The sequence below is a fragment of the Pantherophis guttatus genome, chromosome 1 (genome assembly GCF_059756535.1).
Source record: "Pantherophis guttatus breed Tessera chromosome 1, ASM5975653v1, whole genome shotgun sequence".
NCBI classification, from domain to species: Eukaryota; Metazoa; Chordata; class Lepidosauria; order Squamata; family Colubridae; genus Pantherophis; species Pantherophis guttatus.
The window spans coordinates 64,932,117-65,004,205 of NC_142063.1; the positions used below are offsets into that span (position 1 = coordinate 64,932,117).

Below are 72,089 nucleotides of genomic sequence, written 5' to 3' on the forward strand. Positions count from 1 at the left end.
ATATCTCCTTCAAATATCCCATCTCCAATTCTAAATGGACTGAGACCAAGGTACATAGGACTACAGGAAATGTAATATAACTTATTTTCAGCAAAGTATTTGCCACATACCCCATGACAGGTTCTTTAGCAAATTAGTTAAGTGTGGGCTGGCTGGAGTTACTAAGAAATAGATACATAGCTGCTTTGAAAATCATACTCAGAGAGCGGTCATCAATGGTTCTGCATCAGACTGAAGGAGATATTGAATCTATGACCTAAGAATCAGTTAGGTAGAGAAAATTTTCAAATAACATTGAATTAGGCATGATCAATAATATGTAACCTAAAAATTATCTCTATTGATAGATGAGAGAAATAGGCTGAAAGTAACAGAATGAAATTTAAGAGAGAGAAATGCAAACTTTGCCATTTAAGTAATAGAATAGAATTTCAGAACAGGGGACTTCTGGCTTGGCAGTAATAAAAATCTTGTAGTAGTAATAAATTATAAACTGAATATGAGTAATCACTGGGAAATGTTGCAGAAAAGGAAAATAGAGTTTTAGACTCTTATCAACAGAATAATAGTTTTTAGCTTATGAGAAGGAATGCATCCATTTTATTCTACATTGACTAGACTCCACCTTGTGTACTGAATCCAATTCTGGGCATCACCTTTTAAGAGTAAAACAAAATGGATCAGGTGCATATAAGAACAACAGGAATAATTAGGGAAACTGAGATATATAAAAAGAGATTAAGATAACTGGGAATGCATAGGGATAATGTAGGAATGTCTTTGAAAAGGAAATGCAAAAAGGAGATGTGATAGCACTTTTCAAATATCTGAAAATATGTCACATGGAAGAAGGACGATTTTTTTCTTGTTCTAGAGTGAAATAATGGGCTTAACTTATTTAAAGCAAGATTTGGATTTAAACTTTCTAGCCATAAGAGGTGTTTAACAATGGACCAATTACTCAGAGAAAAGGTGGGCTCCTCTTCATTGAATGTGTTCAAGCAGATGTTGAACAGCCGTCTGTTGGGAATGTTTAATTTGGACTCTTACATAGAGCAGATGGTGGGATTTGATGGGCTAAATATCCCCTTCCAACTACATAATTCTAGGATTCTACAAATATAGTGTATAAATTCTGGCAATCATACATATTCATATGAAAGCATAGAGAATGGGCACAAGCCGACTGCATTAGCAGGGTATTACATTTTAAAATTATGTATACCTACCTATCTTTTTAAGGACTATGTAACACCTCTATGAGGGAGATGGCCAGTTTTAAAATGTGATAAATAAATAAATAAAAAGAAAGAAAGAAAGAAAGAAAGAAAGAGAGAGAGAGAAAGAGAGAAAGAGAGAGAGAGACTGCTTTTTCACTTTAAAAATAATGCTTAATAAATGGTTATTTAAAAAGTAAACTGCATTAATGAAAACTAGAAGTAAACACAGGACCAACATATATTTAAGAATATACATTAAGTATGTTAAACACAGTTTACAAAAAATAATTGAAAAATCAAAATTCAAACTATTCATCAATGCTGTTTCACAAAGTAGAGAATAGAACCAATAATTTATTTATTTTACCGTTTGGAATAAACAATAAGAATCTTTCCTTTCTAAGATGAGAATAAAATGTCATATCAATTTTCATTTTCCTATATAATAATTCCTATAAAATAAGTTAATATTTTCTCTGCAGATAGGGTGTGTATGTATGTGTGTATATACATTCTCTCTCTCTCTCTCTCTCTCTCTCTCTCTCTCTCTCTCTCTCTCTCTCTCTCTCTCACACACACACACACACACACACACACACACACACACATTTCAGGGTAACTTATAGGACTTCAAATTTTCTGGTAGCTTCCATTCAAGAACTAACTCAGAATGATTTTGCTTAGCTTTTCAAAATCAACAAAGATACTGAGTGGTTTAACAGAACATGTGATATTTGGGGTAGATGATTTGCGGTGTCTTGAAGGGTTGTAACTTGGGAGCGGCCATTCATTAGAGGACTTGGAGAATGCCCATAATATTTTAAAAGTCCTCTGACTGAAAGGGGAAATTTTTTTTCCCCAGGCAGCAAATATTGCTTATTCAGCAATTTGTATCACATGTACTGTGTTATAAAATGCCTTTTAATCTGGATTGCACTGTTTTGTTTTGCTTTGTTTTATTTCAAAGTGGAAAAACTATTCTAGCACCAAAGCATATTCTTTCTCCTTTTAAATATGCAGCACCAGTATATAGTGGATAATATCTGCAAAGCTTACAGCCAGTGTACATTTCTTTGTCCTCTGTGGCTGCCCCCCCCCAAAAGGTTTGAAGTCCATGAAGAACTCCATCCTTTCTATTCCTATTATCAATCTGTGCATCGCTGAGCATTTCTCTCCCTGACCTTATTACTTTACTGAAATTAAGCTTGAAACAATCTGATGTCAGGTCCTATAGTATATCTCCTTTTATTGCCTACCTTGCTGAGAATGTCCATATTGCTAATGCTGCATCTCATTTTAGATGGATTTAACCAGATATATATTCCCTAGTTTATAGAGAATCTGATGGATTGCATTCTGCACAGAGGAGCTGTGGATCCATCTTTTCTTGATGCATTTGGTAGAACATGAGAATTCAGAGAGATGCCCAACCCAGAATTCATCGTTTTTCCTTTGGAATCAGCAAGGCATCTTTCATATTCACCACCAGAGATACATATAATTGCAGGAAGATTGATGTTGCTCTCACATTGCTTTGTTCTTATTAATATCCTACTCCCATACAGATTTGCTTGGAACTATGTCCCATTGATCTCTGTGTCACTTACTAGCATATAATATGGGGAGGCGGCTTAGTTGCAATCTCAGGGCTACTAGATCTATAGAAAAGTGATAATTATGAGATAAAGAGATTTTGCTTAGCAAACAGTGCTACTCTGAAAATAAGACTAACAAGGCAATAAAAGGCAAAACGTGGACTATATGCAATGCTAGGTGAGCAGATTTCTACATCAAATAGAACTTTTCTGCTCTTTTGTTCTATTTGCCCCTTTCAAGTCTATTTTAACAGGTCCTTCCTAAATTAGCAGGTTTGGAATGTGTGCAGATAGGTTATAGAGGAGAAAAAGAGTAAAACAATATTTATCCTTCAAAAAACCCTGCATTGGTTAGGGCTGATAATTCAGTAATATTTGATGGGTTACCAATTTAGATCTTCTGCTAACAAGAGTTGACTATTTCTTTGTTGATTCTGATGTTATTTTCTTTCTTTTCCTGTGAAAATTCAAAGGTGTGAGAACAAATGGTGACTGAAGTTTGGTACTGTTTGAATGGAAATGCACGCACATATCTAAAAATATCTAGGAGTATTTTAATTCTCTCCAAATATAGCTACATCCATGAAAGCCATATATGCCAAGGAATTGACAGGGAAAATGTGTGTACAAGAGGAAAAAGGGGTTGGCAATGAAGGGAAATTGTATGCAAGGTAGTATCATTCCAATTAAAGGGAGATGGGAATTCTGCCATTAAAAACAACAACAACTACATTCCTTGGATAAAGGTAGCATATCCCAGAGATCAGACCTATCATATTTTCCCCACACAACTACCAGCTCATTTTTTGACCTTCCCCCTTTCCCCAACTCAACCCCAAAAGGCATAAAATTGAAGCTGAGCTGTGGTTCCCATTAAAGAGTGAACTCTGCTTAGGTCATGGTGCTTCAATTGCGGAATAGCAATCAATTAGTTTATCATTAATCAGATAATTTTTGGTTTCTTGAATATGAAGTGAAAAGTAGAAATAACTTGCAGGATCATTTGCGGAAACCATCTCTCAGCTTTATAAACTAATGCTTCTGTAATGGCCCTTTTTAATATAATTTATAGGTTCATCATTACCCTTTTTGTATTAGTAATTATTTCTAAAATACCAGAGAACCATCTTTTCTCCCAAGGTTCCTCTCTGTCTCTGATTTATGGCCAGTCTCACATTGGACTCTGTCTTTCTGAGATTTGACATTTCAAAATATTTATAGCTCTTTTACATTAATGCCTTTCTCATGAATCTGAAGGTGACCGTTATTTCTTTCATTTTGTTGTAATTAAATGGATCAACTTTGGCTTTATTCTTTTCACTATTTATCTGTGTAGCACATTAAAACATTCAAATTAGAAAATGAGACCCAGCCCTGTAAAATGAGATTGGCTGCATATTTCCTAAAAACACAAGCCATCCACAATGCACTGGCTAAAAAACTGTTCCAAGTGAAAGCGCAAAATCTTTAATATTTTATTGATCAGATCTAAACCTTCTGCCCAAAGTGGCAATTAAATTTCAATTAAACTGACTGAAAGCATCATATTAAATTTCAGCACTTTACGAGCTATCAGATAATGCTGCAGGACAAATCTTTAGTATGATCACACTCTTTTCAAATTATATTATCCTGTTCATTCACAATAAAAGTGACAGTTTTAGGTATACTTTCAATATTTCTTGAATATAAGCCCTCTAATGAACACATTTTATTGCCTTTAAATCAATTATTATTGGATATTTTAATAAAGTGAATTGAGCACTTTGTTTTACACACTGCTTAGAAGTTATTATATTTTGCAGAGAGCACAGCAAAGGCCTGTACTGAGATGACAGAAATATCAAAATACCTAACATTGCATTATAAATTTAATCATCTTCTTTTAAGGGTGAATATGCTGCCTTGCATTTCATTGCACTTTGCAGTGCAGTATATTAATTAAAAACAGATTCACTCTTCAAGATTTGGATCTTGAGTCTTCCATACACCTCTTGCATTAATGAGATAAGGTCATGATAATATAACTGAAATACCGAAATAAAACACTGAAGGGGTTTTAAAGATATTATTGAATATTATGCTTCGCACTTTAGGATTGTACTAACTCTCATTCCCTTAGCTGTGTGTAGTGTAATAGCATTTAACCTATATTAATAAAAAAAGAGCTGTAGACGGAAGGTGTTCTACAGGAGATTATAGGTAAGGTTAAGTAAGTTGTAAAAAAACAGGCAAACATAGTTAATATCCAGGTGATTCTGGGAAATGGGCAGCTACATGCTGTGCCCAAAGGAAGAAGACATTTCTTGATCACAAACTGAATCAGTATAGTCTAATTTTAAGATGATAGGAACCCCCCCCCCCGAATAATTTCTATTAATGTGGCAGTTGTCTACTTTTTCCTTCGCCTTTGAACAAATGACATGAAAAAGTTACCCAAAGCTCTGGCAAGGAATGAAACAGCTGATCATTTATTTATTAATCAAATTTATATAGCTGCCCATCCACAAGAAGTAATACTGAGTGGCATCATGGAAAGGGTCTCTTAGCTTAATGCTTGTCTACCTCAGCAACTTTAAGACAAGTGAACTCCAACTGCTGGCATTCTGACTGAGGAATTCTAGGAACTGAAGCCCACATGGCCTAAAGTTGGTGACGTTGAGAAACACTGGGTCATAGCTGACTCTAGAGATAGCTGCATCCCATTGCTTACAATTCTTGGTTAATTTCTAATTCCATTTCAGTTTTGCAAAAATAAATAATAAAAAAAAATGAGGGTCCATCCTTTTTTTCTGAGATTGTGTGTGTGTGTCTGTCAGTGGTGGGTTCCACTTACCTTCACTACCAGTTCGCAATGAGAGTGCGTGCTTTGCTTCTTCTGCACATGTTTTGCTTCTTCGGCACTTCTGCGCACGTGCACGATGCTTCTGCGCATGCGCATGGCACTTCTGCACATGCGCATGGCACTTTTGTGCATGCACACGGTGCTTCTGCGCATGCACAGATCGTCCATGATGACGTACGGATAGGTGGGCGGAGCCTCCCTCCACCGTTACTACTGGTTCGCAAGATCTGGACCCTACCGGTTGCAACCCACCACTGGTATCTGTGTCTGTCTGTTTGTGTGAGGGAGGGGGGGGAGAGAGAGATGCAAAGAGAGAGAATAGTTGAACAAATAGAAAATCAAGCAATAGAAGCAAAATAAACAATGCTATTCCACCATGTTTTGGATTTTGGGTTTTTTTGCTTTCATTGTAACCAAAATAGAATTCCAAGCAGAGAGAATATTTTATTGCTAATAGCTGCAACTTTTCAAAAGTAAGTGTATTATGAACAATATGCTTCTTTTCAGTACTGATAAATGGCTTCTCAGTATTTCATGCTGGAAACAGAATTTTTAAAAACCAGGCATTTCATAGTATAGGAAAAGCAACTCAACCCTAGTTAAGCCGTATTATGTAATTGCTACAACTACAGGCATTTTCACACATGAAACTAGAAACACTTCCTGCATTTCTTCTCCACCTAAAATTAATCCATACAACCCACACTGACTAAAATTAACATTCTGCTTTGAAATGGCACCCTTTCTTCCTATCCTCATGCTAATTATATTACTCCATGGACTGAAATAGTGCATCTTGGTCTCTGGGGCATTATGTGTGAAAACTAAGATCAAATTTAAAGAAGACATTCTGGATATAATATATGAAAAGAACTTGTTATTAGCTTCTATTGATATTAAAGATATTTCATTCTTACCTATCTATTTCCTACTTAAGGATGCCAGCTACAGTATTTTTGACTGCATACCTAGGCTTTAAAAGGAAGCAAGGAAGATACTGCATACATTTGTTTTCATTCTCCTTCCTTCTTTTGAGATTTTATGGTTCCACTACAAAGATCCATGCAGTAGGAGTCTAAAGCAGGTATTTTCAATAAATATAAATCTCTGGAGGAAGAAAATGAAGGAGAAGAAATAATGAAATCAGCCAATCGTTTTTTTTTCCCAAAGGTAAGATTTGGTTCTGAATCTGATACTAAATACATTCGATATCAATTGGATTGCTTTAATTTGTGACTTGCATCTGACTAATCTGTCTCTTTGGAAAATGTTAAAACCGAATCATTTTGGAGGACCTTAAGTTCATTCTTGTTGCCATTTTGTTCTCTTGTCCCTCTCTGTAATTGTTTTCTATTTTTATATCCTTTGTATACCCACATACTATATACATATACAGTTTATTCCTTTGGCAGTTGATCTGGTAAATGTGACTGGAGATTTAATCAAGTTTAAATCCCTATTTGATCAGAGAACTAAATCTTATACACTGAAAATATTGCAAATGTACAGTATGTTAGAATTTAATTTGATAGCTATTTGGTAACTCTTAGAGCCTTTGCAACAAAAATATCCTTTTTTGAGTTCTGTATTTCAGTTCTGACTATTTTCTGGTATCTGGATTCTTAGCTCAATGAATTTTTAAAAAGTAATATAGATACCATTGCTGTATCTGATTGTGTCCCAGCCTCAGTACATTATCAGTGACACAAGAAAGAGTCATCCCAGTTCTTTTTTTAACATAATATATCACTATTAAATAATTCTGCTTTTTGTGAAAGAGATAGAACAAGTCTTTGAATATTTTTCAAAAATATGTTGGTTACTTGGAATGCCTTTAAGGCATACATAAGGTTATGAGACTGTTTATGCTTTATGAAACAATAAAATATAAATTTAACAAGGAAATGGGGGGATGTTTGAAAGAGTTTTTTGAGCATATATGTAAAATGATATGTGGATAAATTAAACACTTTATGGCTGATAAACAGGAAACAAATCCCTTTATGTATTTTAAGCATAATGTTCATTGCATAATGCTAGTAAATTATCAGCATCTCAGCTGAGACAATGGAAATTATTTAATACCATCTCTACTATTAAAGATGTCCAGGGTAAAATATATAATCATTCTGTTTCAATAAATTAACATTTTAAGAATTTTTATTGTCAACTGGGTGATACAGAGTCAAATGTAATTGAGGAAGAAGTTAATCAATATTTATATGATACAGCTCCTCCTAAGATTACTTATGACGAAGCTGCCAATTTAACAGCACCTTTATCTCTCTAAGGAATAATAGTTGCCATTAAATCTATTAAAACTGAAAAAGCTCCGCATCTGGATGGTTCTTCCATTAAGTGGTAAAAAAAACATATATTGAGTTCTTTGCCCTAAGATTGTTGAAGGCCTCTAATGATGCCTTTTTAAATAAGGTTTTTCCAACCTCTTTCAGTGAGCCTTATATGGTTGTGATTTTGAAATCTGGTATAAATGGTGCTGGCTTTGCAAGCTATTGTCTGATTTCTTTGTTAAGTGTTGACGCAAAAATATTGATGACAACTTTGGCATGCAGGTTACAGACAGTATTACTTTCAATGATCCATTCTGCCCAATCTAGTTTTATGAAAGGTCACCATGTGTTCTTAGGCAATTGGTCTTATTTAGAAAAGATCATCAAGGCCTGAAATCTTTACAACGTGAGCCTGACACTTTTATGTTGCTGAACAGTCTTTGACATTACAGGGAGTTTTCTTATGATTGTAGTATACTAAGGCAAACTTCTTTAGCTTTAAAATATTCTGTATAAATCCCCAGCTGGTACTCCCCAGATGTGTGGAACAACAGCTCCCATCCTTCCTCATCAACATGGATAATTGTTTGTGGCCTGGTGATGGCCTTGCAATCCAATGTTTTATGTATTTGAGTAGAAAGGATTCTGAAAGACTAGTAGTTGGAAGTTTACTTTTTCAATTTGATTAATGCCATAATAACATTTCTTACCTATTATGCAGTTGTGTGTGTGTGTGTGAGAGAGAGAGAGAGAGGGGGGGGGAGAAAGAAAGAAAGAAAGAAAGAAAGAAAGAAAGAAAGAAAGAAAGAAAGAAAGAAAGAAAGAAAGAAAGACAGGCAGAAAACATTTTGGTATAGATTCATCATACTTTTGGGATTATCATTTTTGGATATTGGACATTGTTTATTTCTCTGGAGAATTTCCATCACATATAAGGTCCAAGACTTGTGCATGCATCTCAAATAATAATCATATTGTTGAACTAGTGAACTAGGAATTATCAAAAGATATTAAATTACTGCAGATATTGTGGAAAGTTGCTACTAAGCCAACAGAAATAATTCAACTGGATTCTTTAAAATGTCAGAACCAGTAAGTCAATTAAATGCAGTCCATGTGTTTAATGGTCTAGAATATTTACATTATCATTTTATTCATTTAATGCATTTCTTTCTTTTTTAAAAAAATATTATTATTATTAACCCCAAGAGACGACAAGAGCAGGGAGAGAAAATGTAATGTATTTCTTATCTGCTTTTCAATACAATGTTCTGACCATATTATAAGAGGGTGCTTTAACTAGAGCTGAAGTTTGGGAGTTATAGTCCAACACATCTGGAATAAACCATATTGGTAAACATTTGGTGCCGTTTAGTTGTTTTCCTTATTTAAATAACTCACATTAAGACCTTGTGCAATGTGTATGAACCATGTCAACACAAGACATAAACATACTATGTTCAAAGACAGTGAAGCACTCCATATTAACGTATTCCAGGTTAATTTCTATCCTACAAAATCACCGAGATGTAAAAGCTCTTCATTTTATTTGAATAATAATCTTTTCATAGGAATGCCTTGTTTTATATATTTCTTAATATAGTAAAGTCTCTCTTAAAGATTCTTAAAGGTGCAGGTTTCATAAGTTGCACCTGTACAATTGATTGTTATGCAATAATTTTCTTATTTCTAGGCATTTTCCATGCCTAGAAATCTTTAAAATTATCTATGGAAATGAATATACTGTAGAAGGCTGAGACCCTACTGGAGAACAGAAATGTTTTCCTTAGTATTTGTTAGCATGTATTCAAAGTTTAATATCACTTAAAGTATAAAAACAGTTCAAATTATCTTAAATTCCAAGTGGAAAAAAGGAGGGAATGCATGAACTAAAAGCTGGAAATAATGAGGTGACAAAGTTCAGGGGAAACCACTTTATTGTGCTTCTGTAATTAAAACAGGCCCAGGATTTTCATGTTATGTCCCTGAGCCGGAACTCGTCAAGTAAAATTTTAGCCTTGAAGCAAATTATGACTGATTTCAAAGAGAATGATTTAGCTCTTTTTGAAATTCTATCTCCTCACAAAGAATCAAGATCAAGCCAGGCAGATGAGTAACCAAACACTGGTAAATGAACAAATACCTCACCTTTTTTACAAATATGACTTCAGGCAGGGCCCTATTTAAAATATTGCTTACTTTGGAGCATGCCTCTCAGTCTTGCTGAGGCTTGTTCCTTGTGAGACAGACATGGTGATCTAATGGACACAGCTTTGTGAGCAAGGAGGTGGAGTATCCAGGTTAATCTCTTCAGTCTATCAGTAATTTGATTCATAGCTTTGGGGGAATTGCTCATACTTTCCTTCTGACTTCCATCTCTCCTATTGTACAAAGCTGCTCCCACCAAAGACATACTAAGAGGCTCCAGGACACTTCTCATATTACTGGCCTTATTTTAGATGCTACCTCAGTGAAAATAGTCATAATTGAAGAACTGAATTATGTTTCTAATAACAAGTCAAATTCAGGCTTTTTGAGATGTAGAAGCAACCACTAGTTTTTGAGTCACAGACTTGGGTCTAAAATTTCATCTCCCATTTAACAGGGGATATTTACTTTAAATTAAAGAAAATCATTGCATTCAAGCCTAGGGTTGCTTAATTACACCATAATATGAAAATGAAATAAACTTTCAGGTTAAACATAGAAAGAATAGAAATTTGATGCCACTTGCTGACAAATTTGGAATCTTCTATTTAGTTTTGTGCTAAGGGGCCAAAAGTCAATTTTCTAGTCATCTTGAAAATAAAGAATAAATAAAGCATTGGCTTTTGGGTAGCCATTCAGTTCCATGGTGGGGGGCGGGGGGGAGAGTCTACCAAATTCTGTATATCCAAAGAGAAATAAATAATACTGAATTCAGTAGGGATTATTTGTAGGTAAAGTGGTAGAGTATTGCAGCTTTAACTTTGCAACATGGAATTTTAAAAAAAAACCTATAGAAATACCACAATAAAAATAAATAGAGGTAATTTAAAAAGCGCTTTAAATCATGACTGTTTTGACTGTAGTACACAAGACTAATGACAAAAAGAATATGGAATCAAATTTGAATTGAATGAATGTGGTTCAGCAGAAAGGGAAAATCAAATGATCTGGTCCACACAGACATGCCATTTCATCATTAAACAGGCATAATGCGATAGCTTCAGAAATAAAATTTGCATTGATAGGTTTGGATTTACCTTGCCTTTAAAGAAATTAAATTATTTTTTTTTCAGATAAAAGTTGATATTTTGACATACCTATTCTGATCTAGACTGGTATTAAATAGAAGCACACCCGATCCTGATATAGATGTGTGTGTTTTAATGGTTAATTCTGATCCAATTTTAAATGTTTAATGTTTCATCTGAATCAGGGGTGTCAAACTTGTGGCCCACGGCCCCAATGCATCACGTGCTGGCCCCTTCCCTGCCCGGTTTAGTGAAGGGGGGGGGAGAAAGTCCCGATACATCATGTGACGGCGCCGTGACGACGTGAGTTTGACACCCCTGATCTGAGTAATACAGAAATCACACTGATTCACCAGAATGAAAACATAATTAATATAGCTGTACCACCAGAGTCTCCCCCTGCCCAGGTTCTCCTAATTTATTATAATAGCATATTTATTCCACAAAAAACTAAATAAGAGCATGAGGGAAAGATAAGTTTGATGGTTTGTTTATTGGTTGATTGCAGAAAGGTGATACCACTGCAAGATATTTACCCATAAGAAATCAAAATCTTCAGAAGAATGATGTTGCTTTGGCTATTGGGTATATGACATATTTGGAAGAAAATCCTCTGCTTATCTTGAAATATAACCATAGTCATTCAAAAACCAGAGGTTCAGGATCACAAACCATATAAAGGTCTTTGTAAAATAGCTTAACTATATAGCATCCTGATCACAGAAACATTAAGTGGCAATCCTATCTATTTTGGTGGAGCTTAATTCTATATAACAAATTGAGTTGCATTATTCTGACCTATTGTGCCTTCTATTCAAGACATGAGGATGACAATTTAAGTCCCTTCAAGATTATGGCATTTATAACTTTCCAATGTAGTTAGAAATCAGCTGCCACAATATAATTCAAGTCCTTTTAGTGGATAGGACAGTTATTTATTATTTTATTTATGTGTCAAATTTATATGGCTATTCATCTGACAAAACAAATGACTTAGGCAACATACAACAATGCTAAAAACAACATATACAAAAATATTATTATTATTATTTTGAAGAATCTTATATACCTTAATCATCAGAAATCATCCCAAAATGCAAACAATGCTATATCCATCAGGATCTGAACCCTAACTGAAAAGGATCCAGATAATCTGCTTCATCCAAGGTCTTCTGAAGCTGTTGCAAAGCCACCTTCTCAACCATTTCCCCCCCCAAAGGGAAGTTAGATACTGGACAAAAATTGTCCGGTATAGTGGGATCTAGCAATGGTTCTTGAGGAGGGACAAACTAAAGCCACCTTAAGGGATAAAGGAACAACTGCGTCACCCAAAGATAAATTCACAACTGGTAGGACCCACTCAAACACCCACCCACCCAGGCTGTTTTAATAAACCAGAGGGACATGGATCTTAAAGAGTAAGGGGCTGAACTCACAGTTTTGAAGACTCTTCAACAGGCCCAAACTGTTTCCAGATAATCAAGCAAGATTCCTTCTCAGACATCTTCCCTGGACCTGATCAATTGATCAGTATCCAATTGTCAGTAAAATTTAGTGCCTTTGTCTGACAGATACTGATCAAATTCCCTGCAAGTGGTTTCCCTCTATCCAAGAGGGCACATGTCACCTGAAATAGGACCACAGGATGGATATCCATAGATGCAATATTGGTGGAAAAGTATTGACATTTTGCCACACTAATCACTACAAGCTAGGCCTTAATAGCAGCTCTCATCCATGTCTGACTGAATTTGTCTCTGTAAGATGTCAACAACCCTCTAGATCAGGGGTGTCAAACTCAAGGCCTGAGGGCCACATCCATCCCATGATATGGTTGGATCCAGCCCAAGGGCTGTCCTGGTCTACCCAGTGCAAAGAGGAAAGATCGGGCCAATGTGGCTTTGGCCCGGTCTACCCAGTATAAAGAAAGATCAGGCCAGTGTAGCTTTGGCCTGGTCTACCCAGTGGGAAGAGGAAAGATCAGGCCAGCCTGGTCTACCCAATTTGAAGAGGAAATATGCCAGCAGTTTGAGGAGTGGCATCAAGCTGGCCATGCCCACCCACTTGGCCACGCCTGCCCAGTTGGCCACATCCAGCTGGCCTCCTGAAGTCAATCACAGCCATGATACAGCCCTCAATGAAATTGAGTTTGACACCCCTGCTCTAGATGACTGTTCTCTCATTTAATCTCTCTTCTGTGAACCATGGAGAGCAAAGGGGACAAGTCACATAGGCACACTATAAGCAAAAACCTCATCTTTCCTGTTATTCCAAGGAACGACCAAAGCTTCAGATGGAGAAGACTAGCAGGAAGGAGCCCCCAACCCTGGATGGGTTTTTCTCTGAAACCCATCCAGGTCCAACAGTTGCCAGGAGCAGAATAATCTAATTGGCCCAATCTCCTTGCAGTGGATGATGGCATATGAGCCATTCCTGGTAATCAGGCATGATCTGACCATGAAAAGGGTGATACCAAAAGTTTCCCCAATTTCAGTTCACATAGCCACCTGCTGACAAGGATACCAGATCTGATGTGGGACCACTGACCTATATCAGGCTCTGGATGACTTTGCATAGGTCCATGGCCATCATGATGGCCACAGAGTCCTGAAATGTAATAGATAAGATAAGATAATTAGATAATAGATATTTTTAGCTGGGTTCAACACTAATACCAAGTTAAAAATCTGTCAATTGAATTGAATGTACTAAGTTTGACTAGTGTTAACCTTAGTTAAACTCTATGTGTGTGTGTTGTGCATGTGTATTAGTGCATGTTCTATAGCCCCAGGTTGTTTGGATCATTTAGGATTCCATATACTGTGCAATCCAGAAATTGGGTCAATTCAGTAACCAAGTTAAATGTTTTATGTAAATTCAGTCTTTGCAACTGAACCATTATCTTACAAAAGGATAGTCTACTTCAATGATACAGTAATAACCCACCTTCAACATATGGTAAATATTTTTGGAAAAGTCTGATCAGTCACTTGACAGGGTACCTGAATTTCTTCTTCCCCAAAGCCTGCCTTTACACTAGTCTCGCACTCCCTTTGTGTAGTACAGGCTTCTGTGCATACATCTGTACAAAAGAAAGAAAGAAAGAAAAACAGGTAAGTGTGTGCATAAAAGCTATTTTGTAAGTTTCCATTTCACAAAAATAGCTAATGCAAAATTCTTGCATTTAAATCAGTTGCTGAAATTGTTCAGTGTAAATGTTTCTCAGTGTAAATGTTTAAGAATTGAGCTGTGATTTAAAAATCATTGTCAATGTGTAAGCAAATAAGTGTGTTTATTAAATGCGATCTTATTTTTCCTATCTTGCAAAAGTACACTGCTGTCCTATCTGAATAATTCAAACCCAAATGCAGATGTATTGTCTCCTAGTTTTGTGAGAGATCTTTAAAGTTAACTTCTGACAGAGACTAAATTGAATCTATTACCTACAGAGCTCTGAAAAAGATGAAAAAGAACAAAAAGAGAGCAACCATAAGATTTATCTGATGTTTGGTTGATGTATGGGTATATAAAATCTTAAGTAATACAGATAATGTCACACAATATTGCAACATATATTTCCAGTTCAACATTCTAAGACAATAAGGCATAAATGGAAATTAAAGGAAAAATCTGAACGGTTGTCAGGGAGCACTTTTTCATTCAGAGAATCATAAACATATGGAATGGTGTGTCAGGCAAAGTTTCTGAGATAAGAATAGTGGAGTAATTATAAAATGGATTTATATCCTGAGAAATAAAAGTGCAGACATTGGAAAAGAGCTTGAAGTCAAATGATTTCAATCCTCAAAAATGCTCTAATAAAAAGTAACTTTTATAAAGTTGTACTAGCCTCCTTTTCATATTGTTTTTTTCCCCTTATTCTCCATGTTCACTAGTTCTACTTAAGATTACTTACAGATATCTATTCAACCAAAATCTAGCACAGATATTTCCAGGTTAGCTTGTCTTTCTCCTTATTAAACCCTTAAATGTGACAAATATTTGCTTCTGAATTTTTCAGGTAAGCTGTCTATAACCTTTTTATAGTATTTGTTCAGGAAATTTCCTTAATTATCATAGCTACATTCCTTTTCTGAATCTCAGCTGCTTCAAAGCAAAAAAAACCAGAATTAATATACGGGATCTTTTGAAGTCCTTGCAAAGCCCCACTAGATAGTAAAGTCAAATAGAACAAGCATGATGGGCAAATCTTTGGCAAACCTACTCCATCCCACTCTTAGGCCTGTCTAGTTCTCAGTGATATGAGGCATCACTAATTACCCATGGATGAACAACTGCCAGCTGTTGGCATCATCAAACAAGATGGCCACATTAGAACCATTTCAGCACAATGTTGCAGGACCTCCTCCAGAACTAAAGCTGAGGGATTGCTGGAGTTTGACAACTTCCAAAACTAAAGCCAATTCATCTTGCTGGGTCTGAGCCTAAGCTTCTTTTTCTCAAAGTCCTAATAGTGACTCAACACTGGGAGAGAAACTTGACTTGATCCAGGGATGAATGTAAAGCTAGGTACTTTGCTGGTAGATTTTAGGTACTTTTAAACAATTTCTATATCTATATCATCTGTATTGTCTATCATCTGTATTGTCTCTTCTCTGTCTCTCTGTTTCTCTCTGTCTGTCTATCTGTCTCTCTCTCTTTATTTCTCCATCTCCATCTCCATCTATCTCTGTCATCTCTATCTCAGTTCCGACTGGCTTCCTGGGCTTCCATAAGAGTTCAAAACCTGGCTCTGCAGCTTTGCATGGAGGGCACAATGGGGCATGCAATCATGGGGCCAATTGGTACATGAGAGCCCTCCCTCTGGCTTTATTAACCAATTTTAAAAGGGTTAAGCTGCCTTCTTGGAATGTGTTGTCCCTTTGAAACTGATGTAATTTTATAAGCTTATAAAATGTCTAATCTTAAATTAACTTTAATATTTTAATTTTAATCTTACATACTGTTTTATATATTATTATATTGCCCAGAGTCCCTCCTTGAGGGAGATGGACAGTCTAGAAACATGAAGTATAAGTACATAAATATATAATCTATATATCTAATCTATATCTATATCCATCTCTAGGCGTTCACACCCTCTAACAAAGAACATGGTATAGATATTCAACATAAATAAAATCAATTTCATAGAATAAGAAGTTAATTTAACAAGTCACCTATTTTTCTTTGTTTTCATGCTAATATCTTCATTATCTTCACATTATTGTCACTATTGTTATTATGATTATCATTTATCCCAAGCCCATATATTGCTCTTTCTTTCTAAATGTACTTTGAAATTTCCACCAGTCTCCTACTTGCAGTCTAGAGCAAAGGCAGTTTGCACAGCTTGCATTTTTTATTTTTTTTATTTTTTGCTTCTGGCTTGCCCTCTTTTTTTAATTGTCAAATGGATGCCCCAAGCAGGATGTAAGAAATGTGCTGTCAATTAAGAATATATAATACTGATATCTGCTGTTCATAATCTTAAATCAAATAAATGTAATAGGATAATTGTAAATCTCTATTGACCCATAAACATGTTGCGTATCATACTTTTAATAACACAATATATGGCTATTTTTTTTTAAAAAAATGACAGTTGTAGTTATAAACTGAGCTAGAAAGATACTCAGTAGATCAACATAATTCTCTTCCTGGTGGCTTTGTTTATTTATTTGTTCCATTTGACCAGCATAGCACATTTACCTTTGAAGGACTCTTAACGCCTTCCCACTTCTTCTCCTATGACACTTTTTACTCAATTTAACCATTAACCAATTTTCCCACTGTTCTAACATTGATAACAGAATAACAGAGTTGGAAGGAACTTGGAGGTCTTCTAGTCCAACCTCCTGCTCAAGTAAGAAACCCTATACCCATGATGGCAAACCTATGGCACACGTGCCACAGGTGGCACCCGGAGCCATATTGGTGGGCACGTGAGGGTTGTCCTAGTTCAACTCCAGCACGCATGTGTGCACCGGCCAGCTCCTTTTTGGGGCTTTCAGGCCCACTGGAAGTCGGCAAACGGGCCGTTTCTGGCCTCCAGAGGGCTTCCAGGAGGGGTGGGGAAGGCCGTTTTCACCCTCCCCAGGCTCCTAGAAAGGGTCTGGAGCCTGGGGAGGGCAAAAAACAGGCCTACAGGGCCCACCGTGCCATCATGTGCCAAAAGCTGGGGGAACGTGGGGGGGGTGTCACATGCGCATGCACGGGGGAGCGGGGCACATTGAATTATAGGTGTGGACACATGTGTGCTTGACCCCCCACACTCCCCCCACTTTCAGCACTCGATGGCAAAAAGGTTAGCCATCGCTGCCCTATACCATTTCAGACAAATGGTTGTCTAATTTCTTCTTTAAAATCTCCAGTGTTGGAGCACCCACATTAAACAATGCTATGAATGTTTAATCTTAGTGCTTGGAGTACCCTGTACACAATCTGGAGATCCTTCATGATTCACAGCTCCTGCTCAAAGAGCAGGTGGCAATCATGGCTAGGAGGACCTTGGCAGAGTTCTGTGCCAGTTGTGCCTATTGCTAAATCAGAGTCTTCTGCCCACAATCACTCATGCCCCAGTCACCTCTAAATTGAACTACTGTAATGCCCAAGAACATGGGGCTGTTCTTGAAGAATATCCAGGAATTTCAGCTACTACAGAATGCAACACTACCAATAGTTATGGGTACATCTAGAACAGCACAGGTTATACTTTTGTTCTGCAAGCTGCATTCATTACCAGTTTGGTAACCAGTTATTGCATCTTCCCTGATTACATTTGCACATCCCATTAACTCTGGCAGATTTGGCATGCTTTTGGTCCCATTGGCTAGGGATTCACCTGTCAAGTCCAAGATAGTAGGTCTTCTCTGCAGTGATGCCTGCCTTATGGAAAGTTCTTCCCTGAAAGTGATGTTATCTCCATCCCTGTTAACATACATAGTCCTTCAAAACCAGGCCCTATAAGGCCTGGACACCCTAGGGGACAAGTGACATTGTAAGATGACTGTATCATTCTAGTTAATATTTGCTTACTGCTGTGCCTGGTGGTTTATATATTATTAATAAGAATTGGTTTTTATTGGAAATGCTTGTTTTTATATATTTATGGTTTTACTTGCTTATTGTATGCTGCCCACAATCCCTTTTTATGGGATGGGTGACCATATGAAATGGATCAATCAATCAATCAATAAATAAATATTTGCCTACAAAATAAGTGTCACTTACAGTTTGGTGTCTCTGATTTGTTTTTAGATTATGGTATATATGGGTGAGTATGGTGAAAAGCACATGATGTATTAGATGGCAATTAAAAATCTACCAGAAATATATAATGTGCTAAAACAATTTTAAAATGTTTTTTATATATGTTCTGAAAGAAAACAAAGGCATTTTCTAAAAATGTAGAATACAAGAAAGAAATGAATTAGTTTAATTATGGTGTTAGTAGTGCTAGAAATTTAAATTTAATGGACTGATGGTTCAGGGTTGATTGATTATAAAAATGAATGTATGGGTTATTCTGATGACTACCCTAAACTCACTCAAGCATGCATTTTTGTTTTAATTCAAAATCACTTTGTATTAATGAATTGTGCATTTAAAAAGCTGATAAATGAAATCCCATAAAGGGAATAGATAAGTAAATTTAGATTTGAAGTGTTTATATTATCTTTTCCAAATATATTGCTGAGTGGCTTTGCAGAAAATACATGCAAGGCAAAAAATTATCTCAGGATCTAGACATACATTATATTTTGCTTCAATATAAGTGTATACATTTAGTCTATAGTACAGATCACATACTTTCTATTATCATTTTTCAATTTAGTGCTCATTTGAGGGTTAAGGAACCAGTGTGGAATGAAGTAGTGGATAGAGAAATGGATAGTGCTTGTTCTTTTTTTTAAAAAAAATCAAATTTATCTACAGCTTTAATCCAAATGGATTCTAAACCGATTATAAATAGTAATATGAAAATAAAATAATGACAACAAATAACAAAATTAGAATATTGGTGCTGATGATCAAACAGTTCTTCATGAAACAGCCAGATTTTTATCTGCTTTTGGAAAGCCGTGCAACTGGAGTTTATCCGTGTCTCAGGGGGTTGGTTGTCCCATATGTGGGATGCTGTCTCTCACCACACTTTCTGGTAAAAGGAGCACCCTAAAAGGTACTCTCTGAGTTGGGAGAGCATATCTGATTTGGGGAAGGCTATCTTTTAGATATCCAGAGTCCTAATCATTTAAAGCTTTAAACTGTTTTCAAACTTGGAAACTTTAAGATGTGTGAGCATGCTGATTGGGGAATTCTGGAAGTTGAAGTCCAACATATTAAAATTTATAAGTTTGAAAAACACAGCTTTAAAGGCAGAGACCAGTATATCTGCCTTTAACATTGTATATAAATCAGGCCATTTATGCGGAAATGTTTGCAGACCTTTATGTGAAAATATAATGAAATCCATGAGTCCCAAAGAAAAAGTAAGACCAATATAGGATGAAACTTCTCCCTAAGCTTTAAAAAGCATGACAGAGCATAAAATGAATAATCATAGCCAAACCATGAAACAGTCATTTAATATTTTTTAAACTTTATTCTAGCTGTTCTTCCTTCACTTAAAAAAATAAATTGGGTTACAAGTCTTTAGGAAAGAGAAATAGGAAGGTGTATGTGGGAAGGAGACAAATCCTACAGTGTATGAAATTAATTAATCTGAAGCACTCCTATGCAATTTAGGATATAATTTCTTCTTCACATGCAGTTGTAATGAAATTACCACCTTGGAGGAAAGGTAACCCTCCAAAGGACACAGATTCTAATGCAGTAACCTGAAAGAGATCATCATCAAACTGTCCCTCAATATGAGTACCAATTTAGCAAAATAGCATTCATAGTGCATGTACTTTCCCTCTTCTCATTTTAATTTTAGTAATTTTAATTTTACTTTTCTCAAATTCACCCATAACAAGTTTCAATGCTAGGTATCAGTGGACAAGTGAGTACATATATACTGTACAAGTTGACTTTGGGAAGTACTGCCAAGAGCCAATTGATTATGAAGGTGCAGAGATGGACTCCACACTTCAGTGAAAACTTGAAAACTATGTAAAACAAAGATTACGGAAAATATTGGGCTTCACTTCTAAGAATCAAAGGCTGGCTTGGTGTACTGATGAGCCACTGAAACAGGGGTAAAATTCAGCAGGTTCTGACAGGTTCTGGAGAACCGGTAGCGGAAATTTTGAGTAGTTCAGAGAACCAGCAAATACCACCTCTGGCTAGCCCCAGAGTGGGGTGGGAATGGAGATTTTTCAATATCCTTCCCCTAGGAATGCTGATGATCAAACAGTTCTTTGTGAAACAGCCAGATTTTTATCTGCTTTTGGAAAGCCTTGCAACTGGAGGTTATTTGTGTCTCAGGGAGTTGGTTCTCAGGGGTTCTCAGGGGGAGGGAATGGGGATTTTGCAGTATCCTTCCCCTGGAGTGGGGTGGGAATGGAGATTTTGCAGTATCCTTCTCCTGGAGTGGGATGGAAATGGAGATTTTGCAGTATCCTTTCCCTGCCACTGCCACCAAGTCATGCCCACCAAGTCACAACACACCACGCCCACCAAGCCACACCCACAGAACCGGTATTAAAACAATTTGAATTTCACCACTGCACTGGAGCTAGTATTTTACATACACTAGGAAAGAACAAAATCCGCTATAGTATAACCTATACCAGTTATGAACAGATTAGCAATAAAACCAATGTTCTTCCAGGGCAGTGTCTTGCACTGAAAGGAAAGCTGGAGCTGAAAACATCTTGCTGGCAAATCTGCCATGTTGGCAATCCAGGTACCAGTTGGGACCCAGTCCATTCTCTACGATTCAGAGGCAAAAGGCTCAAGCCAGGGTGAATACCAGATGATTTTATTGAATAAATGTTGACTTAACAGATAATAACACTAGGACAACACAGACTACTTCATAGTGCTTTACAACCCTCTCTAAATGGTTTACAAAGTCAGCATATTGCTCCCAACAATCTGGGTCCTCATTTTACAGACCTTGGAAAGATGGAAGGCTGAGTCAACCTTGACCCGGTCAGGATCAAACTCCTGGCAGTGGGCAGAGTTAGCCTGCAATACTGCATTCTAACCACTGCATCATAGTAATTTTCATCTGTTCACTATGACCAGGAATTCCAAATACAGCAGCAGCAGCAGCAGCAGTGATGATGATGGTAGTGACTCTGAAACCAGTAGTTGCATAATATTCTTCCAGATCTTTGTGTCTATGTTGACTTGAAATTGTCAGGGACTTCTGTCAAGTTTTTATACTTTCCTTGTAAACAGTAACACTTAAAATAGCTTGGTAACACATCTTACAACTTTAGCCAGAAGAATCTCTGCCAAGAATATTTTTAGGGGAGGTAGAATCTCTAGCCAACATCATCTATGGATGGTGTGATGACATATTTGGTCATTACTTTGGGAGGTAACTCCCACTCCCCTTTTTTGAGAAATCATTTGTTTTCAATCTCCCATCACTCTCCAAATAAAATCGAAAGTCAATGTACAATATCCAATGTTATTCATTCCATTGAAAAGATTTCCTCAGAAAGGAGAGTTACATATTTCAAAATGGGTAAGTTTAATTTAATCATCGTCGTACAAATGTTCTTCATTTTACAACCCGAGTTACTTTCAAATGTATTCCTTAATATCCAAGAAGTTATCAATCAGTCAATACTTTCAACTAAAGGAACAAGGATGCAATTTTTCATAAATTATAAGCATATTTGAAAAATGAATGGTCAGACAGAATTGATGTTTATTTAATATTAAGCTTTATAATTATAGAATGTAAAGAAATCTTATGCATCTGGAAATGATAGACCTGACACAAATAATACATACCTTTATGTCTTCTTCTTTTTTTAGGACATTTGCCTTCCGAGAACACATATAATTTCTTTTCAGATTTTATTAGATAATAAGAGACAAAAAAAAAAAGTTCTATTCCAAATAATCAGACTTCTTATTACAAGGCTTATTTAATATATCAATTTATAAATGAGAATATCAAAGCTGGTGATTTAAATTTCCACTGATTTTTGAAGGGAAACAAAAGGAAATAGATATGAAGTCTTTGATAGGTCAAGTGATGTTAAAAACCTACATTGGAACCCAATCTCAGAATGGAAGTGTTGACATTTTTTCTCTTTCTCTATTCTTTTATTTCTTTAACATTTCCATTACAAGAAATTTCATTTTGTTAAAGCTTTGTTGCTCTGTCCATCAACAAACCTAGGGAAAAGCAATTTGTTTTAAGCAAGATATACATCATGATAAATCTTAAAAACAAATGTAAATATAAACATTCCTCAGAGTTTAAAACAGACGAATCAGAAACAATTTAATGTTACCTTGAAGTAAACAGATCATCTACCTGAGCATGGAACATGTGCAAAATTGTCAAAATTGATTATGAATATACATCTTCATTGTTCAGACTAATGGACTTTAGTGATGCCATATGGAGGACATAAGAACAATGTACATAAGAACCTCATTGAGGACGGAAGTATAACCTGATTTTCATGCTCAGTTTGATAACTTTGATGTGGCACTCAATGATTTTCCACAAAAATGCATAAGATAGAATCAGCTTTGGAATATGATATGCTATGTTCTATGATGAAAGTTTTAAGCCCGCTTTATAACCAGGAAACAACACCAACATCCATATATGAGTATTAAGCTCTATTGTTGCTCCAGAACTAATACAAGAATAATAAATCAATTAAGGACCAATGAAGAACTAAAGACAGAGACAATCACTCATAGTTTAAATAAAATATTTTATACACTGTGGTTACAAATGCTATTAAAGTCTGTATATAAATGCTAAAATGAGATACAGACTCAGCAATTGCATAAACTACATTCCATAACATTATTTGTTGATGCAGATACATTTATCTTCTCTGTATATTTTTATGTCTTTGTTCAGAAGCTGCAGCTTCTGTTATACCTAATTGCTTTCACTTGCAGCTTGAAAGAGTGCTAGTTTTTAATATTCAGTAGAAGTATGAAGGAACTGTACTTAAATATAACTAAAATGCTTGCAAAAGTATTAGTGTTCAGCTTGTCTTTAAACATCTACTAAATATAAGACAAGTGTATTATTTAAAAATAAAGGACTGGCTACTTAAATCCATGAAGGCCAACAATTTTATGAGTATATTCCAATAGCCATTTGTTGGATGAGCTGTTTACAATCCCGTGAATATCATTATTCTGTGTATTATGCATCAAATTTCATGCATGGAGTAAATGTGGTGGTTGTTATTTTTTTTCTTACAATATTAGCATCAGTTGGAGGTTTCCAGTGCTAAATTTTATGTGCATTCACATATTCAAATGTGCATGTGGTATTCATAACACTCATCTATACTCAAGAAGAAAAATAGATAAACTTTCTCACAAACTTTTCTAATACAGTATATCAAGGAACTGACAGTATTGTAGAACATACGTGCATAAGTTAGTCTTAACTAAATGGAAAATAGTTCATTTTATGTTCTATCAAGCTTCCGATAAAATACATTTTGCTAAGCTTTAAATTACAGTTAACCTCTTACGATTATTTCAATCTCATGTGTCATTGCTACTGTTGTGGCCCCGCCCTCTGAGCCTATCTCATCGGAGGAAGAAAGCTCCAAACATGAGGAAGAGGAGTCAGCCAGGCCTCCCTCTCCAGGCCCCTCCCCTCTGGCACTGTCTCAGGTGCCGGCCGAGGGAGAGGAGATTAGCCAGGAGTCAGGTGTCTTGGATGAGAGCAAAGGAGAGCCGTCATTCCTGGATGCACGCCAACGAAGGCGTGATAAACGGTTGCAGCAGTTAAGGAGGTGTGCTAGGGATTAGAACTGAGTCACTGGACCACACCCCAGAGACTCTATAAGAGAGGGTGGTGGCTGGTAAAACCCCGTGACGAACAAAAACGAACTTTGGCTAGTCACTTGAACAACGTCTGAAGCTGCCAAAAGGGATATTGTTTTTGCTGGACTATTTGCAATGCGTATGTAATTTTCTGTTATCTGTTGCAGTAAAAGCTCTTGGCAGACGGTGATTATATTGCTGCCAAGTTTGAGATAACGACCTGTGTGCATGCCAAGTACTTTCTTAACCCTCGGCTGGCTGTGTTTGTGTGTGTGTGTGTGGACGGGGACAGATCATCTACTATAATGGAGATGCCAGTTGCCATGTTGCGCAAACATGAATATCTGCAGTTCTTATGCCAATTCCCCGATGTACTGATATTGGCCTTTACATAGCTATTATCTACACAATAGGCAAACAAACTGCACACACACACTCATACACAATGACCTTCCAACTCTGGAGATCCTGTGTCCTTGCTTATTATGTACGATCACAACCAGTGGTGGGTTGCTACTGGTTTACCCCTGATCAGGTGAACCGGTAGTGGCGGCAGTGGGAGGCTCCACCCACCCGGCCGGACACTTCTGCACATGCACAGAAGCATCACTTGTGTGCGCATGCCCACAAGTGAACCAGTAGCAATGAGCTTTGAAACCCACCCCTGATCACAACAAATTGGTCCAAGCAACAGATTGCTATAAAGCAATGATTTCTGCGCTCCCAGATTATTTTCCTTTGTGAATTCCTGCTCCCACTTTTATTTGCTTTCTGATAGTTCCCAGGCTATCCTGCCAAGCTATAACTTATAGCTAACAGATTTCAAAATTTTAAGATGCTCTATCACCCTTCTTATTACACGCTGAACAACGAGAGCCAACTTTAACTGTAGCCATGGTCCATTCCAATAATCCAATTTCACTTTGGTAATTTTATTTCAGATATATGATGTAAATGAGAAAAAGTTTGATATTGCTATTTGCTAAACAATTAGTAATGACTTGTAGTAGGTCTGCAGACATCCATTTTACTGACATTTGTTATCTGCAGCTTCTTCAACATTTTGACCCTGTCAGTACACTCTGATATGCATTTGGAAGTCCTAGTCTTGAGATTGATATAGTTGAAATATTTCTCAGTAAATAAGATCAGTTTGTTTCAAGGCAGCCAGTTAAAAATAAATGTAATTGGAGTAAAATTGCAGAATTAATGTATAGCACCAACAATCAATATAGTGGCAATTTCTTCAGTGCTGGTGTAGTTTATTCCTAATTTTCTGCCAAATTATAATTAATCTCATCAATTACATAAAGGAATTTAATGGCCGAGCGTCAGCTTGGTGTAGTGGTTAAGGCATCAGGCTAGAAACTGGGAAACCACGAGTTCAAATCCCACCTGAAGCACAAAGCCAGCTTGGTGACCTTGGGCCAGGCACTCTCTTTCAGCTCCAGGAAAAAGGCAATGACAAATTCCTTCTGAAAAACCTTGCCAAGAAAACTACAGCAACTGGTCCATTCAGTCTATCAAGACTGACTCAATAAAAATAAAAATTAAGATTTCTACCTAAATCATGAAATCATAACTTAATCTGTTATCTTGGGAAATACTACATTGTATTGATGAATACCCTTGGAACTTCCTTGGATGAGTGTTATTAATACTTATTGCTGGTGACATTATGGCCTGTCACAGGATATTTTCCAAATGCAATATATTCTCAGTTGGCAGTCTTCTAGTTTAAGTTTCAAATAGATAACCAGAAGTATCCAGCAGTTATTTTACATCTATCATTCTATGGGGACCTTCCTGGCATTCTTAGATCTACTTACAATTATATTGACTGTGGCACCTGGACATTATTAGGTTTGACAATTAATTCTAGGTAGGCTCAGAAGATGTTATTCTGATTTAAAGCAGGGAGGTAAATATCATTTGTCTGTGGATGATTCAAGGATGGATTGTAAACAGCCACCTGAGGGAAGAGCAAAGCCATCACAGGAGCAAAGACCAAGCCAAGATGAAGAAATGTGAGGATCAAGAAGGAAGAATTTAGGACCAAAAAACCTCCAAACAAACTCCAAGCTAAATTAGAGAGCAAACAAAGAGACAGGTCTGAAAAGCAAGCATGAAATCTGGACTAAGAATAATAAAGTATATAGATTTATAATCAGTGTCTAGAACAACTGAATTATTCAAGCAGACTAGCTGGAGTGGAAAGCCCTCTTAAGATTTGTCTGAGCAGATAGAATCCGTTCACAATCTGCGCACTGTGAGGGGTAGCTGGCCATAGAGTTCTTCCCAGTGGGCAAGTAAGGGTAGAAAATCCAGCTGAGAATCCAATAAAGAGTTCTACAAAGTTTGCTAAATTCAAAAATAAAAAGGGTAAACAAAATTATACCAGTGAGACTGCAGGAGAGGTAGAGTTCACAAAATCCCCTAAGCAGCAAAACAAATTGGTCTGAGCTTCTAGACTAGAGCATCAAAACCCTACCACGGAACATTGTTATTATAATTCTTATCCATATGCCCCGAAGGAGGAGGAGGAAAGGGAAAAAGATTCTGGCCAGTTGCTAGACAATATGCATTCAGGCCCGTTAATTAGTTTTGCATTTCAGTGAACCCTTCCTATTACAACTTTACTCTTTAAGAACACATTCATCATTATTTGCACCCCTAGGCTATGATTCTTTGCATCACTCTTCCAGCAACAACTTCCACTCTTTCATTTTTTTTCCCCTTTGTCCACTTAGGATTCTTCTGCTTTTTTTTAAAAGGACATGATCAAGAATATCAAATAATTTTGCTTGAAGTATGGTGCTCCAAGGATGTCTTTTCTTTTTCTTTTTCTTTTTATCTTTCTTTCTTTCTTTTTTTTTCATTGCTGGCCATTATTGTAGACAGTGTAAAAGAATGAACCAATGTTCACAGTTCAGAGAAGTGTTTTCTTAAACCTTTTCAGCTTCTGCAGCAGAATATCTTTAACAGAAATGGATTTTATAGCTGAGAGGCCTCACTTTGCTTTAATGCTGCATCTTTTTCTTCAGGAAAAAATGGAGAGCACTTAGTTTTCTAAAGTGATTTTTCTGTTCTTTTTGGGTCAAACTCACTTTTTGTGAAAGTACTATTTTTAAGTCATAATGATTTCCACTCAAAATGACACCAATCCAGAATCTAGTTGTAATCCGCCTATGATGAAATATTTGTTCCCCTTTTTAAAAAAATGAAACATGATGAACTAATCTCCCAAATATTTGAAAAAGTATGTTTATAAATAAATATTCTGTGTAAAGTAGAAAATTATCCTAATATTTAAAATACAAGCCCCAGAGTTTTACATATATTGTGCCTAAATTGAATACATTAAATCAAATTAAAATTTTATATTAAAGGATGACAAGTGCAGTTACACTTCCCTGCATAAGCTTGATAATTAGGAAGCAGAGAAGTACTTATTTTAATATTTCTACTAATAAATTCTGCTTCCTGTGTCTTTCACCTTTTTTGTTACCCATCACTGGAATACCCCATTTGTGTCTATGCATGTATGGGTGTGTGTTTTAAAAAAATAGACTAACAGGAATCATACGCTGTACAACGCAAATGTTACTCCAGCGATCTGCATCAGGGCAGTTTTTAACTTCATTAAATTGCTGTCATATGGTGTCTGCTGACATGGCTCAGACTTTAGAGAGTTTTACCCATCAGGTATTCTCTAAGATTGTTAACAAGAACAGCAACTCTCATTAGGGGTTCCCCAAAAGCAGCTAATTAAGGGACAAAGGTTGCTCAGATTGTGACAATTACACCTGTAGGTCTCTGTAGAAATACCAAAATTGCACACCAGCATATGTTTGGTTGCTTAGAACAAGAAATAAAGACCCAGTCCATTAAAAGAGAGGGAGGGGGAGAGAGAGAAAGAGAGAGAGAGGGGCAGAAAGCTGTCAACCATTTGAAAAGCTTTAGGAAAATGATCATCCAATTAGTGGCTATGATCAAATCAGGCATGAACTCTCTCTGGATGGCTCCATAATTTTCCTTCTTGCATGGTGTAATTTCATATAGCTCAAATGAACTCATGAGAGGTAATTCAGTCCCAAACAGTTTTCTCATCACTGCTAATTATACTAATACATTGAAATGCCTCCTACAAAATGCATGAGCCCTTTAAGCCACCTCATTAATGTGATATAATTTTTGCCAGAATATATATATCAAACCTATTATCACCACAGGTTTTCTTTATCATTTTTTTTTCAAAATGTCTATCAAACCGCCTGAAAAAAAGTAGACTTCTTGGGTCTGCCTTTCTCTTAATTATCCTTTTCTTTGAAGTGCAGTTGTCTACTGTTGCATTAAAAAAAAAAAAGCAAGAGTGTTGGCAATAGGAAGTACAGACAAGGGGTATCCGATGCCTTTTCCCCCTCGGTACTTGATTCCTCGTTTTTTTCCCCCAGTTGTAGCTGATTCTTTAAATGGCAAATGGTGCATGCAGTAATGTGCAAAAATGAGTTATACAAACTGAAAGCAGGGGTGTAAAAAGAAGCATCATCTGAGACTAAAATAAAGACAGATTTTATGGTATTTATGTCAGTTAATTTAACTGCTGGTAGGGGCCTTTGTTGAAACATGAGTTAGTTCCAGTGTTTAACCTTGCAGCTTTAATTTATGCTTGATGGCATGAGTACTTCATCACTCTCTCCTTGGAAAAGACAGTTATCTCATTAGCTGGAATTTAATGAAATGCAAGGATACACTTCTTAATTTCCAAGATTACTATAACACAAATCAGGTGTAAATCTTGGTCTGACTCTATTCTCCTTTTGTCTGTAAAAATTTTTTTTTGAAGAGTACTATCAGAGAATCCTTTGGTGGGATGAATGTTCATGCAGGTTCTGCAGAACCTGACAAAACTTTGCACCCAATGGCTGTGATGACAATATTTTATTTTATTCATTGAATTTGTATACCGCCCTACTCCTGAAGGACTCAGGGTGGTGAACAGCCAAAAGATAAAATACATATAATACAAATGTTAAAAAACCATTAAAATACAATTAAATAAATTGGCCCAGAGAACAAAATTTAAAACACCCCACATTTACAAGACAAATTTAAAATTAAAAAAAATTAAAAACAGTTTAAAAGAAAGGTTAGGCCAGGCCGGCCTGCTGGAACAGGAATGTTTTGAGGGCATGGCGGAGAGCGCGCAGATCCGGGATCCTCCGTATCTCCGGGGGGAGCTCGTTCCAGATGGCGGGTGCCCCCACAGAGAAGGCTCCATTAAATGGAGATAAAGATCTCCATTAAATGCATGCACTTTTAGAATGAATGAATAATCCTATGAATATTGGGGATAAAAATGTTGATTATATGGGGCAGGTGGGTAAAGCAATATATATTTTGCCTTGCATATTTCCAGTTCTGCAATAGCAATGGACATCTGGGGGATTTAGGATTATTTAATCTCAGATCATAAGTGTCTAACAATGAAAGATAAAATTAAAAAATGACCAAGATAAATAATAAGCATAGTATAGGAAAAGATCAGGCAGAGTTGGGGCGGAGTTAAGTGTGTCATCATCTTAGAGACATTACATTACCAGAAACGGTCTGAGTCCAACCCTTGAATTCCATTCACAATTATCTGGCACCATTTAGTACTGAAATTTTAGTTGACTATATTCTTTTGTGTATATATATATATATATATATATATGCTTGAACAATAAATCTTCTGAACTGCAATTTAGTCCTGATTCTTCTGCCAGAAATTTAGATTCAATAACAAGAGATCTCCTCCATGATCTAAAAGTTAAGAGGGTGGCCGCAACTCACCTTTTTTTATACATGTTGCTACTTATGACTTTTTTGACCCTCTCTCTGCAGATGCCCCCTGGTCTTCTCACTCACTCTGTATAATTTTCATATTTCAAGAGGCAGTTTGCATCTTCCATAAGTTGACATCAGACACTTAACATATTTGCATGATTATGTTCTATATAGAGAATGACACTTCACAAGAAAATTCTGACCAAGTAGTTCTTGACTATTTTGTTCATTGAAGGGTCTCCTATACTGTTTCATGGATTTCTTCTTCATACCTTCTAGTGAAGGTTCATGACCGAAGGAAATGGTACGGGAGCATCCTCATAACACTCCAAAACTACTGACCATATGGGCCTAAACCTGTTCATCAAGATTTTTAGATTCATAATACACAAAGGCCAAGCTACTTGCATCAACAGATGTCTCATTGGGTTACATCTACAACCATGAAGCATTTTAGATTGAATTATAAAAGAATTAATGAGTAAATAATACATAGAGATTAAATATAAATTTTTAACATAAATTGGAATATTTTTAAAAAAATATTCAACATATTTCTGAATAAAGGAAAGCCATATATGGAAATGGATTTCTGCAGGAAGACAGTGTGTACAAGAACAATGAGGGCATCAGGATGTGACAAATCTGTGTGCCTACTCTGTATGGTTGTTAATAACCAATACTTAGGTCAATACTGTCTGGTCATAGATATACACTCCCATGTTTTGCAATTTCTTCCAGGCGCCATTGTTTTTAAGTGGGTAGAAATTGTTTGCAGAAATCTACTGAGATATTTTAAATAATAGAAGAACATATGAATCAAACCTACCCAGATCAGATCGCTAATCCATATAGAATATTATTTGTTCAGACCTCCAGGATCCTTGACTAAGAAAACTCACTGACCATTGATGTTCTACTGGTGACATTTTTCCACATTGAAGGCATGTTTATTTATTTGTTTGTTTGCTTGTATCTCATCTTTATTATTTTTACAAATAATTCAAGGCAGTAAGCACATCCAACACACACATATCCAACACGCCTTCCTCCTCTTAATTCCCCCACAGCAGCAACCCCCAACCATGGGCTGGGCTGAGAAAGTGAGTGGCTCAAAGCCACCCCAGCTGGCTTTCATCGCTAAAATGAGACTTGAACTCATGGTCTCCCACTTTATAGCCTGGTGCCTTAATCACTAGACCAAACTTTAAATGCTGCAGTTTGAATTTGGGTCAATTGGACTCATTTTTTTTTCAACTTATTTCCTTTTAGAGTTAAAGGGAAAGTTTTGTTTTATTTTTTAAAAATCCCACACTTCCCACTTTGGCTAAAACAAACTTTAGCTATACTGTACGGATTATTCTGCACTGAACTGATAACCTTCCTCCACTAAGATTAACCTTTGTAGTATCATAGAGCTGTTGCTAAAGTATAAAATGGAAAATTTGCCAGAATATACAAGTAAAAGCTGTCACCTGTTATTTTATATAGATAAGCATGCTGAGTAACTTTCTGAAAAGCATAACTTGGTAGGAATGTAGATATTTCATATACCAAAGGCTAATACTTTGCTAAAAATTATACTATATGAATTGCAATGTTTGTTAATTGCAGCCATAGGAGTAACTGTATGGAAACACTTCACTATGGAAACAGCGAACAATAAATTGTGATTTTCAATGCAAGTTTTTGAAGAATTTGTTAGGGTGATTTTTTAAAGTATTTATTTATTATTTTATTTATTTTGTCGCATTTCTATGCCGCCCAGCTCCCAAGGGAGTTACTCTGAGAATAAAACAATGCAACAATATCCCATACAAAAGTTAAAAGAAGACATTAAAACATTAAAACGTTAAAACACATACACTCCAATTTGTGGCCATGTCTCCCAGGATCACTATAACGAGATCAACGGTCCCAGGCCTGCCAGAAGAGCTAGGTCTTCACCGCTTTGCGGAAGGCCAATAGGGTGGGGCGGTCCGGACTTCAGGAGCTAATTAGTTCCAGAGAGCCGGGGCAGCCACAGAGAAGGCCCTCCCCCGCGGGCCTGCCAGCCGACATTGTTTAGCTGATGGGACCCGGAGGAGACTGACTCTGTGGGATCTTACTGGTCGCTGGGAGCTATGTGGTAGAAGGCAGTCTCGAAGATAACCTGGTCCTGAGCCATGTAGGGCTTTCACAATGAAGCCTGCTTCACATATTGGCTTAGTGTCCTTATTTCCTAGTGCTAGTGATGCAATGTAATAAATTGATTCAATACTTGCTGCTACATTTGTTTCTGCAAAACGTTGGAAAACTGAAGCACACATTTAACTGGATCGGTGGTGTTCAAAAATATAATAATTGCATAGCAGCCAAGTTCTCAAATTTTGAGTTTGACAGGAAGCTATGCAGCAGGTTCAATATAGTTTGTATAAACATGTTCTAAGGTTGGCTTGATTTTTAAAAATATTAATTGCACAGCAGAGAAAAGGAGCTAGGAAACCCAAATGTAAGGGGGGGGGGACCAACTCCAGGAAGGGAGAACAACAGTTTTGGTTTCCAATCAACTATGACACTCTGGTGAGAATTTAGTGCTGAAAATATAATCTATGGGTAACTTACCTTTCCACAAAGGGATGGGGATTTGGTTGACATTTGTAATTACAAATGGAAGAACTGGAATATAAACTGCTCAGGATCCTTTGGAATTAGAAAATGCATACCATATTAAAGTAGGTTTTCCACTGAACTTCTTAAACAAGGAACTAATCCGGATTATATGTGCAACTTTAACTAATTGTTTTTTTAACGGTGAAATATTAAAAGATAAAATACCAATAGAAAATAGTGAGTATGTAGATATGTGTGTTTGTGTATTTGACGTATTTAATTAAACATATTGTGATATATTTCGAGACATATGAACTCAAATATTTGCAAGTTGTAAATTCAAATTTCTTACAGTAATCCCTCAATATAATAGAACACAAATGTGGTGAATTACTAATTTTCTGAATTAGTAATTACAAAATAAACCACATTGTTCAACAATATATATTATATGCCTCCAATCTCATGGTGTATGTGACTCTGAATGGGATACACGTAAAAAATACCATAAAAATCTTTACAAAAAATATACAAAGTTAAAAAGATGGAGAGAATGTTCTCAAATTACCTAAATGTGTACCTGAATGGATGTTGGAAAAATATACCAGAAAAGTATTGGATTAATGGAACACCATATGGCAGGAGTCCCCAGACTGTAGGACATGGCCCATTACCAGGCCATGTCCTGTTGGCCACAGGGCCCTGTGAGTGGCTGGCCAGTATACACGTACACACCCCTCCACTTGCGCTAGCATCACTGCAAGCATCACATTATGCACACACTTACAACCCTGCTCACGTGCGCATGCCCACAAAACCTTTCACATGTGCATGTGAGCTTGGTTATATTTTTACAGTTGTTTCATTACCACTATAGTAATACTGGCTTCCTTTACTATCAGAAAATGAACTTTCCCACACAGTCACCGTTTACATATTCCCATCAATTTTAAGATTCCTGTTTAATTTCCTGGAAGTAACTTTCATTTGGTGGTACCTTGAATAAATATGTTGTAGTGCTGTTTTAACAGTCCAAATAAGAAAGTTAATTATAAATTATCCAGGTTGGTAAAGATTATTAATCATATTTATATCTGACAGCCAAATATGTCAGGCATGCCTGCTTGACAAAAAGTATTAATTTTTGAATACTGAATTACTGCAAAAGTTTTTAAAACTAAATTGAGTTAATATTTATGACATTTTTCTTGGACAGTACCCATCTAATTTCCATGATTCCATTCCCAAGTTGTAATGTAAACAGATGGTGTTGCACACATGCATTTTTTATTTTTTTTTTGCCACTTGGGATTATAGTTTGATGTCTCTAGCCTTGAACCAATTCAAGGCCATGCTACAATGAGGAAGTCTTTGGAAACTCAATAAGCGCATCTTCCAACAAAGGGACATGGAACATTTAACAATGTAATTTGATCCATTCTAATCCATTTCAGTTTGATGTGTCCCAGAGCATGAGCTTTGTAGTATGTGGCGTCCAGTTCCTGTTTTGCTGGCAGTGCTTGAATTCCTGTTCTTCTGACCTAATCTGATTTAATAACATTAAATATTATTTCAGGAAGTATTAGATAATAAAAGCTGTGCATATTAATAGCCAGAAATATACAGAATTCTGTTTAATTTTCTAGCCTGAATAAGAATGTCTGATGTCTTTACATACTTCTAAAACTTCTATTGGCATGACCTTTAACTGGGCAAAATGGTACTTCATAGGGCAACAGTCATACCTCTTACTTACATATTTTATTGATTTTCAATCAAAGGCCAAACCCTTGTAGACAATCTTCCTCATGCAGCCAATGGGTTGAGATTCTGCTCCATGGTTGTCTGATTCAGCAGTAAATGAAGCAGAGAAAGCAACTGTATAAAAAGGTATTTTGACTCATTATGGAATTGTGAATGGTTGCTGACCAATGAATATACTTTCAGTGCACCTTGTTAAATGTATTTGTTTTAAACTAATCACTCCTGAAGCTTGTATGTTTATATCTTTGTAAGTCTAACATTATTTATCCTAAATAATTTTATTTATTGAATGTTATTTGCTATCAAGAGAGGCAGACACAAAGATAATGTTTTAAAAGATGTCTACTGATGTGAGAAGAAATGCAAGCTGTGTAATAGAAGCTCAGTGAGTGAGAGAAATGTAAACGTTCCCTGCATTTTATTTCACATGACAGAATACATTATGGTTCAAATAGTATCTTTTTGAAGGCGCAGATTTCAAGAATCTGCATAATATTCACTTTTATGTATGCCATTTATTTAGGATGAAGCTCTGTGGTTTAATGTCCTGCAGTCCCATTTAGAAAGCCTCTTGTTTATAGTACATCTCTGTGAAAAATAAGACATACAGAGGTACCATAACTTATGTACTTAGTTACAATTAACCATGTCACAATATAGCACCTTCTTGCAAATCTCTAGAAGCAAAGAGTGATGTGATATAGTGATATGGTGTATATAATTGTGAAGGCTTGCTCTTCCCATCAAACAATTAGGTGCTGTTGACACAGAACCTACTTTTCCCACCAATTAGTGCCAACAGCAGGGGACATTTCTAGACTTCTGAAAGCTAACTGTCAGTAGTGTAGCGAAGAATTTAAGACTTTGCAATACGTTCCAAGACATGGTTTGGTTTACTTGAAATTATACTGTGTCTCTTCAGTCCACAAAACATAATTTGTCTCTTCTATAGTTGTGCAATTTAATTCATGTGTGTAGATAAAACATGTGCTTGTGGCAATTGATGTTGATTCCCTATGTGATCTAAATTCTTCTGATTTTTAAACATTTTACTGTTCTCTAAAAGAGAGAGAGAGATGGAGAGAGAGAGCGCGCATGAGAGAGAGAGCACTATCATTTAATGCTCAGAACAATTCATCTGCAAAGCAATCATCAGGAGCCACTTGGCCTTGTGAATAGTCCTCATTAGTTCACCATCTTTCGTGTTGCACAATATTCCTCAAAGCCTCCCTTTAACGCAAATAATTTACCAATATTTCTTCACATGTACCTTCTTTTTGGCTCTAATTGCATCAAGGAGTGTATGAATGTTCAAGAAAAACAGTTCACTCTGGACCTCAGTTAAGGACTTTGATGAAGATTCTTTGTTTTATTCTGGTAGGTTCATCGATAAGAGCAGATGAGATGGTACAACAAAACTTTTTCTGAGAAAAAGGCGAAAGTCTCCACATGGCCAAATGTATACAGTATTCTTGAAAAGCCAGGGGAAAAGGCTCATCCAAATTATTTCCTCCCAATATTTGGTTTCTTGTATTCAGAAGTATTTTGCTTATGTGGGAACAATGTAGGATGAAAAACGAAGAAAATTAAGGTATGGTTGCAGTCAAAATCAAGAGATAAAGAAAGCATAAGGCCATTGAATTGCAATCAATTATTGCATTGGATTGCAGTTTATTTGTACAATTGATTCCTAACCATTCTATCCCTCAGTCCCTTGGTAAGGAAAGTGAAGTGAAATCTTGTTTCAAAAAGAAAATTTGAAAACATTATTTTCAACTGTAGATCACATCATGACCAGCTGTAAGCTGAAGGAATATACCAGTCCAGTATCTGATTTTTTTCATATAAATGATGCTGTGCTTCAAGGGTTAGATGACATTGGTATCTGAATATAGTTCTTTCTAACATTCATATTTTACTGTGAAAAATGTTAAATAAATATTGCAAGCCCATGCTATATGCTAAATAATAATTATTTCAAAATAGGCTTGAAATATATTAATAATGACATGTGACAAACCATTAGTAAGTAGGTAGGAACTGTGCACTTCAGGTTTATCTCTTGATAAGATGGTTTTCATACTATTATTTTTTTAACCATAATGAACAATAAGATTGAATTGTGCATGTACTTTCATAAAACATATTATGTTGGAAATGTACAAACATTCCCCCCCTCAACATTTATTGATTTTTATCAATTGCATGAAAATATTCTCTATAAAGTGTACAGAAATACACAATATTTTTGTATATAGGGCTATATGAACTCTATCTAAACTATGATCTCTTTTAAAACCTGCAATTCTACTTGGATGTGAAGACCTGATTTGGGTAAAATTTACTAATCCCCAATATTATCAACTTCAAATTATATTTAGATACCAAGTTGGTCTCAGGTGATCAAAAGCAATTACCCCAAAAGATGGATCAATGTGTATTGAATATTTTTATTGCATATTTTTAAAATTCTTTTCCATAACCAAAAAGATATCTAGAACAGCTTGTATATAGCCAGTGAAAACATTCAGTTCTTTATGAAGGCTGCTTGAGTAAAATATACAATAAAAAGGGAAAACAAAGGATAGGAAAGAAGAATTGGAGTAAAATTGAACAGGAAATAATTCTGGGATTAAACAATCCTGATGAAACTGAACTTTTAATAAAGTTGAAAGTACGGTGCTTCTTCCCATCACCTTCTGTTGCCGCCTGATAGAATGAATAAACCCAGGAGAGCATTCAAAGTAAACCAAGATATAATATGAAGTGCAGCAAATCTAGATAATTTTATTTTATAAATGGTAGTTCAATCCCCAAAGCTATCAACACCAAGTTAAAGATGCTTGAGCTAATTTCTACCAATAAATTTAAAACAGAACTAATCTCTGTTAGATGATTAGCCCTCTGAGTATTTTTGCAAACTCTAACTTTTGTATTCCTTTTGTTTACATTGATCTCATTCCATGGCGGGGTATACCATTTTAAACTAACATTCGTTTCTAATCATTGGCCATTTAAAAGCAGTTTTGTGCTCATTGCTTTAACATTGTTGGTTAAGCCATGTTTCAAGTTTTTATTACATTCTCTCCCCCCCCCCCAAAAAAAGATTCAGTTCCTCCACATACTTTTTCTTTCTTTCTTTCTTTTTTTAAAAGCCATGGATAGGAAACATTGATTTTGAACAAATTCTCTGATATCTATTGGTTCGTTCATTTATTATATAATCAGATGCAATGGCAAATTTAGGAAAAGAACATTAGCATTCTGGGTGCACTCCTGCATTAAGGATATTGTGATTGGATTATGGAAGATAAAATGTGTGTGTGTGTGTGAAGACAAAGGCCCAAGGCAATTTATGTTCAGGTTTTGCTGCAAGCATGCAGAACTAACTGGGTTTAGATTAAGGCAGTCTAATTAGTGTCATGTCAAACTGGCAGTGATCATAAGACAGGAGAGAGGGGTCATTCTTGTCACCCTTGCGGTCCTTTGCCCTTAAATATAGAGCTGCATAAAGAACAATCTCCATCCTGTTAATGGAAGCAGAATATGTATAATCTGCACATGAAATGAAAAGAAAATGTGTAAGGAAATTTCTTTTTCCCATTTCCTCGTCAGAAGCTGTGAATTTTAGTGAGAATTAAAGGAAGGCTAATTCTGCAGTCATCTTCTGACCTGTCAGGTTAGTTGTCACCTCACGTCTCTCAGCCTGGGTCTTTCACTTCTGCTTGCTGAGTGCAGCCTTTGCCAACTGACAGAAAAATACCGACCATGACAAGAAAAAAAGAACATAATGTCCTTTTCACCCATCACTACTCAAAATTGCTCAATCTTTACTGACATATTATTATACATTGTTTCTCTGGGAGAGAGGGAGAAAAAAAAATAATAAAAAGAAATCCTGGTTTTCTTTTCTATAGGAAGTGTGAAACTTTCAGGAGACCAGCAACTGTTTTCCAGAAAGAAAGCAATAAATAAATAAATAAAACCTGTAATTATTTTAAAGTGCCTATTAATATGCAATAAATTAGCCTTCAGTGTGAAGAAGTTAGAGCCTCTCTGGGTGTCATTATGATGGCACCCGTGAGTGGCACGTTGGCAAAGGGGTTTGTCAGCAATTCCATTAATCCCAAAGTTGCCATGATGAAATGTTATAGTCAACATATTACGGTGTTATTGTTGAAAAAAGACATAAAACAGAAAATCACAATTGTTCCATCACATTAGGAGAGAGCTGTATCTGGTACTATATCGAGATATCAGAGATAAGCAATTTGGAAATATTTATCTTTTGTTTTTTTTAATCACCTTTGTCTTTTTCTTGAAAGGGTCCCAAATGATGAGGAATATTCACACTATTAAACATTCAAAAGTTTGAGATATAAGGAGGAAGAAATGGAAGAGGGCCTCTATCTGTTTTGGAGCCATAACAAAAATGTGTTTAGAAACATTATGAAAACATCATAAGAACAAGTAAGTTTGCAATCCAGATATCTGTGTGAATACATATGGGCTCTGATGCAATACAAAGATTTCACTGAACAACATTGGGGATAGCTTATTTTATGTCCATTTCCAACCAGCCTCTGCATCAGGGAAGCAAATTTTAGATATGCCTGTTTTTCAAGGTACTGACAATAGATCCCTCCTGTTGTGGATGTCATTGCCTCTAGGCAAACATGTATAGGGTTGGGCTGCAAGGTTACACTCTAAACAGGCTTAATTGTAGAGAAGCTCCAATAAAGCTTTACTTCCACCCAAACAAGCATACCACTGTTCAAACTGAAGGGCCTTGGGAGTCAAATCTGAAAACATTCCAAAATAATAAACTATAATTAAGTCATAAATTGCTAACATAAAATTAAATTAAAAGCAACGTTTAACTGCTTTACACCAGTCACAGTTAAACAAAAATAGCTACTGTCCAAAATGTAAATCTTGTGAAAGAAAGGTAGAGAGAAGGCAAGGAAATGTTTTATTTTCAGACTCCTTTGTAGCATCTTCAGCATAAGAACCTTTAAGTTTAATATTTTGATCTGATGCTGCTAGATGTCAATTACTTGTTATTCTGAGTTTTTAATATCAATTGCTTCATCAAAAGATCCTTTATTTGGAGAAAATCCAATTGCCTACTAGGCTAAAATGTTACATTAAAAAAAAACTCCCTCTGTTTTAAAGTAATGGTTTTCTTCATTATCAATAATAACATTTCCTGGAATTCCTTTCCCTCCCCTTTTGAGTGGGGCTTCTGCTATTACATCACATGACACGGCTTTGAAAAAAAAATCTTTCTTATCTCGTATGTGGACCTTAATGCATTATGTAAAACCAAGGAATTTAGATTTTTGGGACTGCATATGCTCAAAATATATTGTAAAGGGATACCTTAGATGCTAACTTGTAGAATCTTGAAGCAGCTGGTTGGTTAATATAATATGATGAAAAATATTTATGTAGCTTGTTTTCTCTTCTGTCAAGCCTAGTATCTTACACATTTTTTTTTCTTCCAATGGCCAGTAGTGGAAGTAGTGACTTCGGTTTGACTTAATATTATGCCACATTGACAGATGAAAACTCCTTCTAAAAATGTCATTTGAGTGCTCTGCTAATTTGCATTTCGCTCGAAAGCTTTTAGTGCTTTGCACATTCACATTATAAACATTTGGGTGAACATTAATACCCCAGCTAAACAAAAATGCTATTCACTTCAACCATTTCTTCCACTACATAAAAACTATAAATGATTCTTCTACAAAAAGAAAAAAAATTGAATGCAACCCGAAAATCAATTATAGTAACTATTTAGAAATGTAAAGGAAAGGCAGTAAAAATGTGACAAAAAATCTTTAATTGTAGGGAAATTGTGCATCCTTTTTTCCCAACATGTGAATAAAATGCATTTCCTTCTTTAACAATCACAGTTACAATAGATCTATGCATCTCACAGGAAAAAATTGACAATTTGATTATGACTTGTACTTTTTGCCGGGGCCATGAAAGTGGTTTATGTTTGAAATGTATCAGCTGGAAGGTACTTATTACTCATAAATGCTGTGCTATTTCACTTTCTGCAAAGTGAGCTGTTAACAGATACAATTTGAACAGAATAGCCAGAGGAAGCCTTTTGATATGCAGAAGAGCTGACCCGCGTGCTGAGCCTTTAATTGGGTTTTTAATTTTCCAGGCCATCTGACAATATCAAACATGATCCCAGTGCTTGAAATGTTGATTGGAGGCTAAGCAGGATCTACTCCAACATGGCATTCAGAACAGAAAGAGGAAAGAACCTAGGCGGAGAGGAAGACATGGAGAGAGTTAAAAGAAGATTTTTTTTTCTAATTTGAAAAGGTTTAATGTTTGTCCTGATACTGTAGTTCTGGTGGTTTGTTTGTTTTTGCCAGTATCTGTTGTAGTGAATGTAACGAATCACATCAAATATGCCCATAAGACTCCTAATCTGAAAATTTAAGACAAATAACTTTACAAAAATGTAACTGCAAACAATGAGAGAAAATTAGAAAACAAAACATTATATTACCATACTCATTTCCTGAGACCTAAGTGCCGTCTATTATTCATACATGATTGAGATTATTTGGGTATATATTTAGGTACGCTAAGCAAAGTATATTGATTGACACTGCTGTGTGCTTTCTTGTGTTACTCTTATCAAATGGTTTCATGATGTGTTTCAGTTATGCGACCTTTTGTCAGAAGCAAGAAGCCAAGAAGAAAAAAACATCATTGAATTAGACTAATACCTCTAAGTAAAAAGCTTGTGTGTTTAGGAAAACTGAAATATCCGCCTGCAGAGTGTTAGCAACTTTATTCGGGCAGCACAAACTGTAGAATGGATTTTCATTGAAAACCAACAATTCCACCAAGTGCTTTCCCACTGAATGGAAAAATAACATCATAACAATAGTCTTGGAGCATACTTATAACTTTGACATGCATCAAGAAAATAACACAATATGAGTTCAGAATCATGCCTTTACAGGTCTCATCACCATTCCCACATCACTAAGCACCATCATTTGGATTTTATTTTATTAATTTATTTTATTTTTCTGTCTGTTGATGTCAGTGAAGCAGATCTTCCTGATCATAACAGTTTGGATTCAATTGCCTGAAAGCAAATATTAGCTTTGATACTGATAAACAATATAATAACTATTATAATAATTGAATATAAAAAGTAACTACTCAGAGTATAAGGGGGAACAGTTATAATGTTTAAAGAGACAAAGCGAAATACAGATAGGTTAAAGATAGGTTGCTATGCTTGCCACTGCAAGATAATAGGCCAAAATATGATGTCAATCTGATTGACTTGATTTCTTTGAGGCCTGGATTGCTCAGAATATGAACCATTTCTAATGAACAGAATACAGGAAGAACATCTATTGGTTACAGGACCGTCTTTTTCTGGAGAGGTTATACTTGCAAAAACTACATTGTACAATCCTGGCAAATGTTTTAACACAACTCTTTATCTCTAACTACATGGGAATCCATGAAAGCATGGCTCATTCTCTTACACACTTAATGAAAGATGATTGTTTATCACAAGTTATTTCGGTAATGTAGATAGGCACGTTTCTATATTACCTGCACCTATTCCTTAAAATGCATGAGTTTTATAATAAAAGGGAGAAAAAAACCATAAGGGAGAAAAAACTGGGGCATTGGAACCAGCAAAATCCTGATTCTATTGTTAAGTTATTTTTTTATGATTTTATTGTGATAGACATTACTTCTGTAGAATGCTAATTTCATCTTTAAAACCATAATGATTTTAATTAATAAAGAAATAATTCTATGGACAAATATCTGGAATAAATCTATAACTTTTACAGAAATTGTATTTTAACCTATTGTTACATAATAAACAGTTTCAGTTCTGTTCATAATTCACATGGCAAATAGAATCTGCTAGCAGACTCTATCTCATATTAAATATGCTGTTTTTATGAGGGACAAATCAATCTTACTATATAAATAAAGATTCAGAGGTGCAGGCTGCTTTGAATTTTCTTCTCATCTTCGGAATGGATTATTTGTTTGTTTCCTAGAACATCATTTTACAAATGAATCCATGATGCATACCATAAATCTAAATAAAGACATCATATTGTTATATGATATAACAATCATATAAAAATAATACAAGAACAATAATTCAAAAAATTATCAAATACAAATTATTTCCTGCTAACAATGTAGGAAAGTAGCTTTGAATATTTGGCATACTTATAAAGTTGGATGGAACTTTATTCCTGGGAAACCCCTAAGATGTTGTGGCCTGCCAGTGACCAGCGGAGCTGGAGGCAGATTCGGACAGTGAGAAAGTTGGGGAGGAACGTGGGCCAGTTCTGAAATCTGGGGAAGGCTCAGATGAGGGCTCTGCGTCAGAGGCAGAGAGGGGGCCAGGGCCATCTGATAGTTATGTGCTGCCTCCGGAGCCTCCGGAATCTGACATCAGCAAGGCAGAAGAACAGTGTGAGCCTGTTCCCAGTGTGCGCATGCGTAGAGCTGCCAGAAGGCAAGAACAATCAAGAAAAAAAAGGGCGATTCAGGAGTAAGGCTTGGAGATGATTGGCCCCTCCCATAAGACATAAAAGAGGAGCAAATGGGCGTGAGCCTTTGCAGGAAGCAATTAGTTCATATAGTCAATTCAAGTTCTGAAAAGTCCATTTGACACTGTGCTCTGTTTGGCCTTGCAAAACTAATTGACAATTAGTCTCTGGCAGCATTTCAAGGGAGATAAAGGTGGGTGCTTATCAACATTACCCTGAAAAACTATGTCAACTTGAGCAGACATCTGTTGGAATCTTCATAGACTGTTCGTGAATCATTACGGGCTGTGAATGACCATAATTCACAGCTGTCTCAATAAAAGAGTTTTTTTGGAACTAAGATTGTGATATATGCTTTCTCCAGAAGCCTAGGTCAGAACATAAGATTTAAATTTGTTGGTTGCTGTTGTTGTTGTTATCCCATCTCACTGTCAAGTGACTTTATCTATGCCTATAACTCAAGTCACTTTTGTAAGCACAAAATTGTTCTCTCTCATTGACATGACAAAGCAGAGGCAGAACCCTTTACTGCTACGGATTGATAGATGCATTCCCCCCCTCCCCCCAATTTGGTCTGTATGTAGTTCATGTCCATAAAAAATTAGCAGTAAAACTAGGTTTTTGTCCCTGACATCAGCCTATATGTCAGGGACAAAAACCTACGAGCACACACTCTTAGTTTGAAATGCACAATCCACTTTAATCCTTCCCATGTAGGAAGTGTTAGACTTTAATGTCCTGTCATTGGGAAACATGACGTGTTTCAGCTGTTCGAGCTCTTGTGACACATACATCCAAACCATAAAAAGGAGCAGTTTCAGCAGTTCCAAGAAGGTTCCACATCCATTTCCATTACTCAGGTGACCCTGTGAGATCATAGATAAACCTCCAAATGGCCTCAACTACTCACTAAAAGAATGCAAATGACCAGCTGCTTGCAAATCCTTCCATTTCTCACCATCCAGAGTTGAAGAAGCTTCTTGGATGAGAAGCAAAACATCTTCAAAGAAAAACAAGAAAGACCAGTTGCCTCTTGAAAAAGCACCTTTGGGACGAGCTGGTGCATTCCATACCCACTGCCCTATTAGACCATCTCCTAATGTTTAAAAATGCTGTTAATTACATTGTTACAAGGCTATGAATTTGGTATCAGATGAAGAAAGCTTCGCTGCCATTCTTCCAGCATCCTTTTAAATGAATGACCCAAGGCCAACCATCAAAAGTAGTCTATGAGCAAGAAAACACCCAGACGATAAAACAATGTGTAATAAAACAATCAGTAATCTAAAACCACAACTACTGAAAAAGATGGATTACCAGCATCACTAGAGATGTCTCTTATTATATACATATTCTATATGTTGTTGCATATAATGTTGCTATTTTACAAGTAATGGCACGATGACTATCCCAAGGACAAGGTGCACAGGAAGTCATCTGGGTAGCTTCAAATGTTTGCTAACAGGGCATCATAAGTTTACTGCACAGATTTCCCTCCAAAATGGCAATATAGCAATACACCCAATATTTTTAATGACATCTGTGGAACAAGGGCAATGCCGCTGTTCGAAGAGGTTCTGTTAAAACTGTCCTCCAGGACTGCAGACGGAAAGATTACATTGATATAAGAAGAGGGTTCAAGATACATTTAGGTAGCTGCAAATTCTGGTTCACATCCAATACTTTACAAGAAGAAGCTCAACTTATGTTACCATTTGGTGTCCAACACTTGATAACTCTGCAGCTTATCCTAAATAAGTGCACTGCCAACCTGAATAAAATTTATCAGAAATAGGAGAGCCAGTCCCATTGGCAGTAAACCTGTCGCCTTGTGGCGAGATGGCTGGCAAACAAATTTAATAAATAAATACTTCAAAGACTGTTAGCAAAACACCAACCCCCAACTTGCATGGGTCAACCTCAAGGGACGAGACAGCATAAGAGCACCCTTTCAGAATTGAAACAATTTTTGTGGGGAGGAATAGTTAAGATTATGGTCTTAAAGGATCCTTGATTTATGTCTACAATTGAGATTGTAACTTCTTTTGCTAAGCAAGGCATTCATTAAATGAGTCACATCCAATTTTACCACCTTTTTGGCCGTGATTGCTAAGTGAATCATCACAGTTGTTAAGTGAATCAAGTGGTTGTTAAGTGAATTCAGCTTTTCCCATTGACTTTGTTTGTTGGAAAACAGCTGGGAAACTTGGAAATGGCAATCACGTGACCCTAGTATGATGCAACCATTGAAAATACATGCTGGTTGGCAAGTGCTTGAGTTTTGATTATGTGGCCATGAGGAATATTGCAACGATCAAAAGTACAGGGATCAATCTTAAATTCAAAGATTGGACTTTCTTTATAACTGCAAACAGTTTCTAAATGAATAATTTGAGGACTACCTGTAGTTTGTGGTAGAAGTTGCTTTTCAAACTGAAAAACGTTAAAGTACTGTAGTTGCAGTATTTTCTCTGTGCTGTCCATACTTTAGACAATGGCTTGGATGTCTTAGGCAATTATGTTATATTTAAAACATTAAACTTGGGTTAATGTATCTCCCTAGATGTTCCAATTTTTGTTCTACAATTTTAGTCTTTTGAGCAAGAGTCTGATAAAATCACAACTACCTGGCTTAATGCACAATTACTGCAACAGAGAGTTTGAAAAGTAAAGATATTAATAAATAGCAATTCTAAATCACTTTCTGGTTCAGGATATAAAAAGTTCTTTCTTCATATAAATAAATTCTAAATAGTCTATGTTTGTAAGGAGCTTACTAATGATCAGGAAGAGGTACAGTATTTATCTTTGGTGAAGGCCTTAAGTTTATCTCACAAGAGGTCTTTGTCTCTGTTCACCTAATTCAGTTGAACTATCCAGGGCCTCTGTTCACTTAGAGTAGTTTACATACATTGTATGTATTGTTTATTCACATTGATACTATACATGTGGCCACCAGAGGGGGCAATGCATTCAACTGTGTACAGGGAGCATTGGACTGCTCACATTGCAATCTTACCATCCTCCTGTATTTACCAAAAAAGGTAAAATGGCTTTTCTAAAACTCCCTAATATTAATCTGCTAAAATGTTATGTTTTAAACATACTCCTATACAACTTCTCAAATGCACACAGTTGCAGCTGAAAGGGGTTCAGAGGGTGTAGATCTACACATAAATCTGACTACCAACAGGTCTCTCCATCTGTCTGCATTGCAAATTTTTGGACATTCACAAGTACTGAAGTTAATAACTGCACCAAAATTTAGTTTCCAGATATGGAAATGATAAAGTTGCCGAGATCCAGGATGGGATATTGGAGATGTGTGTATCTTCTTGGTCTCAAAATCCATTTGGATATATGTATGTTGTGAATGTCCAAAAATTTGCAGTGCAGTACATGTAACAGAGTTTACTTTCCAGGTTCATAGGGTAAACTATTTAAGTTAACCCAAGAGATCCCATGATAAATATATCTAAGAAAGTATGATTTTGCCTAGTCTCCATTTTCAGAATGCATAGCAGTGCTATTGTGGGAATGATTTTGGAAAGAGTGTGTGTGTGTGTTTAATAGTATCTGGAACAGAATCCTATTTAATTACGACATATGGCAGTATTGATTGTTTATTTCTAATTGCAATGTATTTAAAAAGTTCCATCCTTAATTGGAATTACTGAATGAAAAATCTTGTGCACCATTATTTGACAATAAGATAGGAATTGTTGAACTGAAAGATATTCTCCATTTTTTAAATTGATTTAAGAACAATTTGCTCTTTGGCAGTTCTATTGCAATTATACTTAATAGTACTTCGCAATGGATTATGTCCAGTATCAGAATCTGGAAGAATGTATTGATTTCTTACTATGCTAAACTCACCAAAATATGACAACATCATGCAATAATAAATGATACATGTAACTGGAGAAAAGTATACTGTTTATATTTTGCTTTGTTATTTTAAGATAGAAAATATTTTTACTCAGTATCTTACCCGTCATGTACTGCTTATGTGAATAAGGACACAAACAATGGGTATATAAGAGGGACAGGTTATATTAGTGGCTTTTAAGTCTTGGATCCATTACATCTCTAGCATCCAATCTTATTGCCAGCTGACTTTAGCTAAATCATAGAAGCTGAAACTTAAAAGGTCATTTCTTGTTAAATTTATATTCTAAATTTATATTTGGAGACAGTTTGAACTAGCGGTTATGGCACCAGCCTAAAAACCAGGAAAGTACCAATCCCACTTTAGGTATAAAAGCTGGCTTGAGAATTTTGGGCCTGTCATGTTGTTTCATCCCAACTCACAGGGTTGTTCTGAAGTAAATAGGAAGAGGAGGGAATAGTATGTATGTTTCCCACTTTCCGTTACCTATTAAAAATAATAAAGGCAGGATAAAACAAATAAATATTCCTTCAGATAATTGCTATCAAACTTGTATGGAAGAATTATATAGTCTTGGCCTTTGACCTGAGTATAAAGGCCAATTAACACTTCTGGAGGTGAAAATTGTTGATAAAGCAACAAATTCAAATGATCTCACTGGTGATCTGATTTTTTTTAAAGAGATGATTTGGCAAAATTCTCAAAAATCTACACAGCGATGTAAAAATGCCTGAACCTAATAAAGGCAAGGAGCATCTTTAATTTTATTTGGTATCCCTTTTTACATAATACACATATAAAAAAGTAATTGTAAAGTTTTAAGATAACTTATAAGATGAATTTAAATTCCCTGGGCACAACCTTACCCTACCCAATTCAGTATCTAATTTTTACTCATGCTATTATAGACATAGCAATAGCACTTAGACTTAGTGTACGTAGTGCTCCATAGTGCTGAACAGCACTCTTTGAGTGGTTTACAGAGTCAGCATATTGCCCTCAACAATCTGGGTCCTTATTTTACCAACCTCGGAAGAATGGAAGGCTGAGTTAACCTTGAGCCAGTCCAAATTAAACTCCTGACAATGGACTGAGTCAGCCTGCAATAAGCATTCTAACCACTGTGCCACCAGGACTCCTAATGCAAACTGCTATAATTTCTGAAGTCAGGAAAGCTGAAATGGGTGTGTGGTACAAACCATGGAAATAGGTTGAATTCATCATTCTGAAGACAGGGATATATTTCAAATGCTTTAAAAAGTAGGAGTGTTCATAGATATATAATTCTTAATGTTAATTCATTCCTTTTTTACTTCACTAGAAAAATTCAATATTTTCTCTTATCCAGGAACATAGTTTCTTACAGTTTCATAGTAAGGCCATGTTGCTTATAGTGAGTAAATATGATACATCTGAAGATCCTTCTTTGAAGGACATTACGATATTAAGGCAGTGACAAAATTTTCTTTTTAAGTCTGTAGAGACCATATTACTGTGTCAAGGCAATAACAAAATTATGCCAATGTAAGCCTATAGAGACCACTTTCTATGTCGAGAAAGTGGAAAAATAGTGTTATGGGAAATGATGGAGAACACATTGCAAAGTTAAATTATGATGCCAAAACCTTGTCATGTCATCCAGTTCTGGCTTCTAGATAATAGTGAAAGACAATGAAAAATGACAAGTGAGCAAATAGGGTCAAATCACGAACTTGTATAAACTGAAGCTTTATATTTTCTTCTGCAGAGATATAGGTGCAGACAATGTAATTAGTATTTCATCTTTGGTAAATTTTAACAAATTTGTGACTACTTAGCAATCTTTTACTAATCACACCTGAAATTGCAATCATACTTCAGACTTGGTTCTTGATATGCAGTTTGATCCTTTTCATGTATATTCAGAAGCAGGGTATTCAAAAGGAACATATCCTGTATATGTAGATCTTGGAATGCAGTTTCTGAACTCAACAATTTGAAGCTTTTAAAATTGCTTTTTACCTAAGGGGCAAAGAATACTTGAGTTAAGATTTGTTACAAGCTTTCAAAGAGGAACATGGTGGCTCAGTGGCTAAGATGCTGAGCTTGTTGATCAAAAGGTTGGCAGTTCAGCAGTTCGAATACCTAGTGCTGCGTAACGGGGTGAGCTCCCATTACTTTTCCCAGCTTCTGCCAACCTAGCAGTTCAAAAGCATGTAAAAAATGCAAGTAGAAAAATAGGGACCACCTTGGTGGGAAGGGAGCAGCGTTCCGTATGCCTTTGGCATTTAGTCATGCTGGCCACATGACCATGGAGATGTCTTCTGACAGCGCTGGCTCTTTGGTTTGAAATGGAGATGAGCACCGCCTCCTAGAGTCGGGAATGACTAGCATATTTGTGTGAGGGGAACCTTTACGGTTACAAACCTTCAAAGCAACTGATGCTTTACCAACTTTATTCAGTGAACACTGCTGCCTACAGTTTAGGTGAAGTTCTAAAACACCCCAGCATGAGTCTTCCATAACTATTCCCTTGTTCAAAATATGTGAACATTTTCAAAATTATATTCTTAGAAATTGAAAATTGGTCAAGCTTGTTATATATATTTTAAGAACGATGCACAGTGTGCATAGTTAGTCACAGACTATGTCAGTTATGTATTTTCCTTCACTGAAACAGAGAAAACAGTTGTAGTTCAGAGTTTTCTTGTACTAGCAGCAACTACAACACTAGGTACTAGTGTTACCAGTACTATAATACTAGCACTAGTTACTAGTATTATATCAGTCATGAAAAGTAATACACAATTGCAAGCTGCATTCGCATATGACACCTAACAATGTTTTGTCTAAGTACAGTTTCTTGAATAAGCCACCATCCACCTTGTGCATCTATCACACCAGGGCATAAATCATATTTTAAAGCCACAGTAGAGCAGTACATGCACTACAAGAAGGTAAAGCCAAGCAATCTTTTTACATTCTAGTGAAATGCATGATCTCAATCATTACTGCCATACAAAATCATGCTACTAGTGAAATAGCTCCCTTTGATGAATGAGATCTGGATACCAACTTTGAAGTTTCTAAGAGCAGAAAGAAAAGATCAGTTACTGGAACTGTCCTTCCATTGGAGATGCATCCTTCATGATTTCTTCAGTGCCATGCAATTTTTTTTTTCTTGCAACATTACAATCAGAAAGAAATAGAAACATCTTTGTAAGAAATATTCAGACTGGTGGACAATAAGAGACCTCACATCTATGAAAGTAGCTGTAAGAAATGTAGATGTGTAGAAAGATGTAGAAAATTTCTTTTGAAAGAATAAAAGACCTCTTATAAATCTTGCACACTGTTGTGATGAAATTCTTTTAAAAGCATAGTGCATGAAAAGGACTGCACAAACTGCTTTAGATATTTAATTATGTACATATTCATTACCTACATTACTTTCTCACAATGACTACTGTAGCTACAAAATTATAGGTTCATACATTAAGCTATTTTTAGCACAGTGAAGGAGAACAGGCTTAACATTAAGCTTATAATCTGACTAGTTGTTCACTGTTAAACTTACCATATTTTAAAAATTAACAAAGACAGTTTTGAAGGGGAAATAATACATGGTCTGAAACCCAATCTGAAACACTCCCTGGCATGAAAGGATTTTCTTTTATCTCCTCCCTCTTATATTTATCTTCTTCTCCTCTTTTCCCCTGTATCCTTAAGATCTATGCCGGAAAGTTGAAGACCCTCTGGTGTAGATTTTGAGGATATTTGTGGAACTCAAAGAGGGGTGATAGTTATACTTTCTGGTTCTTCTGACAAAAGGAATTGCATCAGCAGATGTATATTACTGTCAATAGCAGAGGTCTTCAAACTTGGTAGCTTTAAGACTTGTGGACTTCAGCTTCCATAATTCTCCAGCATAGCATAGCTGGCTGGAGAATTCTGAGAGTTGAAGTCCACAACTCTTAAAGCTGCCAAGTTTGAAGATCTCTGGTCAAGAGAAATAATTTGCTGCTTTACTGAAACAGTAATTTAAGGTGAATATTTGAATGATAACTTTTTTAAAAAAAATATAGTGTGTATCCAGTTTATCTTTTATAATATAAGCTCTTTAACATTGTTTTGCCATCTCTGGATGCACAGAACTTCAGGTATGCAAGTGCCGAGATGATGTGGGAGTATGTAAAATAAATCATTTTCTAATAAGCATCCCTCTCTAGTTTGATTGTTTAATATAGAAAATCCTGATACTGGATTTGTCAGGAGGTAGTGCAAATTTTAGAGATTTGGGTATATGCAGCTGCCATAGTAAACAAGATGATGATGATAATGATGATGATGATAATAATAATAATAATAATGATGTTTTTTTTTAATTCACCTTTTAAATATATTTATTTATTTGTAAAATTTATTGGCCACCCAAGCTATCCAAGGGTAACTCCAGGCAGCTTACAATCATAAATGTAATCATGTATGTATGTATGTATGTATAAAAATCAAAGTGGTGAATATACCTAATACTCCTTCCTCCTCCTATTTTTCCCACAACAGAAAATGACTAAGCCAAAGTCACTGGATTACATGCCTAAAGGTGCCTAAAACTCACACTTTCTTATTTTCTAGGTCAGCAACTTTACCACTACATCTCTCTCTTATCTCTCTTACCTCTGTCTCTCTAATCTCATCTCTAATCTCTATTCTTCTTCCTCTATTAGTCTTTGGACAAATATAATGGTACCTCAACTCCAACCATCATTTTGCATTTCAGATCGGTTATGACTTTAATTGTAAAACATTATGCAATTGAGTGTTCTAGATAATATTATTTGTATATTAAAGACCTAATAGGCAAAAATGGCCAGAAGACAGCACAGAGAAAAAAATGAGTTGTTCATAGTCTGCATAAAAAAAGTTAGGGATGGAGAGTCTAACAAATCCCATGGAAAGACAATGCTACATCTCCTCCATCCTGAGACAATGCTGCATCTCGTACATCCAGAGACTGGTACATCCAGTCACTTTCTCACCTTGAGTTTCAGAATAAGCAAAGAGCAGAGAAATCTGCCTCTCATAATGCAGGGAGCAAAGGGTTCACTTCTATTTAATTTGCATATAATTTACACTATTAAATATTGTGCTGTTAAGCAACGTGGGGGCCTAACAGTGAAGACATTTGTCTTCCACTCAGAAGGTTGAGAGTTCACATCTAAGTAGCGGCAGATGTTTCTCTCCTACAGCACAAAGAAAAGATATCTGCTGCAAACTCCACATAGGCATCAGGAAGGGCAGCCAGCCAGCAAATGCTCAGCTCCATCCAGTTGCCCTGATTCTACCCCAAATTAAGGGACTACAGAGTTGTAAAATGTAATATTGTTTTTTTTTAATATTGTGCTGTTAATTTGGGCTCTAATTTAAACCAAAGTGTAGCATTAATATCTTCATTCCTTAGAGCATTTTTAAAAGAGATATTACTAAAGCTAGCCATATTATTCAACTACTTTTCTGAGGAAATCAGAAAATGCTCATAAAGAACTACAAAACTTCAAAAAGAATAAATTGTACAAACTACTTATCTGACATTACAGTGTAAACAGAAAATATTAAGATGAAGACTCTCCTTCCATCTTTTCCTCTGGCATGGCCATAGGGAGAATGGAAGTATCCAATCCCATCTGAAATTAATTCATCTGAATGAGAACAGATTGCAATCAGTTTTATGGTATGTGTGAGGAAAACTGAATGATTTATTATTTTGGGTTGTTAGAGGAACCCAGTTAAAGTTAACCATACTGTCCAACTTGGATGAAACAATAAGCAACACTTTAAAATGAAAGCAATTTCTTCTTCTCTTCCTCATGGAGAACCTTTAGGAGGAATAAAGAAAATGAAACAGTACAGTCAATCTAAACTACAATGCAATATTATAGTTAAACCAGATTACTAGCTATCTACACATAAAAAGATGATAGATAGATAGATAGATAGATAGATAGATGATAGATAGATAGATAGATAGATAGATAGATAGATAGATGCAGATAGAAAGATGTATAGATTGATTGAGAGAGGCAGAGAGATAGAGAGAGGAGGGAGAGAAGGGGGAGAGAGAGAGAGAGACAGAAAGAGAGAGGGGGGACAGAGACAGAGACACAGAGACACAGAGACACAGAGACAAGAAACCGTCAAGGATCTTTCTGAAAGCTACTGGGGCCCTACTTCCCTTTTGGATTTCCAAACTGCATTTACTACTTTTTAGGAGACGCAGTGGCTCAGTGGCTAAGATGCTGAGCTTGTCAATCAAAAGGTCGGCAGTTCAGTGGTTCGAATCCCTAGTGCCATGTAACTGGGTGAGCTTGTCCCAGCTTCTGCCAACTTAGCAGTTTGAAAGCACATAAAAAATACAAGTAGAAAAATAGGGATACCTTTGGTGGGAAGGTAACAGCGTTCTGTACGCCTTTGGTATTTAGTCATGCTGGCCACATGACCATGGAGAGGTCTTTGGACAGTGTGGCTCCTCGGCTTTGAAACGGAGATGAGCACCGCCCCCTAGAGTTGGGAATGACTAGCACATATGTGCGAGGGGAACCTTTACCCCCACTTTTGTGCTTGAAAGAACAAAGAATAAATTGAGTGTTGAACAAATCAGCTAAATATATTATTTTGATACTTTAATTATTTCATCAGGAGGAACATATAAGCAGATATGAATAAGAATAATCTATAACTGTAATTTAAAAAGGAGAAGGAAATCAGAGTTGCGAGATGGGATGTCTTTATTTTCAGGAAATCTTTTCGTGGAAAAGATAACTGAACTTTTAAAGAGGTTTATACCTTTGAATTAGATTTGTTTACTATAATGTCTGAAGATAATGGCAGTCCTAGTCCAAAACATCTGGAAGACATCATTGGAAAATATTGTTTTAAACATTTGATCAGTGATAATCCACTTTAAAGGAAGAGAGAACAGATTTGGGAAAAGAAGCAACAACTAGGCATATTCATTAATACTTTTTTAGGTGTTGAAGACTTTTGGTTTAAAATTCCCTCCAAATCTGTCAAGGACTTCATTCAAAAAACAGATACAGTTGAAGGAACTTTTTTTCTATCTGTAGAAGTGATAATGAAGCTCGTGAGACATTTTTCTTTCACTTGGTAGACAAGACATAAGCAAGTCTCTAGAGGTTGCTTGAAAATCGCCATGGTATGCATTTGGAGAGATTGATGACATGAGCATTAAGAATGATAACCCTTTTATATTAACTATTTGGATTTTGTAAGTTTCACCTACTTCTCTCTTACTCTGTAAAATCACCCTGACCTTGTTCTCCCTGTCTGTCCTTGGGTATCAATTGAGTAATTCCTTTCTTCTTCAACATTAATAATACTTGACACTGAGGTTGGCTACCTTAGATTGCAAGACTTCTATTCTAGTAGCATTCTAGTATTGGTGGCAAATAGAAATTTGAAAAATATAACTAGAAACACACACACAAATACATACCTGTGTATACTGTATGCCTTTAAAATCTATACATTAGATTTTAGCTGCTCTCTATACATTGTAAATAAACAAAATGCTATCCTAGCTCATTAAAAGAGCTTTGACTAAACTCTTGTAAATGACTGAGACAAAATTATATGAATTTGAACAGATAGAGGCATGCATTCATTAAAATTTAGATTTACATATACATATATTTTTATTTTTCTCACCATCTGTTGAAAATCTAGAAACTCATCAGTATTGACAATTAGCACACATAAACAGTTTTTAAAAACTGTGCTTAGTTTCACTCACTTGCCTCCCTCTCCTTGTTTTCCAATGTGGATTTTGTTTTCAAAATGTCATTAAGTCAATTGCTTATATAACTCTCTTCCTTACATATATTTTCTCTGAATTCCTACTTGTTATTTCTAAGGTTGGATGAATCCATCAAACTCATTTTATTCAGATGCTCATTTTTCCAACATCAAGTTGGAGTTGCCAATGTGTTCTGTGCCACTCTCTTTAATTTGCAATTTTTTAAAAAAGAAGAAATATATATGAAAATGAATTCACATTTTATAAACATTTTTCTGAATATGAACATGTTTGCATATAGGGTCATCATAAGCAATTTCTCCATAATTTATTAATTTATTCTTTTTTAAATTTACTACTCAGTGGGTTACAATCTGAACAATACATTGTCCACAGTATAAATAATTTTTCATCAGAATATACTACAACTGAAAAGTACAATACAACCTTACATGGTTCTCAGATTCTGCATGTTTTGAATGGTTCTGAATTCTAAAATGCATTGCATTTTTCTAATATTGCAATGCAATATATTTTACTCACCATTAGCACCAGCCTATAAAACTGTTCCTTTCTGGTATCAGAAAGTCCTTCCCTCCTTCCTTCCTTCCTTCCTTCCTTCCTTCCTTCCTTCCTTCCTTCCTTCCTTCCTTTCTTCCTCCCTCCCTCCGTCCTTCTCAAAATGGAAAGGAAAGGATATTTTTCTCTGGTGCTTGTCCCTCCCTACTTGCCTCCTAAGTATAGTTGTATCTGCACAGGTATCTGCACAAGTATCTAAGTATCTGCACAAACTTGGAATTCCATTTGCTAGGTGTTTCATCTCCCCATCCTTCTGTGAATATGTGAACAGGATTTTGGATGCTCTTCAGTGCTGCAGAATCTTAGTCTTTGGATCACTGTTATTATTATTATTATTTATTAAATTTTTATACCGCCCTTCTCCCGAAGGACTCAGGGCGGTGTACAGCCATATTAAAACAAACATATACCATAAAATTTAAAAACAATTTAAAATATATAAAATTTGGCCCTTCTATTAAAAACTACAAACACCCAATTAAAATTCAATTTCTAAGCCAGCCCGGCCTGTTGAAACAAAAGAGTCTTAAGAGCACGGCGAAAGGTACATAGGTCGGGAATCCTGCGAATCTCCGGGGGCAGTTCGTTCCAGAGGGCAGGTGTCCCCACAGAGAAGGCTCTCCCCCTGGGTGTCACCAGTCGACATTGTTTGGCTGCTGTATTAATTTGTTTTTCTTTTAAATTGATTTTTGCCCTCCACTGTCTGTTTTGTACTGATTTATTCTTTTTCTGCTATTTTTGTTGTTGTTCCTGACTTATAAAGTGACCTATTTATTATGAGAACTCTGCTCTAGAACTCTCTCTCAAAATGTTGAAGGCCAACATAAGCAACAGAACAGTGGGTTTATATATTGCACAGCAAGCAGATGTACATATTGTGAGCAGAACAATTAAACTCTGAGTAACTCCATCATGTCTGAAGAAGTTTCTAATCAAATGCCATGCAAGGCAGATGTACTGTATGCCCTACTATATCTCCAAATACCATACATTTGTAGCTATCCAAGCAGGAGAAAATAGGAAAACAGGCAAGAGAAATTTGTGAGTGTGTCTACTCACTCTTTTGTCGGTCTCTCTATTCGTGTGTATGCCTTTATGATCTAATTTCCTTAAATTAATTAGATACTTGACATGAGTTTAAATTATTTGTTTATTAAGGGTACATATTACTTTAAAATGAATATGAGATCTGTTTAAAATCTTAGAAATTGCAGGCTGTCTAGGGCTGAGTTACCTCAGCCCAATGCACATAATATTGTCACCAGCTCTGTGTTTTACCGCCTTCATTTTTTGCCTTCATTAATAAAGCTGTGTTCCTAGTTGTAGCAATCTACTGCATTTCATGATACAGTGGTTAAAGGAACTTGAGGCATAAATGGAAAGCTTTCTGTGTCCAGAGCTCAGCTGCCTTAAGATGCTTTAAGTAATTTGAAAGCCTCTGATCTAGTAGGTTTTGCCAGAGGAAAACATTACAAGCCCATTTAAACACAATGTTCTAAAAATTAAGTCAGTATAATTTTCTACTTTCACTATGAGAATATCATTAAGGAATATCTAAGGACTAAATTTATTCCAATAATCATTACAATGATGCAAAAAAAAAATCCTTTGCTTCAATAATTGATTTATGCTTCATTTAAATGTACAGAGTAATTCCAACTTCATTCCTTATTAGCTCTAATGACAAATTTTAAAATAGCATGACTCTGAAATAAAGATGAAAATTCATCCAAAAGTTATTATATTTAAATGGATTTAATATTTAATATTTAAAATCATTTGATGCAAATAGCCATCATGAATCACGGCAAATATACTAAAATGTAATTAAATGTTCTTCTTGGGCCATAGCAAGTTTTTTCATGAACAGGATTTTCTACCTTCTTTTTTTTCTTCTCAGATCTCCTCTGGGATTTATGGTTAACATTTCAAAATAGTTCAAAAGGCATTTCTTTTTCACAAACTTCATCTACTCTAATTAAAATATTATACATTGTTTTCTCTTGAAAGTTAACCCTAGAACATAATTAAATCTTTTCCCTATATTATTTAAGCAGCTGAAAAAAAAACCAGATTGCAAATCAGCTAAACAATTGTTTACAGACTTAAATATGGAATATTTAACAGGCCCAAATATGGAATATAATCTTAAATGTGGAATATGGCACAAAGCAATTCTGGAATAACACAATGTTTAAGTTTGGCAAAGGATCTAACTGTGGGCTAGTGGCTGAACTTTTTAATTAATTGTTTAATTTGGATGGGAGACGTCAAAGCCAAAACCAAATCAAACTAAACTAAACTCAGAAGGTGCAAATGGTAAACAAATAAAACAACATAAACACATTGAGATCACCAGGAGCTGATCTCAATTCAAATGATGCTTACAGGAAGGCAGGAAACCTAATTCAGACTTAATTCCTAATTTTGGGCCAGTCACATTCTCTAAACCCAACTTACTTCACAGGGTTTTGAAAATAAAAATGGAGGAGTTCCCCAAAGAAAGGAAATGTGGTGGATATAAAAAACAAACAAGCAATATATTCATAGCATTGGCAGCTATTTCTCTTAGAGAATCATGGGGATAATATTTATTGTTAGTATCTGGCCTAGGCCCAGGGTATTTGGCGGATCATCTGCGGCCAGCAACAGCTTCCCATCGCCCTGTGCACTCACATAGAGAGGGCCTACTTTGGGTCCCGTCGGCCAGACAATGTCGGCTGACGGCCCCTAGGGAGTGAGCTTTCTCTGTGGGCGCACCTACTCTCTGGAACCAGCTCCCCTTGGAGCTCCGGGTAGCCCCTGACCTTCGCTCCTTTTGCCGTGACCTTAAAACATGGCTGTTTCACCAAGCTGGCCTAGACTGAATGGGATTTTAATGGGAATTTTAGTTTTTATTGTTGAATTTTAATTGGACTTGTTGTTGTTTATTGCTGTGAGCCGCCCTGAGTCCTTGTGGAGAAAGGGCGGCATATAAATCCAATAATAAATAAATAAATAAAATCTAATAGTAGCAGAACTAGCAGTTCTGCAGTTTTGAAAATACAGTATTTCCTACAAGAAGTTTGTTTAACCGAAGCCTTCAAGAACCTTTCTGTTATAGTAGGACTTTATTTTGTTGGTTTCTTTCCTCCATTTAAATTTGGTGCTGTTTTATTACAAATAAGTAGTTGGTACTGTTTTTTATTTTTTGTCCTTTTCTAGATTGTTTTCCTGAAAGATGACTTGTACATCATTCAAATAAATAATTATGGTGGTTTTGAACATGTCACTGCACATTTACCCTTATGAAATACAATGTGAGGGCCAGGGTAAAGAAAGATATAAGCCAACTGATGACATATTCATTTCATACAGCATTTGGATAGCCAAGATAGAGAAATGAAAGATTGGCTTGAACTGTCTCATGCTTTTCCATGAATATTTTATGTCTCCTAATCACAACATGTCATCATTCTTCTTTTGCTTAGTTAAATGAATTACCAATGCTCTACTCAATTCAAATGCAATGCAGAGAAGGTGGTCCATCCTTATACAAGATACGCCAATAATATTATTATCCATGTTGGGCCATGTCATTGCTAGCATGGAGTTGCAGATATCGTTATCATTACTGCCCCACAACTTCATGGAGGAGTCCTGTAAACAGGACTGCTTCTGACTATGTTGATGTTTAATGAAGCTGCTGTAGTCCAAAGCCCTCCTGAGTTTTTTTTTTTTTTTTGAAGGACTATCTTTTAGGACCAAGCTAATTTTTCAATCAGTACCAGTTAAGTGTTTAATATCTTCTACCAAGTATTTGTTAAGAGAATGCAGTTAGTAAGATGCTGCTTCATTAACCTTAAGCTTAACAAAGGGGAAAGATGGCATTTACAAATTTATTCCTGTTTCTTCCTCAAAGTCATTATAATTGACTGACTTTAAAGTGGCATAGGTGGGTTCCCTATCAATGTCTCATTTACTAATTAAGCATATATTCTATTTTTTCCTATCTGTCAAGCCCTCAAGTCTTGTTAACACAAGAGGGAATGTTATGGTTCCATAAAGATTAGCAGGTATTATAACATAAACTACCAGAGACTCAAATTCAGTTTAGACATGCAAGATTCTGACCTGAGGTAGAGTTTACTCTGTAGAAGCCTTCTAATTAATTTATTAAATCCAGTAGTAGTTTGGCAGCAATATGAGATTTCCTCCTATGGTAAATACGGAAGCTATGCTACAGATGTCTGATAGACTTCATGGTTCAAGTTTATCAGGTTGGGAAATCATCCTGCTCACTTTGTACCATGTTTTCCCGAAAATAAGACCCTGTCTTATATTTTTTTTGAACCCAAAATAAGCTCTTGGCCTTATTTTCGGGGAGGTCTTATTATTTTGGGGCGCGTGTAGCAAGATGAGGATCCTCTTGCCGTCTTACCTGATTTCCAGCTCTGTCTCCCTAACCCTAACCAGAGGAAATGGCGGGGACCGGCTGCGCATGCGTTAAAATATTTTTGGGGAGGGCTTATTTTCAAGGGGGATTTTAGCACATGCGCTCAAAAGCCCAATTGGGCTTATTATCCAGGGAGGGCTTATTTTCGGGGAAACACAGTTTCCTGGAGGTAGCTAGTAGGAACTATTTCCTGATACTCAATTTGCTCTAACATGGAAAAGATACAAAGGTGAAAATATTATAGCTCTTTGTTTAACAGTGAGATAAAATTTCCATGGCTATTAGAACAATGACCTTTCTTGCCACCAGTTGTTTAGTGAATCACTGTGATTGTCAAGTTAGTAATACAGTTGTTATGTGAACCTGGTTTCCCCAATAACTTTGCTTGTCAGAAGGTTGCAAAAGGTTATCACATGACTCTGGGATACTACAACCGTCATGAATACATGCCAGTTGCCAAGCGGCTGAATTTTGATCATGTGACTATGGAGATGTAACAGGGGTGGGTTCTACTTACCTTTACTACCGGTTTGCAATGGGGCTGTGCACGCACGCTCTTCTGCGCATGCGCAAAGCGTTTTCATGACATCAGGGTCAGTGGATGGCCTCCTGCTGGTTTTACTACTGGCTCTATAGAACCGGTGCGAATCGGGGGCAACCCGCTACTGAATTGTAAGTATGAAAAATCGTCATAATTCACATTTTAAAGAGCTGTAATAATTTCAAACGGTCACTAAATGGATACTTGTAAACTGAAGACTACCTCTACAGCAGGTTTTGTGCTATGTGTATTGAAAACATTTTAAAGTACCTTTCAGTTTTTCTTTTTGACCAGACTGAACAAAAAAATCCTAGAATATTATTAGAGAATGTGCATATTACAAGTGTAATAGAAATTAATATAGCAGTTTCCAAAATAAGCATTTTAAAGTTCTAATTTTACATTCAAAATGCCCCAATCGTTGTTGTTGTTGTTTTGAGTGGTAATATTAAAAACTTAGCAGAAAAAATGGATTGAAGAATATCTGTGACAAATTTTAGGCAAATATGTTTAAGAGTTTTGTAGAAAAGGATTGGGCAATAATATTAATACCTTTTGTGCACAATTTAATTCTGATTAAGTCATGTATTTTTTTTATAAAGAAAAATAATATTTGGAAACCATTTTCCCCACAAATGAGTAGAAGGAAAGAATGAAGACAGCAAACAGTTAAACCAAATATTATCTCTGCTATCACATTCCATTGTGATTGGAGCAAGCAATAACAGTCTGATTGCAAAGATTTCTCTGATTGGAGGTCAAATCTGTCAGTCACAGTATAGTCAACACTTGCTGTCCCATAAGACTATAAAACAGTTGTATTCCCTATGGAATGTTCAGTCTTAGAACTTGAATATATTTTGATGCATGGTCAGCTTTGCCCAGAACTCTAGGGAAATCAGCAAATGTACTCTCACACACGAGTCATTAACAGTTTTAAAAGGCAAGGGAAGTGTTTGGTATCCACCTTTGCCATTTGAATAAGGAGAGCTGTCTGCTGAAGCAGAGCTTAAATAAAATAGCATCATTCCAAGATCAAGCATTAACAATTAGAGATGTATAGAATTCTTTGTTCCATGCAATTATTTCATTCATATTTACTATTAAAAGTCCATTTGCTTTATTGTTCCTCTGACTCTCATTCATGTAACTAGTTGAAAATTAGCTACTCTTATGTTTTCTTCTCACATTTTATTCACTAGAAAACTCAGCTTGCCTTCCACTTTCTCCCTTGCCAAACTAATTGAAATCAAATTTCCAGGCTGCTTCAAGTGATCAGATATATCAAACATCAAACAGTTGAAGAAACTAATTAAAAATCATGGGCTTAATTACTATATAAATTAAATTAGGTAAACTAAATTTATCTCAGTAAATCTGTGAGCTAGGCTGGCTTTTCCAAATTATTTCTAGCATTCATCTCAATAAAACAAATGTAATGAATTAAGTAAGTGAAAAAACCATTGATTTTTATCATTCAGGTATCCTCATTCAAAAGGATCCTGAAATTTGGATCATCTTTCCTCCAATGGATGACATTAGAAAGCAGACAAAAGTCCTGTATAATGATTGGTATCCATACCTTCTTTGACTATAATTGGCAATTCTGGTTTAAACCATTCCAAGAAAATCTTTCTAAATAAAAGGTCTCCACAGCAACACTTTTATACTGTCATTATCTGAGGACTACTTGTATCTTTTTTTTTTTTTTTTTTTTTGGTATGGTTGTTCTTAGGTCATCACTTAAGGTTTAAGTGCTGGGGGGTTTTTTTGGTTTTTTTTTCCTTATTTTTTTTTTTGTAGCCACTTTGGCTTTTTTGCTATCATCCATTTTAATTCCTCCTTACATTTTTAATGTGTTTTTAATATTTAATTTTTCATTCATTTCCTCTGCCAGGGAATCCTGATAATTGTTTTCAGTTTATTACAGTTTAATAAAATTTATTCAAACTGGCCAAAGTCACTGGGAGTCAGGCAGCACATAAATCTAACAATTTATTGTTATTATTATGGTTCATCACACAGTCAACCAAATGTTGAAACGGGATTTGGCATTTTTATCCAGCTATCAAGACATATATGGAGAGTCACAGTCATCCAGGTCAGGGTTGTCCCAAAGGTGCTTTTTCAAGATGCAAGTGGACTTTCTTGTTTTCTTTAGAGACGTTTCACTTCTCATCCAAGAAGCTTCTTCAGCTCTGACTGGATGGTGGGAAATGGAAGTACCCTATTTTTCGGAGTATAAGATGCTCAGTAGTATAAGCCTACATTAGTTTTTGGGGAGGAAAACAAGAAAAAAAATTCTGCCTCTGCCTACCAGTATCCATCGGTATTCATCTGGCTAGCGTCCTTGCAGCAAACAGCAAACAGCTGGTCAATTTCAGCACGTTATCAGCACGAACAGCTGATTGGTGTTTGGATCGGCCTACTGAAATACTGCCAATCAGCTGTTTCAGGCTGCTGGGATCACTACAGCCCATCGCCCTCTCTGTGTGTCGAATTTTTGGCCTCCACACTCTCCATTTTAGACCTGTTCCAGGCTGCTGGGATTGCTACAGCACATAGCCACCAATCGCTGTCTCCGTGTGTCACATTTTTGGCCTCTGCGCATCACATTTTGGCCTGCTCACACCCCGTTTTTGGCTTCCACACATTGCATTTTCAGCCAGTTCTAGGTGGTGGGGATTGCCACCACTGATCTTCACCACATGGAACCGGCCGAAAATGCAATGCACAGAGACCAAAAATGGGGCATGAGGAGGGCGAAAACGTGATGCACAGAGGCCAAAAACACAATGTGCAGAGGCCAAAAACATGATGCACGGAGGCGGAGATAGGCAGAGATGTGCTGTGGCAATCCTAGCAGTCTGGAACAGGTCTAAAATGGAGTGTGAGGAGGCCAAAAACGCGACACGCCGAGGCTGAAAATGGCCAAAGGGTGGGGCTTCAGCAGCAGTGTATAAGACACATCCAATTTTAGAGGGGTAGTAGTACATCCTGTACTCTGAAAAGTACAGTATTTATATTCCTTGCAGATAGCTGGTCATTTGCATTCTTTTAGAGAATCATTGAAGCCACTTGGGGGTTTGTCTGTGTCCTCAGGGTCACCTAAGTAGTGCAAATAAATGGGTGGGGAGCCTTCTTGGAACTGCTGAAAGGATTGTGTTATGGAGCTGTGCTTTCTTGCAGGATGTTTTCTACCCTGTGTCCCTCACAAAAAAAGCCTGCTCCACAACACAATTCTTTCAGCAGTTCCAAGAAGGCTCCACACTCATTTATTTGCACTACTCAGGTGACCCTGAGGATACAGACACACCCTTAAGTGTCCTCAATGACTCTCTAAATGAATGCAAATGACCAGCTGTCTGCAAGAAATATAAATACTTCCATTCCCCACCATGCAGTGAAAGCTGAAGAAGCTTCTTGGAGATACGAAACATCTACAAAGAAAACAAGAAAGTCAAGTTGTGTCTTGAAAAAGTACCTTTGGAACACCCATCAGGTCCTTCCCAAGGACCTGGGATAGGCAGATGTGGATGTTTGATGTTTACAGATATCATTGCAGATTGTAAACTGTTCCAAGTAAAGCTGCCTTTTGCAATTGACTGGTGGTGAATTTGTCAATGCCGATGGTGTTCAAGTGTTGCTCGTGTTGTTTTGGGATTGTACCCAAGGTGCCTATTACTATTGGTACTACCTTTGCTTTTTTCATTATTATTACTGGGGGAGTTAGACTAACATGTGCTTTTTGTGATGTTAAGCTTTATTTTCCCCAAACTCAAGGATTCTAGGCAGCAGCAGCCACAGAATAGGGACATAGCTTACTTCACCCTGCAAGGAAATTGCTGTTCTTAGTCTGATCTCCTCTTGCCCTATCACAGACACCAGCACTACATGATCTGCTGTGCTAATTTTATTTATTTATGCAACTCAGACTACTTTTGGTTCACTACACCCTGTAAAGAAAAAAGTGCCAGCAAGGTAAATCAGGAATTTCCTGGAAGGAGCATGTGGTAGAGTTTGTCTCCTAATAGAGGCAAGCATAATGAAAATTCCCCATCATTAGTCCTTCATGCTTCTTTGAAAGACAGCAATTTGTTATTGGAGGACATCATTTGCAATTTCTCTTGGGCAATAGAATATACCAGCACTAGGATTAGTTTTATTTGTTCTTCCACTTATTTTCACTCTGGACAGTCTTTGTAAAGTTCATTCATTTTTACAGAATGAATATTTTAATCTTAAATGCAATTCCATCTTTTCTTGAATTTGCTCTCTTCCTTCAATAGCTACTTTCCTACCATGAAATTCCTCTAACTAGGTTTTCTTTACACCCATTACATTACATTTATTGTTGCTAAATTAAATTAACATTAAAATAATCAAATTAACTTTAAATCACTTTTAATATTATTAAACTGATTTTGTTTAGAAGAGGCATGAAAAGTTGGCTCTTTACCCAGGCATATGGCATGGGTGAGTAGAACCAGGGGTGGGTTCTACTTACCTTTACTACTGGTTCACAACAGGACCACATGCATGCTTCTGTGCATGTGCAGAAACTTCCTGATGACGTCCAGATCGGTGGGCGGAGACTCCCACTGGTTTTACTACCGATTCTTGCGAACCAGTCTGAACCGGGGGCAACCCACCACTGAGTGGAACTCCTCATTTTGTCCCATTTGCCATCATTTATTATTTATATTTTATTTTATAGTATTATTCTAATTTTATTATAATTTCCTTGATTGTTGTGAACTGCCCAGAGTTGTTGAGAATCAGGTGGCATACAAGTTTAATAAATTATGATTACATTTGTCTTTCTACACTGAGGTCAAATTTATTTATTTTCCCTATCCTTGTTGAGGAAGAGTATATAAATAACAAAAACCATGATAGTCTACTACTATTCTTTCTGATTTTCCCTCCCAATGGTTTCAGAAACCCCATTATGGCATCATTCCTAATTCTTTCTAGAAAGAAATCAGTTATCTGAAATCCTTACTTCAGCGTTTTCATCTCCAGCCCACAGGATTCAATAGAAAGCAATCCTAAGAACACTCTGCTTCTGCCATACATATTTTTATCTTTCAAAGATACAGCCTATCTTCTGCCAGCTCTCTTTTAGCTAGATGACTCACTCCATGGTTATAGAAATATTTTTCTCCTGTTAAACTCTATTTCTATTGTGAACCATTCACTAGCAGCATTCTTCCTTTCTTCTCTAGTCCTCTTCTATGGCCAGGAAGCAAGGATTACCTAAAAAGCTAAGAGTCTGTGCTTTTCAAAATCTCTAATCGGTATGATTTTAGCCATTCTTGGCAGCATTCATTTTATTTATTTATTTTATTTGTTTAGTTTTTCAACTTTCCATCTTCCTCAGGCAGGGACTGTGTTCTCACATCTAATACGTATTTCTGGAAACAGAAACTGTTTTCAGGTCACTTTATAAGTCTTGCAAGTTCCTTCTTAAAATCTCTTACTCTTGTTCCTGGTAGACTGCATATTTCTGAAGCCAGCCATATTTTGATTCCTCATACTAGTGAATTATGAACTGTTATACTTCTCTTTATCTTCTTGCAGGGCACAGTTGCATCCCCTCTGCTATTTAGAGATCCATCTTCCTTCCTTCCTTCCTTCCTTCCTTCCTTCCTTCCTTCCTTCCTTCCTTCCTTCCTTCCTTCCTCCCTCCCTCCCTCCCTCCCTCCCTCCCTCCCTTCCTCAAAGGCTCAAAACTTATATTCCAATAGTGCAACATACTTACTATCTACTTTGATTCTAGTGTCTCATTTAATGTTGTATTCCCAGTTTCGACTGCTTTACCTATGAAGAGATGCTACTACTGTCCAGTTTTGTTTTAATATCTCTTTTTTCTTTGATTTGATAAATAATTGTAATTCGCCAGGGCATTTGCTATTCCATATATTTTACTTTTTAAGGAGCACCACAAGCTTATACTTACTGTGATTAGACTATTCTCAAGCAGAAATGCTAACAATGCAGTTTACAGTTGTAAATTTCTGTCTTCATTTGAGTTTCTTGATGTACAATTAGGAGAATGTGTTATCTTTTCATTACTGTTTTTGCACTAATTAGGTTAATTAAGTACAAATCTTTTTTATATAATATTTTTTTATTATAGTTCAAAAAAAAAACACACCCAAAGACAAATGTATAATAGTTTTTCTATCACGGTGTAACATCACCAAAATATCCATGTATATATACAACAATAATCACCAATAATCAGAAAGTAAAAATAGAAAATATTTACAGATTCTTATATACAAGTTTACATTTCCAATACTTATTGATTATCATAATTATACCATCATCTATAATTATAATCCAACATTATCCTTTGTCTCTCTCCCGTCGTTTCTGGCTCCAATCATACCACATGTTCCAACTACTATAAAATTCTGAGTCTCTTTTACCCTTGATCAGTTTTGTAAGTCTATCGGACTCTGCACATTCCATGATTTTATAAATTATTTTTGAGTCCGTTGGTAAGTCCTCATTCTTCCATTCTTGTGTGAATGCCAGTCTCCCTGAAGTGATTATGTGCAGCATCAGATACCATTTAGTCAATCCAATATTTACGGGTCTAACCCCCAACAAAAAGGTTTCCAGTTTCAGTTCTACTCTACAGTGTATAATTTCCAGCAACCATCGTCGTATTTTCATCCAATATTTAGCTGCCAGCGTACATGTCCACCATTGGTGGAAGTAAGTTCCATTGCTATGCCCACATTTCCAGCACTGTGAAGATGTCCCGAGGAACATTTTAGCTAATCTTGCTGGAGGTAGGTGCCATCTATAAACCATCTTATAAATATTCTCTTTATAAGAGAATGCCATAGTTAATTTTAAATTTTTAAGCCAAATCTCCTCCCATTTTTGAAAATCCAATGAATATCCCATATTTCACCCCCAGGCAATCATGGAGTCTTTAACGACTTCCTCCCCCACTTTCAATGATAGTAGGTAAGAATAGCATCTCGATAAAACTTTCCTGTCATTACCTAATAAGATTTTATCCAATTCTTGTTTTCCATAATATATCCCTTTACTCTCCTTATCTTTCTTTCACCTTGAATGTATTTGGGTGTAGGCCCACCAGTCTATGTTACACCCCTCCGACCTCAGTTGTTCCCGTGTCTTCAATCTGCCCTGAGTATCCAAAATATCTTCATAGGTCAAGACCTTCTCTCCTTTATATAATGTCGGGTATACCAGGGCCTCATGAGTCGAGATCCAACAGGGTATCTTCAGATACAACTTTCTCCTAAGTCTTTCCCAGGTATCCCCTAGGATCTTATGTAAATAATGATTCCGAAAATACCTCGGTCGGGCTGACTGTCCTGGCCATAAAAAGTGGTGCCAACTGTGTTGAAGGCCGTGGCCTTCTACCGCCAATAGCCACCTCCTTTTCAGGGCAATCCAATCCTTTAGCCATATCATAATGGCTGCCTGATGGTAAAGCTCCCAATTTGGAAATCCAAATCCCCCTCTAAGTCTAGGTTCCTGCATCATCCTGAGCTTAATCCTTGATTTTTTTATTTTGCCAAATAAATTTAGTAATAACTCTGTTCAAGGTCACCGGAAGTCAATTAAGTACAAATCTTGATGTAGAAGGATTTTTTAAAACTAAGGTTTTTCCCTAACACCCTCCCCCCTTCCCAAATCCCACTAACTCTTATTATGTCTCACTATTCCTTTACTCAAGAGGAGTCCTTCAAAGATGCATAGTGGTAATCCTGCTAAGATTTAACCATCCATTTTATAACCAGCCCAGGAAGAGGTAGCAGTCCATATTTCTATGAAATATGCCACCAAAGCAAAAAAAGCTTAGAAGAAAAGAATCCCGCATGTAAATTAGATTTCTCTGTGTTTTGCTGAATTGAGCATAAAAATGTTTAGCAGCATGCTGTGAATCATTTTAGGTCCTAAATGACACAATATTTAAAACATATTTCAGCTGTGTTCTATATTTTTGAGTTGATAAAATAATTTGAAAGACGTCAACTTGAATCATATAGTGATGATTATTTACTAAAGTAAGAGGGAGACAATCTGACTGTGTAAGAAGAAAGTGCTTGGCTGAAGTCGCACCTTCATATGCTTCTAACAGTGCTCTCATTTTATCATATTTTAAAAATCCACACCTCATATTTTCTGCTTCCTTGTATGGAGGGTGCTAATGACACACATAGTAAACCTTCTATTAGCTTTGTACTTCAATAGGATTTGTTTAGTTTCAGCTGTCAAACAATGTCAAAAGGGGAGAAAAATCATTTTCTTCTAACCCCAGGATTTAAAAATACATTAGCAACAAGGAAATAAATAGTTTGTGAAAAGGTTTTTTTCCCCCCTCACTCACGCTCAAAGAACAATAAATGTATAGATATTCATGGATCAAATATGCCCATAGATCTGATTTTTCTCCTATTAATGAAAGCCCCTGAGCTTTCATTAAGTAAATCCTCATTTTTAGAGATGCAACGTTTATCCATTTCTAGGAAGCAAAATCTCATTATATGCAACGAGACTTACTTCAATAAACAGCAGATTTCTATTTTACTTTCAGTGATTTCACTTTGTTTAATTAGTTTGGTAATTTATTTATCTACTCATCTGTACTTTCAGTGAAAGAAAAATGGCTGAGTCTGAATACACACTGATAGAATCTCTGTTTGAACAAGGGAGGAGAGCCGGCAGCCCATTCTTCCTTGAAAAATGCGACTTAGAAGAGGTTTCTTCTGATATGGAAGAAGATGTCACCCAGAACTCTGCTGATTATTTCAGTCAAAATTAGAAGCAGATTGGAAGTCACTAGAGTGATGTAAATACTGTGATGTTACAGTTTCTTAATATCTAATTCCACTGGTGGCTGCAAGTGCAGAAAAGAAGACTAGAGCTGCATTTGTTTGTGCGATTCAGAAACCATTCAATTCCAGGCGATTTATGAGGTTTAAAGTATAGAAACAATAAGACAATAAAAGTATAAATCATGCACATCCAGAAAAGAACAATACCTAAATATAGAATTCTACTGGAACTTGGGGCCTATACTAAACCAAGGCTTGGGAGAATATCCAGGCTCCAACTTTTTAAATATCACCAGGATGGGACTCACATGAATCTCATCCCTCAAAGATGATACCACCACATGGACTCAACCACACAGCACTTCCCTGGCTTCCTTAAAAACACAGGTGGGTCATGGATCTCACAAACAGATGGCCAGGCAGGACCTTGTTGACTTCACAGGCTCAAAATCATCCTGGGTAAACTCACAAAACCATGCCTCAGGCACCTCAATGGAACATGCCAGATCAGAATCCAATCCCAAAAGCTCAAATATTCTTCATAAGGTCTGTCAGCAGATACAATAAAGGTGGAGAAATAATGTTTTGCTACTTCTACTTCCACAGTGTAATTCCAAATATGGGTTATTGTGTTTCATCAGATTCAGTCTTCATTTCCCTCAGTGGCCCTGAAGCTACCTCTTCTGGCACTTTATCTCACAGAGTTTCTCATAAAAAAGGGGAATGCTCTAGGATCACTGCACAAGGAAAGGCTGCATAGGGACAATGTAGGTCTCTGCTAGTGCCTAGATCAAAACTTGAAGGGCAAGAAACTAGAGCAGCTGCAGATCTCCAATTTGATTTCATTCCACTGCTACTGCTACAGCTCTTATTCTACCTCAAGACACTATCATGAATTCTCCTTATCAGAGAAAAATCACCTCAAGGGTCTAGAAAATTATGAGCATCAGACAGAGCCAAATGTCCTATCCAATCTGGACAAGCTCCTGGATGGGGAGAGATTTGGTAATTCTCATGCTGGTACCTCAGTCATGCTAAGACAGGGGTGTCAAGCTCATGGCCTGCAGGCTGGATGCATAATGCACTGGTCACGCCCACCCCCGGTTTAGTGAAGGGGAAAAAGTCACGATACATCACATGACAACAATGTGACCCTGCAAGTTTGACACCCGTGTGCTAAGACATAAGGATCACTGCATTTAAACTTAGATGAAAAGCATACCAAGCATCTGCAGGGTTGCTTTTGGTAGATTTTTCTGTGTCACCCCAACCTGCATGCTAATTTCTGTGATGATTCCTACAGTGGATTGGTTCCGCTGACTGAACTGATTCCAGCCTTTGTCTCCATTTGGGGTTCCAGGATATTCAAGGCTTCCACAAGTTCAAGGCAGGGGTGAAATCCAGCAGGTTCTGATAGGTTCTGAAGAACCGGTAGTGGAAATTTTGAGCAGTTGGGAGAACTGGTAGTGGAAATTTTGAGCAGTTGGGAGAACTGGCAAATACCACCTCTGGCTGGCCCCAGAGTGGGGTGGGAATGGAGATTTTGCAGTATCCTTCCCCTGGAGTGGGGAGGAAATGGAGATTTTGCAGTATCCTTCCCCTTGCCATGCCCACCAAGCCATGCTCACCAAGCCACACCACACCCACCAAGCCACACTCACAGGACCGGTAGTAAAAAAAATTGGATTTCACCATTGGTTCAAGGGCATCAGGAGTGCTCGCAAAGCTACTAGAAAGCCACCAGGCCAACCACCGTTTATAGTTATAAATTTAACTCGTCCTAATGCCATGCATATTCCTGTTAGACCCTTTCTCAAATTCTCCACACAAAGATCTTTCCCCTGCTCTAGAAATGGTTGTGGCTGTTTTAATACATGAGAATTTATTTAGCAATCTTAATCTGTCCCAACAGAGAGGTAAACATTGTGGCTACTGATGTAGTGGCTCAGTGGCTAAGACGCTGAGCTTGTCGATCAGAAAGGTCGGCAGTTCAGTGGTTCGAATCCCCAGTATAGGTCTCCTGCGCGAGCAGGGGGTTGGACTAGATGACCTCCAAGATCCCTTCCAACTCTGTTACTGTTATTTTGCCATTGCAGTAGTGAAATGGGAGTGACAGAAATGGCAATAAATAAATTAATATTTATTTGTTTGCTTGTGGCCTTTCTAAAATCACTATAGTACAGGTGGTCCTCGACTTTCAACAGTTCACTTAGTGACCATTCAAAGTTACAATGGCACTGAAAAAAGTGATTTATGACCATTTTTCACACTTATGACCATTGCAGCATCTCCCCCCATGGTCAGGTGATCAAAATTCAGCCTCTTGGCAACTGACTCATATTTATGACGGTTGCAATGTCCCAGGATCATGGGATCACCTTTCGCGACCTTCTGACATGAAAAATCTATGGGGAAGCCAGGTTGACTTTACAATCATGTTACTAACTTAGCAACTGCAGAGATTCACTTAAGAAATGTGGCAAGAAAGGTCATACAATGGGGCAAAACTCACTCAACACATGTTGCACTTAGCAACAGAAATTTTGGGCTCAATTGTGGTCATAAGTACAATTGTGGTACTTGTAGTCCATTGATGTTTTACTCCATTCATGGGCCATGGGATTCTTTTACTAAGTCTGGACAACGAAAATAGTAGAGGGCAGAATACATTGGAAATAGAACAAAAGGATGGCTTGAATCCTGGTCAAATCATGCCACAGAGTAAATAGTTTATATTTTGTTGCAGATCCACCAGGAGACTATAAATCCACTGTGATTTCTTGTTCTTTTTTTTAACCTAATGCAGCAAGGGATATGAAAACTACGGTAATGATTTTAGCTTTTATAATAGTTTAAAAATATTTTTATCATTCTTCTTAAAAGTTATTTCACTTTGTATAAGTGTAAAGTCTTGAAAGTACCTTAAAATCACCTAACAAGTGCAATTACTTTTTCCCTTAAAAACAGATCTTTAATAAAACAGGACATTCATTTTTCAAAGGCTTTAAGGATGATCAGAATATGGGCTCTACCCACTGCTGCAGTGAAAGGATTCTGGCTTATATTGCTTTTCTAGAAGAATAAACCTGTACATAGGATGACCAAATAATAACCATAAGAAAAGGAATA

The 72,089-nt window shown here is 36.4% G+C and overlaps 1 long non-coding RNA gene across 2 annotated transcripts; it reads left to right on the forward strand.

The window, feature by feature from the left end:
- Positions 1-6,676: 6,676 nt before the first annotated feature.
- On the forward strand, positions 6,677-42,141 carry LOC132710610 (uncharacterized). Of its 2 annotated transcripts, none has more exons than XR_009621288.2 (3): positions 6,677-6,830; positions 38,640-38,784; positions 40,496-42,141. It is a non-coding gene; the product is annotated as an uncharacterized LOC132710610 (long non-coding RNA). The 2 variants fall into 2 exon arrangements; XR_015733579.1 differs by lacking the exon at positions 6,677-6,830 and adding an exon at positions 14,212-14,300.
- Positions 42,142-72,089: the final 29,948 nt, after the last annotated feature.